This window comes from Mus caroli, unplaced genomic scaffold, assembly GCF_978045245.1.
Source record: "Mus caroli unplaced genomic scaffold, Mus_caroli_1 scaffold_10, whole genome shotgun sequence".
NCBI classification, from domain to species: domain Eukaryota; kingdom Metazoa; phylum Chordata; class Mammalia; order Rodentia; family Muridae; genus Mus; species Mus caroli.
The window spans coordinates 108,691,677-108,763,765 of NW_028227265.1; the positions used below are offsets into that span (position 1 = coordinate 108,691,677).

At 39.9% G+C, this 72,089-nt stretch overlaps 2 protein-coding genes across 3 annotated transcripts; both read left to right on the forward strand.

The window, feature by feature from the left end:
- Window positions 1-835: 835 nt before the first annotated feature.
- Window positions 836-21,660, forward strand: LOC110300373 (alpha-defensin 31-like). 2 transcript variants are annotated; one of them, XM_085844346.1, is made up of 3 exons: window positions 836-961; window positions 20,726-20,849; window positions 21,432-21,660. In XM_085844346.1, the coding sequence occupies exons 1-3, from the start codon at window positions 944-946 to the stop codon at window positions 21,524-21,526; spliced, it is 237 nt and encodes a 78-aa protein (XP_085700472.1). In that variant the 5' UTR covers window positions 836-943; the 3' UTR covers window positions 21,527-21,660. The 2 variants fall into 2 exon arrangements, with proteins under 2 accessions (XP_085700472.1, XP_021026199.1); XM_021170540.1 differs by lacking the exon at window positions 836-961 and having other exon boundaries at window positions 20,678-20,849.
- A 17,525-nt stretch (window positions 21,661-39,185) lies between these two features.
- Window positions 39,186-40,028, forward strand: LOC110288772 (alpha-defensin 24-like). Its single transcript, XM_021155030.2, has 2 exons — window positions 39,186-39,357; window positions 39,925-40,028. Exons 1-2 carry the CDS (start codon window positions 39,186-39,188, stop codon window positions 40,026-40,028), a joined length of 276 nt encoding a protein of 91 aa, XP_021010689.2.
- The last annotated feature ends 32,061 nt before the right edge of the window (window positions 40,029-72,089 follow it).

The following is a 72,089-nucleotide window of genomic DNA, read 5'->3' on the forward strand; positions in this document are numbered from 1 at the left end:
TTACCCAAAAGATAGATGAAGAAACTAAAACTGAGCCAGATTAAGAAGACCAGGCTTTGTCTGTCTCCTTTGGAGGTCCAGAAGGCTCTACTCTTCAAGATGCAGGTGAGTGCTGAAGCCCTGTGGGATGGTGGCTTAGAGTCCTCTGAGAGATGGCTGAAGATGAGCATGGAATCATGTCAAGAACAGTCTGGTTCAGGCAGTTGTCCCTTGACCTCTAAGAGCTTTCCTGTCTTATTCATAGAACTAACAGTGAGAGTCAACTTTTGATCTAAACATTTATCTGTGAGAAACCTTCAAAATATAGAACATATTGATAAAACATTTTATAACTGATTAATACTTTTTTTAAAGAAGAAGATTTTGTTTTGCTTAAAAAAAATTGACTTAGGAACCAAATGTCAGTGTATGTATGTGTTCTGTCAGGGAAATGCAAAGAGTGTGAAAAAATTTGGTGTGGGTGTCATGTCCTGTACACGATCAACAGTTGTTAAATGTCTCATGTCCATGGTGCTGGCTGTGATGTCACTAGTACAACAAACCTACTCTGTACTATGTACAGTACATCTTCAAAGGATTGTTTACTACCACACACTGCTGGTATCCTTACTTAATGCCTGATGCTTTGTTTGTATCCTCAGCCTGAAGAAGATTTCCATGGTGCCAGAAGTGCCCATTGTGCTCAAAATGCATGGTGTGTCCAAAATGCTTCCCTGTGCCTGAAGTGGCTATTGTACAATGAAAGGCAAAATAAAACAACCAAAAGAATAGTAAAGTTAAAGAAAATATTCCAAGTCTGATGGTGGCACACTCTTTTCATCTCTGCAGTTGAGAAGTGGAGGCCTGCAATCTCTGTAAGTTTGAGACCAGCTTGCTTGCTGTACAAAATGAGTTCCACGACAGCCAGAGGTGCAAAGAGGAACCCTGTCTCAACCACCCTCCCATGAATTGCCCAAACAAGGTAATAGGAAATAGAAAGATATCTCCAAAAAATACCTTTGAGTTATTTACATCAACATTTCTTAAAAAGAGTTTTCTGTGCTCAACTTTCACAGGACATTTGGATTTCTGGTGATTATAATAAGTATTACTTTATTATTTTATCTATTTACCTATTTCTAGAGTGTACACAAATGCCAGGTTACACTGACTTCACATCAAACCCTAGAAGAGGGAGTTTGCAGATATACATTAAGGAGCTGCTATTAGCCCAAAGGAAGGAATTAAGAGAGATATCCAGAGGAAAGGCTATGAGACCAAAAGGATAGAATTTGCAGATAACCCCTAAAGAGAGGCCCAGAAGCCCTGTAGAAGCAGCAGCAGCCATCAGTTCTGGAATCCCACTCAACCTTGTACCTGCATCCACAATTTTTCTCCTTGACATCTCTCACAAATATTTCTTTTCTCCTTGTCTCTCATTCTACTCATAATTCAACAAATGGACAAACATCTATTTCTGTTGTTACTACAGGTATTTCCTACTTATTTCCTTTTAATTAGGATGCCTAGAGAGACACACATGTATGTAATTTTTAAGTGTTATTTTTGATAATCGAGATTATTCCACCATAATGTCTAATACAAATTTGACATTTTTAGCACACAACTTCTTTGTCATTAAGGCCTTTTCTTTCTCCTTCAAGTGAACATCTTGCTCAAACTGTCCTGTAAGTAGCAGAGGCTGAGGGTGGGGGAAATAGAAAATTGGACTCCAGCAAGCTTGTTGCTTATTTGTAGGATCAGAGGTCATGGCCTATGGACACAAACTTTTGTTATTCCACCTCATGTACAGTACTGAACCACAAGATGGGCCTTAGTTTTAATAGTTTATTCCTTCCTACAACTGTCTGCATCCCAGAATCCTCGATGAACCAATTGTTCCTGTCCAGTTTTGTGCCATAGAGTAGAGTGGAAGTCAATAGAAACCCATCCACCATTTCCTGGACAGACCAAGTCCATTTACAAAGTAATGGTCATATATGCAAATTATGACTTACAATGCCTGATAACTAGCTTCACTTCAACTCTTTATAGATAAAAAAGTAAGAATTCTCACTCATTCTCAAATGCAGGGATATGTCAAGCATAGACTCACATTAGGTGATCAGTCACCTGTTGGCTTCTTGGCACAGAGCACAAATATTACCCAAACTGAGAAGAGACAGTTCTTTGAAATGCAAAACAATTGATAGAGAATGCAGGTTAGTAGTTGAGGCCAAGGAACTACCCAGCAGCCATTGAACAACCTCAACTTGATGACTTTGAATAAGATGAAAACTCTCTAAGTTTCTATTAAAACTCAGTTTCTAGGGAAACTGCTTAACAAAAGCCTTTCCCTGACAGGATCATAAGAGGCCTCTGCATCCAGTTAGCCTTCACTCTGCACACACTTAGCTCATGCTCCCTCATCCTGCAGAAGTTCACCTGCTTCTCTGTTATTTTCCTGGTAGTCCTCAGGGCCTCAGGATGCGGCTGTCGGAGAAAAATCTGAGGCATCTCTAGACCAGGAATATCTTGGGTAGGGAACCATAACATGATCAAAGAACAGGTGAATGGCCGCATACAATTGAAGTTAGATAGCTAGAGATAAGGGACTAGATACATTAAACCATTCTAGAAACACACTCACTCACACACACACACACACACACATTTGAATATAAATATGTCTGTATTTGGTTTCAGACCCTGGGACAAATGACTTGGTGCATATTTTATATACCAAAGTTAAACTTGCCTTCAGATTCTCCCAGCATTCCTCAGTCCCTCCCTGGCATAACCTGCCCCCAACCTTGAACCTTCCTTCCTGGGTTGAGCTGCCTTTTCCCCAGAGGCTCTTCCCTATATAATCCAAATAGTTTGTGCTCACTCTCTTTCTCTCTGTCCCTTTCTTCTCTCTTTCTCTTTGCCTACTCAACTCCCTCTCACTTTCCCCATCTCTTGTCAAGGATGAGAACCAAATATGTATAGCAGATTTCCTTCTTCCATGAACTTGATTTCCAGATATTCTTAAAATGTACTGACTATAAGTTAGAGGAGACCAAACTGTGAGTAGTTAATATTATATTTAAATATTTAACTTTAACCAGAGAGTCTATTTTATTCTAATAATTAGAAGAAATTGTAGACAGTGGAGAATTTTATGAGTGTGTATCAGCATATGGGCAGGGGTTGTGAGTTCCAGGAACACCAACAAGAAAAGCAGTAAGAAAAATTCTCACATCCTGGAGATGTACAGGAACGATAGGTCTTATGTATCTTACTTCCTACCAGTTAATTTGTTCAACCTGCATGCTCTGATGTAGCCAGCACAGCAAACCCATTATTTTCAGCATGGGACTTCTCTCAGATTCTCTGCTATTGAATAGTAAGCCTGATTTTAGTGCCTAATGTCCTCTGTGTCTCTAGGTCCACCACTGGAACATTTCATCATAAAAAGGGATCCACCAGAAGACAGTGACTTAATGACTTATTTTAGAGGATGAAGTTCATCTCTATGTTTTGTAAAGGAAGTAGACAACAGGAAACTCCTAATCTGCTTTCTTACTATATGGGAATATTTAATACTCTTTTCTTTTTCAGTTTGTTTTCTTCTCAAGATACCCTGTAACTTCTATTTTTTTCAACTCTTATTTTTAATGACGTTTCTTAAATGATTTAACCTCTCTTTTATCCCAACACACACCAGATGTACTGGAAAAGAAAGGATGGGGGGGAGAGGGCAGTGGGCTTATTCAGCAATGGTAGTTTGGAGCAACTTCCATCTGTGTTGTCTGGAAAGAGGCAATTCAGTTCACAGGTTCACAGCTGCAGATCAATCCACTTGCAAACACTTCACAGATATAAAAGCAGTCCGGGTTTGATAGTCAGGATAGCAAGGAGGAATCTGCAGCAATGACATTACCTAGCAGAGACAGCCAGGCCTTATTATTCTCAGCAAGAGTCAGCAGGAGGGGCCAGCAGGAATGCCTGGAGAAGTTCTCAGCTGTGCCTCTCTCAGGGAGAAGATTAGTGATGACTCCAGACCAACAAAAGTTGCACAGCTAGCTCTACCAGCAAGCCTACCTCAGACTTCATCACTGTTCATTGAGTCCTATTTACACCCTCCAATCACAAAGTGTCCTCCATGGGTATTGCCTGAGCATGTGTCTTCCATAAGCTGCAGCACCTGTCTCAGCTGATATCACTATTCGAATTTGCCCCAGTCCACAGAAGCTACAAAAAAAAAGTCAGAGCACACAACCAGAAGATTTTTGGTGCTTTTCTCTCTATGGAGTCTCAGCAAATGTAGGTCAACTACACCATGTATTATGGATTAATACATTTGTGTTGTTAGCAAAGAATCATTCATCACGTGTCCTTTCACATGCTTGGTTTAGCAGAACATCCTTTCTCCTGTGTCTGCTTCAGGAAAATATTCCTTCACAAATCTATCTTAGTATTTTACCTGTGTCCACTTCAGCTCAATGTTCCCTCACATGTTTGCCCCAGCAAACACCATCCAACAAAACTATGTTTAAAGAACCCTTATGTTTCCAATTCAGTGCCCTCTAGAAAATCCTTACTATATGTACTTCATTAATATTTGGTGATAGCATCAAAAGCTGTTTACACCAATCCATGAATCCAGTGATGATGTTATACCTAGTTGACAAGGATCCTCATGCTCTGTTGCCATGGCAAACACTGCACACTCACTCTGCATGCCTCAACCCCATCACCTGTGCAGATTATTACCTGGGACACCTCCTTCAAGTCCTGGATAAAAGGCAGAGACTCTTCCCCATCTTTCTCTTTTTCTTCTTCACTTCCTTCCCCTTTTTAAGAAAGGACCTCTTTCATGTGAACTGTTCTGGCATGGCCTGATCTGTCCAGGCTCAAGGCAGTTTTCAAGTAACATTTGGTATATGCCTTTATGAAGACTCTTGGATTTGAAAATAAGAAACTTATCATTACAAAACCTTTATAAAAATAACCATAGGTCCCAGTGATATGGGCTCAGAAAACAATGAAAGACCATAGACTCAACTTAAATTGTAATTAATTGAAGTTTTATTTCATGATGCAGCTGTACTCAGTTGCCATGGTTGGATTTGCAACTGAGACCCAGCTAAAAGGGAAGAGCCCTTTAATTGTAAAGGACCACAGTGCTCTCTTCTGGAGTTCCCTAAAGTGTGAGAGAACATCTGGTGTCTTGCATTTCTGGAATTCCTTGTATTGTCTTAGGCTCTGGTTGCTCTCAGAACTCTAGAAGGTTGGAAAATAATCATTAATTCCTGATGAGGTACAAGTTGACACTGAGTCTCTAGGGCTGCCCTACCCCAGAGACTTTCCCTTATGTAATCTAGACATGTTCTCTCCTCTCTCCTCTTCTCTCTCTGCATGCAGGCTTTCTCTCTTTCTCTGGCCCTTCCCCTGTGTCTTTGCTCCACTTGGTGACTTCCCTGGTTTCCTTCTTTTGGACCAGGAAACTCAACTTAGAGTAGTTTCTTAATAATAATACTTGTTTATAGATTTGTTTGTAATTTACGTATATAAGTTGTCACAAATTAGTAGCTTTTACAAGATTAGTATTTTACAAATTTAATGTTGAGCAATTTTATTAATTTAATTTAACTTTTTTAATTGTATATTTTCCTTGTTCACATTTCAGTTGTTATCCCCTTTCCCAGTTTCCCCTCTTCAACACCCTATCCCATCCCCCTTACTCTGCTTATATGAGGATGCTCCACACCTACTCACCCACTGCTTCCTCACTCCCCTGGCATTCCTCTACACTGGGGCATCAAGCTTTCGACAAAGGGCCTTCCCTCCCATTGATGCCAGACCGTTAGTCTCCTTCAGTCCTTTCCCTAACTCCTCCTTTGGAGACCCTGTGCTCAGTCTGATGGTTGGCTGCAAGCATCCCCATCTGCACTGATCTTGTAGACCCTCTTAGGAGACAACAGCACAGGGCTCTTAACAGGAAGCACTTCTTGGCATCAGCAATAATGTCTGGTTTTGTTGTATGCCTGTGAGATGAATCCTCATGTAGGGCAGTCTCTGGATGGCCTTTCCTTCAGTCTCTGTTGCACTCTTTGTCCCTGTATTTCCTTGATTATGCTGTTCTCCCTTCTAAGAAGGACTGAAGCATCCACACTTTGGTCTTCCTTCCTTTTGAGCTTCATGTGTTCTCTGAGTTGTATTGTGAGAATTCCATGTACTTTGCCTAATATCCTGTTATCAGTGAATACATACCATGTGTGTTATTTGAGTCAGAGTTACCTCATTGAGGATATTTTCTAGATACTTCCATTTGCCTTTGAATTACGTGAAGTCATTATTTTTTAATAGTTGATTAGCAGTCCTTTGTGTAAATGTACCACATTTTCTGTATCCATTCCTCTGTTGAGGGAAATCTGTGTTATTATATTAGCTATTATAAATATAGCTACTATGAGTATAGTGGAGCATGTGTCATTACTACATGTTTGAACAACTTCTGGTTGATTTTTGCTCAAGAGTGATATAGTTGTTTCCCAATGTAATACTATGTCAAATTTTCTGAGGAACTGCCAAGCTGATTTCCAAAGTGGTTGTACCAGCTTGCAATCCCACCAGCAATGGAAGAGTGTTCCTCTTTCTCCACATACATGCCAGCATCTGCTGCCACATGATTTTTGATTGTAGCTATTCTGACTGGTGTACAGTAGAATCTGGATAATTTTGATTTGTATTTCCTTGATGACTAAGGTTGTTGAACATTTCGTTAGGAGCTTCTTGACCATTTGAGTTTCCTCAGTTGAAAATTCTAAGTTCAGCACTGTTCTCTACTTATTGTTGATAGGGTTATTTGGTTTTCTGCATTCTAACACCTTGAGTTCTTTGTATATATTATATATAACCCCTCTGTCATATATAGGATGTATAAAAATATTTTCCCAATCTGTGAATTGCCATTTTGTCATATTGACAGTGTTCTTTGCCTTACAGAAGGGTTGCAGTTTTGTGAGGTCCAATTTATCTATTCTTAATCTTAGAGTGTGAGCCATTGATGTTCTGTTCAGGAAATTTTGACCTGTGCCCATGTATTCGAGGTTTTCCCCCCAATATCTCTTCTATTAGATCCACAGTGTATCTGGTTTTATGTGGAGGTTCTTGATCCACTTAGACATGAGTTTTGCAAAGGGAGATAAGAATGGATCAATTTGGTTCTGACTCTGGGACTCAGGCAAGATTGCTATCTTGTATCCTGGGTCTCTCAGAGACCAGTCCATGCAGGAGAGCATGTGGGCTACAGAAGCAACAGAACTTCTTGGACTGGGTCCCTTCAGGCCATCATCCTCAACCAGGAGGCAGAGCTGAGACCCATACCTTTTTGCATCTTCCCTGCCAGAGGAGAGTTGGCCTCCAGAAAGAGTTCTGATTCTGGGACTCAGAGAGAGTTGGACTCTCAGGAGTGCTGACAGAGGCTAACAGAATAACAGGAGGAACAAGTTCCAACCAGAGAGAGCTAGAACATCTAACACCAGAGACTACTGGATGGCAGAAGGCAAATGTAGGAATCTTACTTACAGAAACCAAGACCATTCGGCATTGGCATCATCAGAACCCAGTACTTCATCACAAAGGGTCTGAGATACCCAACATATCTGAAGAGTAAGATTCAGATTTACAATCATACCTCATGATGCTGATAGAGGATTTAGGAAGGACATTAATAACTCACATTAACATTAATAAAAGTAAACACTGCTAAACAGGTAGAAGTACTTAAAGAGGAAACACAAAAATCCCTTAAGGAATTACAGGAAAACACTACCAAACAGGTGATAGAAGTGAACAAAACCATCCAAGATCTAAAAAGGAAAATAGGAACAATAAAGAAAACCCAAAGGGAGACAATTCTGGAGATAGAAATCCTAGGAAAGAAATCAGGAACCATAGATACAAGCATCAGCAACAGAATAAAAAAGATGGAAGAGATAATTTCAGGTGCAGAAGATTCCATAGAATTCATGGACACAACAATCAAAAAAATGCAAAATGCAAAAGGATCGTAACTCAAAACATCCTGAAAATCCAGGACACAATGAGAAGACCAAACATACGAATAATAGGTATAAAGGAGAATGAATATTTTCAATTTAAAGGGCCAGTAAATATCTCCAACAAAATTATAAAAGAAAACTTCCCATACCTACAGAAAGAGATGCCCATGAACATACAAGAAGCCTACAGAAATCCAAATAGACTGGAATAGAAAAGAAATTCCTCCTGACAGAAATAATCAGATTAACAAATGCACTAAATAAAAGTAGAATATTAAAAGCAGTAAGGGAAAAAGGTCAAGTAACATGTATAGGCAGACCTATTAGAATTACACAAGATTTCTCACCAGAGACTATGAAAGCCAGAAGATCCTGGACAGATGTTATATGGACCCTAAGAGAATACAAATGCCATCCCAGGCTTCTATATCCAGAAAAACTCTCAATTACCATAGATGGAGAAACCAAAGTATTCCATGACAAAACCAAATTCACACAATACCTTCCCAGGAATTCAGCTCTTTAAAGGATAATAAAGGGAAAACAGCAACACAAGGAAGGAAACTGTTCCCTAGAAAAACCAAGGAAGTAATCATCTTTCGACAAACTCAGAACAAGATTGACGCACACACATAATTTTCCCTCTAACAACAAAAATAACAGGAAGCAACAATCACTATCCCTTCTTTTACCTTTTTAAACAAAATGATTTACTTATTTTCATTTTATAAGTGATTTGCCTGTATGTATGTATGTATGTATGTATGTATGTATGTATGTATGTGTCTATTGTCTTTGGAGACCACAGTAGATAGGCAAATTCCCTGGAACTGGAGGTCCATTATGGTATGTGCTGCTAAGTGGGTGTTACAACTGAACATGGATAGGCTACAAGAGCATCAAGTGATTTTTGCCTCTAAGCCATGCCTCCAGCCTAAAATTTTCTTCAATTAATCTATAGGTTCTGTTCAAAATGTCTGGAAATTATCTCTTTGTTACATATGTTAAAATTCTCCTTAAAGTTTAACCATTTTCTTTGTCTAGTTTTGTTTGCTGTTTTAAAGAACCTGGTATTTAATTTTCTTCAATAATATTCCTGTGTATCCTTTCTTTCAATTTAAATCTGTAAAACTCAAGCTTTTGTGTTTTAGTGGCATTAGGAAAATTCCTACCACATCCTGTGTTTGATACAGAATTACCTTTCTTACCAACCAACTGCCACAACTGAGTAAGTTCCACCTTCTCATGGAAGGTGTTAAGGATCTTTAATTTTCCAACAGATGATATCACATGTGACTTCCCAAGTAGACATTGAGAAATAGGGTTGTGGATGGAGCAAGAGGGCCAGAGACACTGAAGTGATGTTGGAAAAAGGAAGGAGCACTTTGTAGTCCATTGCTATTTCTCCTTGTACTAAATCTTTTCCAAGTATCATCATGTATTCAAACATGGCCTAAAAAGAATGGACGTTAACCTGTAGTGGACTCTGGAACCTCAAATCTTACACATAACACACTTGTGCACATGGGAGGGCTAATGCTCCTCCTTACTCACAGGCATTAGTACTCTGCTGACCCTCAGGAGGTACTAGGTTAGATGGGTCACAGCTTGAAAACTTGTTTCCTCTCATGCTCTCCTGTACTGCTTACTAAACTCTAAGACAGGGGAGGTGTTCACTTCTGCACTTGTTTTCCATCATAAGCCAGTGTGTAAACACTCAATAGAACTCTCAGTTTCCCTTAATAATCAACGTATTTTTATTAGCAGTGATCATACATGTGAGTTATTATTTGTGATAACTGGTAAAAAATAAAATATACAAAGAAAGGTTTTGTTCAGATATTTCAAGGAGATACAGGTTATTTATTGGTGGTCTCTCATCAAAACCCAGAGGAGGACTGCTGGTGAGTGGAACACAGCTTCAGCTCCAATCCAATTGCGCGGGACCTGAGACTGCATTAGTTAGGGAAGCAGAAACCGGCCTGAGTAGGGCCACAGGCCTCATCCGGCCGGATCAGCGCCGGGGTAGCGGGAGCACAGGGTTGCCTGACACCCGCCAGCTACCCACGACCCCCGCCGCAGGATTTTGGGACTGCTGGTGAGTGGAACACAGCTTCTGCTCCAATCCAATTGCGCGGGACCTGAGACTGCATTAGTTAGGGAAGCAGAAACCGGCCTGAGTAGGGCCACAGGCCTCATCCGGCCGGATCAGCGCCGGGGTAGCGGGAGCGCAGGGTTGCCTGACACCCACCAGCTACCCACGACCCCCGCCGCAGGATTTTGGGACTGCTGGTGAGTGGAACACAGCTTCTGTTCCAGTCCAATCACGCGGGACCTGAGACTGCTCTGGTTGGGGAGAGAGAAATCCGGCCTACATAGGGCCACAACCCTCTTCCGGTCAGAAAAGCACAGGGGCAGCTGGGGCGCAGGGTCGGCTGACACTCACCAGCTACCCACAACACCCACCACAGGATCTTAAGACTTCTGGAGAGTGGAACACAGCTTCTGCTCCAATCCAATTGCACGCGGGACCAGAGACTGCATTAGTTAGGGAAGCAGAAAAACAGCCTGTGTAGGACCACAGGCCTCTTCCGGCTGGACCAGCACCGGGGTACCGTCAGCTACCCACGACCCCCGCCACAGGATTTAGAGACTGCTGGTGAGTGGAACACAGCTTCTGCTCCAATCTTTAAACAGTGACAACGATAACAACTAACCCCAGAGATTACCAGATGGCGAAAGGTAAACGTAATAATCTTACTAACAGAAACCAAGACCACTCACCATCATCAGAAACCAGCACCCCCACTTCGCCCAGTCCAGGGCACCCCAACACACCGGAAAAGCTAGACACAGATTTAAAAGCATATCTCCTGATGATGATAGAGAACTTCAAGAAGGACTTTAATAACACACTTAAAGAAATGCAGGAGAACACTGCTAAACAGGCAGAAGACAATAAAGAGAAAGCACAAAAATCCCTTAAAGAATTGCAGGAGAACACTGCTAAAGAGTTACAAATCCTTAAAGAAAAACACGATAACATAATCAAACAGGTAGAAGTCCTTACAGAAAAACAGGAAAACACATCCAAACAGATGATGGAAATGAACAAAACCATACTAGACCTAAAAAGGGAAGTAGACACAATAAAGAAAACCCAAAATGAGGCAACACTGGAGATAGAAACCCTAGGAAAGAAATCTGGAACCATAGATACGAGCATCAGCAACAGAATACAAGAGATGGAAGAGAGAATCTCAGGTGCAGAAGATTCCATAGAGAACATCGGCACAACAATCAAGGAAAATGTAAAATGCAAAAAGATCCTAACTCAAAACATCCAAGAAATACAGGACGCAATGAGAAGACCAAACCTACGGATAATAGGAGTGGATGAGAATGAAGATTTTCAACTCAAAGGACCAGCAAACATCTTCAACAAAATTATAGAAGAAAACTTCCCAAATCTAAAGAAAGAGATGCCCATGAACATACAAGAAGCCTACAGAACTCCAAATTGACTGGACCAGAAAAGAAATACCTCCCGACACATAATAATCAGAGCAACAAATGCTCTAAATAAAGATAGAATACTAAAAGCAGTAAGAGAAAAAGGCCAAGTAACATATAAAGGCAAGCCTATCAGAATTACACCAGATTTTTCACCAGAGACTATGAAAGCCAGAAGATCCTGGACGGATGTTATACAGACACTAAAAGAACACAAATTCCTGCCCAGGCTACTATACCCAGCCAAACTCTCAATTAACATAGATGGAGAAACCAAAGTATTCCACGACAAAACCAAATTCACACATTATCTCTCCACGAATCCAGCCCTTCAAAGGATAATAACAGAAAAAAACCAATACAAGGACAGGAACCATGCCCTAGAAACAACAAGAAGGTAATCCCTCAACAAACCTAAAAGAAGACAGCCACAAGAACAAAATGCCAACTTTAACAACAAAAATAACAGGAAACAACAATTACTTTTCCTTAATATCTCTTAATATCAATGGACTCAACTCCCCGATAAAAAGACATACACTAACAAACTGGCTACACAAACAAGACCCAACATTTTGCTGCTTACAGGAAACTCATCTCAGAGAAAAGGATAGACACTACCTCAGAATGAAAGGCTGGAAAACAATTTTCCAAGCAAATGGCATGAAGAAACAAGCTGGAGTAGCAATTCTAATATCTGATAAGATTGACTTCCAACCCAAAGTCATTAAAAAAGACAGGGAGGGACACTTCATACTCATCAAAGGTAAAATCCTCCAAGAGGAACTATCAATCCTGAATATCTATGCTCCAAATACAAAGGCAGCCACATTCATTAAAGAAACTTTAGTAAAGCTCAAAGCACACATTGCACCTCATACAATAATAGTGGGAGACTTCAACACACCACTTTCACCAATGGACAGATCATGGAAACAGAAACTAAACAGGGACACAGTGAAACTAAGAGAAATTATGAATCAAATGGATCTGGCAGATATCTACAGAACATTCTATCCTAAAACAAAAGGATATACCTTCTTCTCAGCACCTCATGGTACCTTCTCCAAAATTGACCACATAATTGGTCACAAAGCAAGCCTCAACAGATATAAAAATATTGAAATTGTCCCATGCATCCTATCAGATCACCATGGCCTAAGGCTGATCTTCAATAACAAAATAAATAATAGAAAGCCAACCTTCACGTGGAAACTGAACAACACTCTTCTCAATGATACCTTGGTCAAGGAAGGAATAAAGAAAGAAATTAAGGACTTTTTAGAGTTCAATGAAAATGAAGCCACAACATACCCAAACTTATGGGACGCAATGAAAGCATTTCTAAGAGGAAAACTCATAGCTCTGAGTGCCTCCAAAAGGAAACTAGAGAGAGCACACATTAGCAGCTTGACAACACACCTAAAAGCACTAGAACAAAAGGAAGCAAATTCACCCAAGAGGAGTAGACGGCAGGAAATAATCAAACTCAGGGGTGAAATCAACCAAGTGGAAACAAGAAAAACTATTCAAAGAATCAACCAATCAAGGAGCTGGTTCTTTGAGAAAATCAACAAGATAGATAAACCCTTAGCCAGACTCACTAGAGGGCACAGGGAAAGCATCCTAATTAACAAAATCAGAAATGAAAAAGGAGACATAACAACAGATCCTGAAGACATCCAAAACACCATCAGATCCTTCTACCAAAGGCTATACTCAACAAAACTGGAGAACCTGGATGAAATGGAGAAGTTCCTAGACAGATACCAGGTACCAAAGTTGAATCAAGATCAGGTTAATGATCTAAACAGCCCTATATCCCCCAAAGAAATAGAAGCAGTCATTAATAGTCTCCCAACTAAAAAAAGCCCAGGACCAGATGGGTTTAGTGCAGAGTTCTATCAGACCTTCAAAGAAGATCTAATCCCAGTTCTTCACAAACTATTCCACAAAATAGAAACAGAAGGTACTCTACCCAACTCATTCTTTGAAGCCACAATTACTCTGATACCTAAACCACAAAAAGACCCAACAAAGATAGAAAACTTCAGACCAATATCCCTTATGAATATTGATGCAAAAATCCTCAATAAAGTTCTTGCTAACCGAATCCAAGAACACATCAAAACAATCATCCATCCTGACCAAGTAGGTTTCATCCCAGGGATGCAGGGATGGTTCAATATACGGAAATCCATCAACGTAATCCAGTATATAAACAAACTCAAAGACAAAAACCACATGGTCATCTCGTTAGATGCGGAAAAAGCATTTGACAAGATCCAACACCCATTCATGATAAAAGTCTTGGAAAGATCAGGAATTCAAGGCCCATACCTAAACATGATAAAAGCAATCTACAGCAAACCAGTAGCCAACATCAAAGTAAATGGTGAGAAGCTTGAAGCAATCCCTCTAAAATCAGGGACTAGACAAGGCTGTCCACTTTCTCCCTACCTATTCAACATTGTACTTGAAGTCCTAGCCAGAGCAATTCCACAACAAAAGGAGATCAAAGGGATACAAATTGGAAAAGATGAAGTTAAAATATCACTTTTTGCAGATGATATGATAGTATATATAAGTGACCCTAAAAATTCCACCAGAGAACTCCTAAGCCTGATAAACAGCTTCGGTGAAGTAGCTGGATATAAAATTAACTCAAACAAATCAATGGCCTTTCTCTACACAAAGAATAAACAGGCTGAGAAAGAAATTAGGGAAACAACACCCTTCTCAATAGCCACAAATAATATAAAATATCTTGGCGTGACTCTAACTAAGGAAGTGAAAGATCTGTATAATAAAAACTTCAAGTCTCTGAAGAAAGAAATTATAGAAGATCTCAGAAGATGGAAAGATCTCCCATGCTCATGGATTGGCAGGATCAACATTGTAAAAATGGCTATCTTGCCAAAAGCAATCTACAGATTCAATGCAATCCCCATCAAAATTCCAAATCAATTCTTCAACGAATTAGAAAGTGCAATCTGCAAATTCATCTGGAATAACAAAAAACCTAGGATAGCAAAAACTCTTCTCAAGGATAAAAGAACCTCTGGTGGAATCACCATGCTGGACCTAAAGCTCTACTACAGAGCAATTGTGATAAAAACTGCATGGTACTGGTATAGTGACAGACAAATAGACCAATGGAATAGAATTGAAGACCCAGAAATGAACCCACACACCTATGGTCACTTGATCTTCGACAAGGGAGCTAAAAACATCCAGTGGAAGAAAGACAGCATTTTCAACAAATGGTGCTGGCACAACTGGTTGTTAACATGTAGAAGAATGCGAATCGATCCATTCCTATCTCCTTGTACTAAGGTCAAGTCTAAGTGGATCAAGGAACTTTACATAAAACCAGAGACACTGAAACTTATAGAGGAGAAAGTGGGGAAAAGCCTTGAAGATATGGGCACAGGGGAAAAATTCCTGAATAGAACAGTAATGGCTTGTGCTGTAAGATCGAGAATTGACAAGTGGGACCTCATGAAACTACAAAGCTTCTGCAAGGCTAAAGACACCATCAATAAGACAAAAAAACCACCAACAGATTGGGAAAGGATCTTCACCTATCCTAAATCAGATAAGGGACTAATATCCAATATATATAAAGAACTCAAGAAGGTGGACTCCAGAAAGTCAAATAACCCCATTAAAAAATGGGGCTCAGAACTGAACAAAGAATTCTCACCTGAGGAATACGGAATGGCAGAGAAGCACCTGAAAAAATGTTCAACATCCTTAATCATCAGGGAAATGCAAATCAAAACAACCCTGAGATTCCACCTCACACCAGTCAGAATGGCTAAGATCAAAAATTCAGGTGACAGCAGATGCTGGCGAGGATGTGGAGAAAGAGGAACACTCCTCCATTGTTGGTGGGATTGCAAGCTTGTACAACCACTCTGGAAATCAGTCTGGCGGCTCCTCAGAAAATTGGACATAGTACTACCGGAGGATCCAGCAATACCTCTCCTGGGCATATATCCAGAAGATGTCCCAACCGGTAAAAAGGACACATGCTCCACTATGTTCATAGCAGCCCTATTTATAATAGCCAGAAGCTGGAAAGAACCCAGATGTCCCTCAACAGAGGAATGGATACAGAAATTATGGTACATTTACACAATGGAGTACTACTCAGCTATTAAAAAGAATGAATTTATGAAATTTCTAGCCAAATGGATGGACCTGGAGGGCATCATCTTGAGTGAAGTAACACAATCACAAAAGAACTCACACAATATGTATTCACTGATAAGTGGATATTAGCCCAAAACTTAGGATACCCAAGATATAAGATACAATTTGATAAACGCATGAAACTCAAGAAGAATGAAGACCAAAGTGTGGACACTGTGCACCTTCTTAGAATTGGGAACAAAACACCCATGGAAGGAGTTACAGAGACAAAGTTCGTAGCTGTGATGAAAGGATGGACCATTTAGAGACTGCTGTATCCAGGGATCCATCCCATAATCAGCTTCTAAACGCTGACACCATTGCATACACTAGCAAGATTTTGCTGAAAGGACCCAAATATAGCTGTCTCTTGTGAGACGATGCCGGGGCCTAGCAAACACAGGAGTGGATGTTCACAGTCAGCTATTGGATGTATCACAGGGCTCCCAATGGAGAAGCTAGAGTAAGTACCCAAGGAGCTAAAGGGATCTGCAACCCTATTGTTGGAACAACATGATGTACTAACCAGAACCCTGGAGCTCTTGTCTCTAGCTGCATATGTATCGAAAGATGGCCTAGTCGGCCATCAATGGAAAGAGAGGCCCATTGGACTTGCAAACTTTATATGCCCCAATATAGGGGAATGCCAGGGCCAAAAGAATGGGAATGGGTGGGTAGGGAAGTGGGGGGCGCTATGGGGGACTTTTGGGATAGTATTGGAAATGTAACTGAGGAAAATATGTAATAAAAATTAAAAAAAAAAAAAAAAACCCAGAGGAGGGAATTCACAGAGATAGAGACCAAAGAGAAGTTGTAGAGATACCATCTGTCAGCAGATGCATTTCCACCTTGATCTCTAATCAAGTCCTAAGAAATGAAAACAAATTATCCCAATAAATGACAGAGGTATCACTCTGAAACACATAAGTTAAGGTCGAACATTAGGTGTTGGCAAAGCCCAAGAGATTAGGCCACATCTCTGTAGCCTAATCTTTATTCTCTCTGAGTAATGCAATTATCTTCATCAAGGTTCAATTACAAACCCCCAAAAACATTGGTCAATAAAAGCAGCTACATTGTTGGGTTATTGTGAAAACCACTTATAAGAAGGGAATAAAGATCTTAGCAACTAGTAACTATTAGCTAATATAATAAGCTGTACATATTACATGAGTTGAGAATACAGCCTGGCTTATCAACAGGGTTGAAGTTATCATGGTTTGTATGAAGTTACAACACAAAGCTGTCCTAGCTCTGCAATAAATGAAAATTTAGTGTTGTTACTTTTTATACAAAGTGGTCAAGTTTGATGGCATATAAATGTTTTATACAATAGCAAATGCTTATATTTGTTAAACTAACAGGGAATGCAGATCCTAGTATAAAATACCACAAAAATGTTATGGCATTAATCTCCTGGTTAAAGAGACATCACACAAAATAAGCAGTTTCCCAAGTTAGGGTAAAAGACGTGACTAGTAAGGATAAATGAGACTGGGATGAGCTGAGAACTGATGGAGTACATTCCAGATCTAATGATAATGGGAAGAAGAAAAATAGTAAAAGTCTGAAAGAGTAATGTGCAGATATTTCTGGCCAGAAGACTATGATGAAGGGTGGTTGATGGGAAGGGGGCTGAGCTTCATCTTGGGCTGAGGAATGTCCTCAAACCATGGAGACAAACCTGCTTGGTTTATAGATGCATGTTGAGGATCTAGAGAGAAGTCTAGTGCAATTCTAATTATAACGTCAGTATAGGATTTCTGATTCCATCCCCAATAGACACACTTTTTCTCTGTGCTTTCCACAGAGGGGCTAGAGTCTCAGTCAGAAGCTGTGACGTGGGCCTGTCACAGAGTTGGCTGCTATGAGCCAGTAAAGCATGTGTTGTCCATTTGAAGTTTCTGTGATCAGTGAGATATTTTCAAAAGAACTTGGGCTTCTATAGGGTATTTTTTTCATGCTATCACAGGTTTCTCACTGCAATTTCTTTAGAGGTCCTCTGTAGTTATAAGTGATGGCCTCTTGCCCATGTGGTGGAACTTGCTGAAATTACCATGTTGATAGAGAAGATGTGACTTCAATAGGGACGTGTCTTCTGAGCATCACAACCCAGAGGAATTCTCAGTTTTTATAGAAACTGGAAGTTCCTGAATTGCTACATCCACTCCAGTAGTGACTGTCATCACAGTCCAAAAAGCCTGAAAGCAGTCCCGAGGCAAAGAGTTTCACAGAAAGGTAGCCTCCTGGAACCTTCACATTCCCATAGCTAGAATGCCCAAGATTTGCCCATGCCGTATTGTGGAGGGTCTTGCATGCTTTCTTACAGTATTTTACTGGATAAGAGTTAGAAATCTCAGGGCAGGCTTAGCAAAGTATAGGTAGAATCTTCATTACAGCCAGGTATAGCAGACTACATTGCATATTAGAAGAATGTTGATAAATTCTTAGGCAAATGGAGATGCCCTACAGATACTTAAAAGAACAGCCAAGTTACTCTCATATGCAAGAATTTACCAAGGCTTAGGAAAAGGGGGGTTGTGGTGTTGCATTATTCATGATAAGGTCTGCTAGAGCAGAAACCCCTGGTACTAGCTTTCACAAGGCTCAAAGGAACAGCATAAATTGTGACTAGGGTGTGAAATTCTTACCTGTTTAGTTGACTCTTGGCCAGGCTGTTTTATCTTTACTGTAAATATTTCCTGGTTCCTGCCAGTCCTTTGAAGTCATTCCTCTGTTTGTGTCAGATACTTCAATGGACTTTGACTGCTGACAACCCTACTCCTTTGTTTTTTATATTATATAAGAGTGGTGTTCTCTTTGTGAAGAATTACATCCAGATACAGCACTCCCTTGTGTCTGTGTCCAGTTGTCACCTTTCTCGCCAATTCCATGCCCACCTCTCTGGAACCTTGATTTCCCACAGATTGAGAGAGGCTGAAGTGGGCCTGTCTGTGGCACTCGATATTTGTACAAGGCCAAGAGGATGAACTTTCTGAGACTCTTTTGGATTAGGCTAAACTAGGGGTCATTTCTTTGGACAAAAGCATGCTCTCTCTAACTATACACAGGGAAGTCTGCCTTGTGAAGGTTATCATTTTTGTAAACTTTGTTTTATATTTATTCCCTTATTGTACGTGTAGGGAGAACTCATGTGCCACAGAACTCACGTGGAGGCCAGAGGACAGCTCTTGGCAGTCTGTTTGCTGCTTCTAATATGTGGTTCCTGAGACTTGAACTCAGGTTGTCAGGCAAGGTGGTGCTGTCTCTCCCTGTTAGTTAGTTGTCTTGGTTCTCGTTTATTTCATTTCAGTTACTGGCTGTCTTTATGCATAGCTTGTTGCTGTTTTTGTTGTTTTCATATTTTTTTCTCTTGAATAGCCTTTCTCTTTGATTTTTACTATATTTCTCATTACGTGGACTCATTGATATTCCTTCTTGAAGTATCATGTCACTGTTTGAATGATATTGCTTCAGAAGAATATATGACCTTATCACATGAGAGATGCATTTGTGAGAGTGTGTACCAGGGCAGCAGCATCATTTGATCTTCTTCCTTTTACTCTGCATCTGGAAACTGTGATCATCTTTGCAAATGCTACTACCTGGAGTCAGAATTTTGTTTAAAACAGTTTGATTTAGGAGTCTGACACTTGCATTCCTGAGACTCTTGACTAGTCCTCACAGCACCATGGGTAAATGGCATATAAATTCCATTTCTCAAAGTGAGCGGTAATTTAATTTCTCTTCAATCTTGGTACTCTGAATGAGCAGCTTGTATCACATCTTAGATATGAATGAAAGACTCAGAGTCAATAATGTGAATTGTAGGACTACTCCAAAAATTATTGGATAACTCTTGGTTATGCTTGGAGATGAAGAATGAGCATAAAGTAATTACCCGTGAGTAACATCTTGTTAAGAAATTGAGGAATCAAGGATATTTGTCACAGAGGCTTCATGACAGTCAGCAGCATAGTCAATTGTCACAAGTAGACTGTGCATGATTGCTTTTGCTTTTAAGCTCTGTGGGATCTGTATAAGTATTTTATGCATATAGCCATATAATGATAGACACTAGTATTTTCTTATGTATTAGAAGACTTCAAAAATCACTAAATTCAAACAAATGGAAGAGGACGTTTGTTTTTTTTTTTTAATAGACTCAGAGATAGAAATGACCATAAATAATTTAAAGCAGGAGAAAAAATTTGATGTGTTTTAGTTATTTTTTCTACTCTCATTAACTAAGAGAAAAAAGTTCCATAAATTCTCATATAAGAATCAAGGCACTTCACTGCATGGTTCTCAGGAGTGAAGAGGCACCCAGAGCACACTCTTATGATATATGTTCTGTCACTCTGACTTCTTCAGAACAACCCACTCTAGCTTCCCTCTGACAAACACTGTCTCTTGAACTCAGTTCACTGGAGATAAATGGCCATTTTACTTTCTTGACCCCAAAGGAGGAGATTCATAAAATCTTCCTTCATGAGGGTGATTGATAATACCCTGAATCATGCAAAGAACTGACTGTCCAGTCTGCCTGGTCAAGGTCTGGTCCAGGCTCCAAGTTGAAAAGACAGTGATCCTTTGCTTCATGTCCTTATTAAAATAGGCAATGCCCAGCTTGTTGCTTCCCCGACCATTGACAGGTAAATATTCAAGCAGATGGGAAACAGGAGAAGATAGCAAGGCCCCTTCATCATTATTAGTGGGAGGGTAGGGAGGCATTGAACACACAGAACAATATCAGGATGGTAGCCTTGAGGACAGAGGGTCATCAAAGGGAACTTGAGTGTAACAGCCTCTCCCAGTTCCCATCAATGAGTGCCTTCTCTCAGTGGGGACCCCTCTCTGCCCTATAAATGCAGGCTGGATCGTCACTCTCCACACATTGGGCCCCTGCTCACCAATCCTCCAGGTGACTCCCAGCCATGAAGACACTTGTCCTCCTCTCTGCCCTTGCCCTGCTGGTCTTCCAGGTCCAGGCTGATACTATCCAAAACACAGATGAAGGGACTAAAACTGAGGAGCAGCCAGGGGAAGAGGACCAGGCTGTGTCTGACTCCTTTGGAAGCCCAGAAGACTGTGCTCTTCAAGATGCAGGTGAGTGCTGGTACCCAGTGTGAAGGAGGCTTGGTGTCTCCTGAGGGAGAGTTGGAGATGAGCCCTGGAATTCTGTAAAGGGCAGTCTGGTTCATATAGTTGTCCCTTCATCTGCTAAGATCTTTCCTGTCTTATCCATAGAAGTAACAGTAAGAGTTAAAGCAGTGTATTTGATTGTCTTCCTTTTAAGGTTTTTGATCAAAAACTTTACCTGTGAAAACCTTTAAGATATAGAACATGCTAATAAGTCGTTTTACACCTGATAAATAGTTTTGTTAAGGAAAAAAATCTATTCTGCTTATAAAAAGTTGACTACTGAGCCAAAGGCCAGTGTATGTAACAATGTGTTGGGTCAAGAAAATACAAAGAGTGTGAAGAAATGTAGTGTGGGTGTTATGGCCTGTATGTGATCAAGTGTGATTTAGTATGTGTTAAGTATCTCATGTCCATGGTGCTGGCTGTGATGTCATGAGTACAACAAACCTACTCTGTACTATGTACAGTACATCTTCATAAGATTGTTTACTAACACACACTGCTGGACTCCTTACTTAATACCTGATGTTTTGTTTGTGTCCTCAGCCCGAAGAAGGTCTTTGCTGTGCCCACAGTGCCCGAGGTGCCAGTCGTGCCCACTGTGCTGGAGGTGCCTGAGGTGCAATTGCAATCCAAAATAAACCTACAATTGGCACCAAAGTTCCAAATAAACAGCACAAATTCTGCTGCAGCTGAGCATAGAATCCGGGTCAAGATTACCATGTTCTCTTGAACCTCACTATCTGTCAAGACCCTTGTGCTTAGCCTTGATTGCTCTTCCTTCTCCAATAAACTCCTTGCAGAAAAAAGAATCTGTGTTTATGTTTCTTTGAGCCTTTCTATGTGGCTTAGACAGGACTCTTCTGAGCCATGCAGCAGAATCTTCAGTGAATCCTTTGTAAAATAACTCTTGGTTCCATTTTAGCAGTCATATCAAGGATGAGCAGGAGGTTAGATACACAGAGACAAGACAATCTGCTCTAACCACTTCTCCATCAACTCTGCTGTGCTTTACATTACACTCACAGTCAAAAATAAGTCCCATACTTTCATGATCCATTTTTTTCAGTTGAAGGACATTATGTCCCTTCCTTTCTATAACTGTTGAATATTCAGAAGCAATGAAGATGGTTGAGCAAGTAACTGTGAGGGCCGACCTGAGTCCTTGGGCATTTGCCAAGGAGTAGTACAGCTGTGTCATGGAGATTTCCCTGCAGTTTTGTGACAGTTCTCCACACTGATTTCCTTAGTTCTTGTGCCAGCTTGCAATCCCACCAGCAGTGCCTGTGTGTTCCCCCTTCCCCTAGATCCTCACCCCTATTTGTGTACAATTGAATTCTTCATCTTAGTCATTCTGACTGGGTTTACATGAGCCCCCCACCCCCCAAAACTTTGAAATTCCAATCCTCTGATAGCAATATTGAACACTTTAAAATATACTTATTGGCAACTTTTATTAATTCTTTGAAAGTTTCCAAAAACTAGTTAGCCTCTTTGGATAATATTCATCAGTGCACAAACTCTTCCCAGAATCACCCCCTTCCCTAAACACCCTAATTCATTTCCTTTTTCTAAACCATTTGGATCAATTTGTGCTTGTCCTTATGTTTTTAAATTTTCCACTGGAACATGGTCCTTTCATAAGGAGATATACTCATGAAGAACTGTCTTTCTCACCCAGCAGCTAACTATTGGCAATACTTCCACTACAAGGGGTAGAGATTTTGTATCCATCTCCCATTATAGCCCTATCACCACAATCATTCCCGATCTCATTTCAATATTCTGTTTGTTTGTATTTTTTCCAAAATTCTCTGTTCAGATTCATATGTGATTTTTAATTGGGTTGTTTTATTAGATTCTTAATTTATTTTCCTAGTTCTTTGCATATTTTGAATACTAACCTATAGCAGATGTATAGCTTTCAAAGGGTCTGTACCACACTGTGATCTTCGTGTTTACTGGATTGAGTATTTCCTTTGCTATAGGAAGGTTTTAATTTTACAAGGTTCTATTGTCAGTTGTAGGCCTAAGTCCCAAACTGTTAGCACTAGACACGTAGATATATGAGCAGCGTTACACAGACTCTGTTATAGAAAATGGTGTGGAGAGGTATGCATTAAAATTATGTGCATATGTATATACATGTGCCAATTATCATTTAAGAAGTGATAGTACCTAGCTCTTCATAAATATAATAACTTACCATGGTTGTGCATGTTTTATAAAATGTTTGAAATCTTTTCTTTAAGGCATTTTTTTCAATTTTTTATTAGATATTTTCTTCATTTACATTTCTTTTTGTTTGTTTGTTTTTGTTGTTGTTGTTGTTGTTGTTTTTTTTGAGACAGGGTTTCTCTGTATAGTTCTGGCTGTCCTGGAGCTCACTTTGTAGACCAGGGTGGCCTTGAACTCAGAAATCCACCTCCCTTTGCCTCCTGAGTGCTGGGATTAAAGGTAAGCACCACCACAGCTGGCTCTTCATTTACATTTCAAATGCTATCCTCAAAGTCCCTTAGACTCTCCCCCTGCCCTACTCCCCTGCCAAACCACTCTCACTTCTTGGCCATTCCCCTGTACTGGGGCATATAAGGTTTGCAAGACTGATGAGCCTCTTCTCAATGATAGCCAATTCGGACATCTTCTGCTACATATGCAGCTATAGAAACAAGCTATGAGGGTACTGGTTAGTTCATATTGTTGTTCCACCTATAGAGTTACAGATCCCTTCAGCTCCTTGAGTACTTTATCTAGCTCCTACATTGGGGGCCCTGTGTTCCATCCAATAGATGACAATGAGCATCCACTTTTGTATTTGCCAGGCACTGGCATAGCCTCACAAGAGATAGCTATAACAGGGTCCTGTCAGCAAAATATTGCTGGCATATGCAATAGTGTCTGCGTTTGCTGTTTTTTTATGGGATGGATGCTGGGTGGGCAGTCTCTGGATGGTTCATCCTTTCATCTCAGCTCCAAACTTTGTCGCTGTAACTCCTTCCATGGGTGTTTTGTTCGCTATTCTGCAGAGGAATGAAGTATCCACACTTTGGTCTTCCTTCTTCTTGATTTTCTTGTGTTTTGTATATTGTATCTTGGGTATTCTAAGTTTCAGGGCTAATATCCTATTATCAGTGAGTGCATATCAAGTGAGTTCTTTTGTGAATGGGTCACCTCACTCGGGATGATATCCTCCAGATCCATCCATTTGCCTAAGAATTTCTTAAATTCATTGTTTTTAATAGCTGAGTAGTACTCCATTGTGTAAATGCACCACATTTTCTGTTTCCATTCCTCTGTTGAGGGACATCTGTTTTTTTCTAGCTTCTGGCTATTATAAATAAGGCTGCTATGAACATAGTGGAGCATGTGTCCTTATTACCAGTTGGAACATCTTCTGGGTATATGCCCAGGAGAGATATTGCTGGATCTTCCAGTAGTACTATGTCCAATTTCCTGAGGAACCACCAGACTGATTTCTAGAGTGATTGTACAAGCTTGCAATCCCACTAGCAGTGAAGGAGTGTTCCTCTTTCTCCACATCCTCACCAGCATTTGCTGTCACCTGAATTTTTGATCTTAGCTATTCTGACTGGTGTGAGGTAGAATCTCAAGGTTGTTTTGATTTGCATTTCCCTGATGTTTAAGGATGTTGAACATTTCTTCAGTTGCTTCTCAGCCCTTGGGTATTCCTCAGTTGAGAATTCTTTGTTTAGCTCTGTACCCCATTTTTAATGGGGTTATTTGAATTTCTGGAGTTCAGCTTCTTGAGATCTGTATATATTGGATGTTAGTCCCCTATCAGATTTTGGATTGGTAAAGATCCTTTCCCAATCTGCTAATGTCCTTTTCATCTTATTGACATTATCTTTTGCCTTACAGAAGTTTTTCAATTTTATGAGGTCACATTTGTTGATTCTTGGTCTTACAACACAAGTCATTGCTCTTCTGCTTATGAATTTGTTCCCTCTGCCCATATCTTAGAGGCTTTCCCCCACTTTCTCCTCTATAAGTTTTAGTGTCTCTGGTTTTATGTGGATCTACTTAATCTTGAGCTTTGTAAAAGGAGATAAGAATGGATCAATTCACAGTCTTCTATATGATAACTGCCAGATGTGCCAGCATCATTTGTTGAAAATGCTGTCTTTTTTCCAATGGATGGTTTTAGCTCCTTTGTCAAATATCAAGTGACCATAGGTGTGTGGATTCATTTCTGGGTCTTTAATTCTATTCCATTGATCTTACTGTCTGTCCCTGTGCCAGTACCATGCAGTTATTTTTTTATCGCAATTTTTCTGTAATACAGCTTGAGGTCAGGAATGGTGATTGCACCAGAAGTTCTTTTATTGTTGAGAATATTTTTTTGCTATCCTATGTTTTTTGTTATTCCAGATGAATTTGCAAAATGCCATTTCTAACTCAGTGAAGAATTGAGTTGGAATTTTGATGGGAATTGCATTGAATCTGTAGATTCCTTTTGGCAAGATAGCCATTTTGACTATATTGATCCTGCCAATCCAAGAGCATGGGAGATCTTTCCATCTTCTGAGATATTTTCAATTTCTTTCTTCAGAGACTTGAAGTTCTTATCATACAGTTCTTTCACTTCCTTAGTTAGAGTCACACCAAGGTACTTTAAATTATTTGTGACTATTGTGAAGGGTGTTGTTTCCTTAATTTCTTTCTCAATCTGTTTATCCTTTGTGTAGAGAAAGGCCACTGATTTGTTTGAGTTAATTTTATATCTAGCTACAGCACTGAAGCTGTTTTTCAGGTTTAGGAGTTCTCTGGTGGAATTTTTAGGATCACTTATATATACTATCATATCATCTGCATATAGTGATATTTTGACTTCTTTCCTCCAATTTGTATCTGCTTAATCTCCTTTTGTTGTCTAATTGCTCTGGCTAGGACTTTAAGTACTGTATTGAATAGGACAGAAGAAAGTGGGCAGCCTTGTCTAGTCCCTGATTTTAGTGGGAATACCTCAAGTTTCTCTTCATTTAGTTTCGTTGACTACTGGATTCCTATATATTGTTTAATTATGTTTAGTTATGGGCCTTGAATTTCTGATATTTCTAACTACATTGACTTTTTTTTGTATATTAAACCATCCCTGCATTCCTGGGATGAGACCTACTTGATCATGATGGATGAGTATTTTAATATGTTCTTGGATTTGGTGAACGAAAATTTATTGAGTATTTTTGCATTGATATTCATAAGGAAAATTGTTCTGTAGTTCTCCTTCTTTCTTGGGTCTTTGTGTATTTTAGGTATCAGTGTAATTGTGACTTCAAAGAATGAATTGGGTAGAGTACCTTCTGTTTCTATTTTATGGAATAGTTTGAGGAGAATTGGAATTAGGTCTTCTTTGAAGGTCTGTTAGAACTCTGCACTAAACCCATCTGGTCTTGGTCTCTTTTTGTTTGGGAGACTATTAACAACTACTTCCATTTCTTTAGTGGATATGGGACTGTTTAGATCATTAATCTGATCCTGATTTAACTTTGGTCCCTAGTATCTGCCTACAAAATTGTTAATTTTATCTAGGTTTTCCAGTTTTGTTGAGTATAACCTTTTGTAGTTGGATCTGGTGATATTTTAGATTTCCTCATGTTCTATTGTTTTGTCTCCCTTTCCATTTCTGATTTTGTCAATTAGGATACTGTCCCTGTGCCTTCTAGTTAGTCTGGCTAAGTGTTTATCTATCTTGCTGATTTTCTCAAAGAAACAGCTCCTTGTTTTTTTTGATTCTTTGTATAGTTCTTTTTGTTTCCAATTGGTTGATTTCAGTCCTGAGTATGATTATTTCCAGCCATCTACTCCTCTTGGGTGAATTTGCTTCCTTTTGTTCTAGAGCTTTTAGGTGTGCTGTCAAGCTGCTAGTATATCCTTTATCTCATTTCTTTTTGGTGGCACTCAGATCCATGAGTTTTCCTCTTAGGACTGTCTTCATTTTGTCTCATAAGTTTGGGTATGTTGTGGCCTCATTTTCATAAAACTCTAAAGAGTCTTTAATTTCTTTCTTTCTTTCTTCTTTTTCCAAGTTATCATTGGGTAGAATGTTGTTCAGCTTCGACATGAATGTTGGCTTTCTATTATTTAATTTGTTATTGAAGATCAGCCTTAGTTCGTGGTGATCTGATATAATGCATGGCATAATTTCACTACTTTTGTATTTGTTGAGGCCTGTTTTGTGACTGATTATATAATCAGTTTTGGAGAAGGTACCATGAGGTGCTGAGAAGAAGGTGTATCCTTTTGTTTTAGGATAAAATGTTCTGTAGATATCTGTTAAATCCATTTGGCTCATAACTTTTGTTAGTTTCACTGTTTCTCTGTTTAGTTTGTTTTCAGGATCTGTCCATTGATGAGAGTGGGGTGTTGAAGTCTCCCACTATTTTTGTGTGTGGTGCAACGTGGGCTTTGAGCTTTACTATAATTTCTTTAATGAATGTGGATACCCTTGCATTTGGAGCATAGATGTTCAGAATTTATAGTTCATCTTGGTAAATTTTACCTTTGGTGAGTATGAAGTGCCCCCATGTCTTTTTTTATTACTTTGGATTGGAAGTCGATTTTATTCTATGTTAGCTTGTTTTTGGGACCATTTGCTTGAAAAATAGTTTTCCAGCCTTTTACTCTGAGGTAGTGTCTGTCTTTGTCCCTGAGGTGGGTTTCCTGTATGCAGCAAAATGTTGTGTCCTGTTTATGTAGCCAGTCTGTTAGTCTATGTCTTTTTATTGGGGAACTGAGTCCCATGATATTAAGAGCTATTAAGGAAAAGTAATTTTTGCTTCCTGTTATTTTTGTTGTTAGAGTTGGGATTCTGTACTTGTGCCTATCTTCTTTTAGGTTGTTGAAGGATTAGTTTCTTGCTTTTTCTAGGGCATATTTTCCCTCCTTGTGTTGGAGTTTTCCCTTTATTATCATTCGTAGGGCTAGATTCATGGAAAGATATTGTGTGAATTTGGTTTTGTCATGGAATACTTTGGTTTCTCCATCCATGGTTGCTGGGGACCGGCCCCAGTTGGCCTCCCTCAATCTGCGGAAGAAATTGGGGTTCCAGACAGGTGGGCAAGGAGTTGGCTATGAAAAGGGTGACAAACAAGTATGGACACAAGGAGTGTGGTATCTGAATGTAATTGTGTCAAAGCAAGCACCAGTCTTACAAGTGACTTTTAAACAAAACAGAGGAATGCATACCAAAAGCTAACAGGAACCAACTGAAATAAAAATCAATGTTAAAAACTGGTATCAAAAGCAGGCCTACCTATGGTCAGTTTAATCTTAAAAGTCAGAGGCAAGAGCTTTATGGCCTTTCCATAGTTCCAGTTCAAGTTTATAGTATAGTCCATCTTCCCCCTAGGCTATTGTAAATTCCTGTGTATGGGAGTGGCTCAGCTATCTATAGCTTTAAGTATTTACTCTAGTTCCTCCCTAGACTACAACCTTCCTTCTTCCTAGGCCATGGTAAATACTTGCATATGGGAGTAGCTTGCCCTGAGATTTCTAACTCTATGTAGTAGAGAGTGATGTCTGATTCCTCTCACTATCTTTCTTACAATACTAGAGGCAATTCTGAATGTCACTAAATGGGCAACATTCTTACTGAATTCAAAGTCCATGGTCGGCTCAAGAAATACCTAGGGCATTGGTGAAGGCCAGGAAGCAAAGTTCGATTTGCTTAGATATTTGGCAAGTCATTGCTTGGAGACTCCTATAATTAAACAATACTGAGGGAAAGCACACATATCCATTCACTGACTAAAGCAAGAACATTGGAGCATTTGTTATACAGGATGCCATGATTTGAGAATAAGTTTCGGGGAATTATTTGCCTCAAGACTGTGTCCAGGTTTCTAGGCCTGTCACTCAGGTCACTACTTGAGTGGATGTAACATATGGTAATTGAGAGTTTTGTGGGGTATAGTAGCCTGCACTGACATTTGTGTTCTCTTAGGGTCTATATAATATCTGTCCAGAATCTTCTGGCTTTCATAGTCTCTGGTGAGAATTCTGGTGTAATTCTAATAGATCTGCCTTTATATGTTACTTGACCTTTTCCCCTTACTGCTTTTAATATTCTACCTTTATTTAGTGCATTTGTTGTACTGATTATTATGTGTTGGGAGGAATTTCTTTTCTGGTCCAGTTTATTTGGAGTTGTGTAGGCTTCTTGTATGTCTGTGGGCATCTCTTTCTTTAGGTTTGTGAAGTTTTCTTCTATAATTTTGTTGAAGATATTTATTGGCCCTTTAAGTTGAAAAGCTTTATTCTCATCTATACCTATTATCCTTAGGTTTGGCCTTCTCATTTGGCCTGGATTTCCTGGATGTTTTGAGTTAGTATCTTTTTGAATTTTGCTTTTACTTTTATTATTGTGTCCATGTTTTCTATGGAATCTTCTGCACCTGAGATTCTGTCTTCCATCTATTGTATTCTGTTGCTGATGCTCACATCTATGGTTCCTGATTTCTTTCCTAGGATTTATATCTCCAGAGTTGTCTCCCTTTGGGTTTTCTTTATTGTTTCTACTTCCATTTTTAGATCTTGGATGGTTTTGTTCAATTCCATCACCTGTTTGGTTGTGTTTTCCTGTAATTCTTTAAGGGATTTTTGTGTTTCCACATTAAAGACTTCTACCTGTTTAGCAGTGTTTTCTTGTAATTCTTTAAAGGATTTTTGTGTTTCCTCTTTAAGGACTTCTACCTGTTTAGCAGTATTCTCCTATATTTCTTTAAGTGGGTTATCAATGTCCTTCTGAAAATCCTCTACCAGCATCATGAAATATGATTATAAATCCACATCTTGCTTTTCTGGTGTGTTGGGCTATCCAGGACTCACTGTGGTGGGCATACTGGGTTTTGATGATGACGAGTGGTCTTGGTTTCTGTTAGTAAGATTATTACGTTTGCCTTTGCCATCTGGTAATCTCTGGTGTTAGAGGTTCTAGCTGTCTCTGACTTGAGCATGTTCCTCCTGTTATTCTGTTAGTCTCTGTCAGTAATCCTGGGAGTCTACTCTCTCCTGAGTCCCAGGGTCATAGTACTCGCTGCAGGCAAGTTCTCCTCTGGTGGACAAGGTACACAGAAGTCCGAGGATCAGCTCTGCCTCCAGGCTGAGGATGATAGATGGCCTGAAGGAACCCTGTCCAGGAAGTTCTGTTGCTTCTGTGGCCCGCACGCTCTCCTGTGTGGACTGGTCTTTGAGATACCAATGATAGAAGATGGCAAACTTGTCAGAGCCTTCCCTGGAGTACAACTCTCCTCTCCTGGGAAGGTGCATAGAGGTCTGAGGATCAGCTCTGCCTCCTGGCTGAGGACGAAGGCCTGAAGGGGCCCTGTCAAAGAAGCTCTGTTGCTTCTGCAGCCTGCACACTCTCCTGCTTGGACTGGTCTCTGCCCCAGTGTCTTTCATAAACCTTGGAATTTCTGTGTTTGTGATTTCTTTGAATAAATACTTGGCTTCTAAGTCCTGTTCCTGATTCAAGGTATTTCTCTCCAAGCTTGGCTCTCATGAACCTTGTCCTTTTGACATAATCAGTAAGTGCACAGGAAACAGGACAGTAGATGGTGCTACTGAGTCAGAGACTGCAAAGTCACTTTGTTGACACTGAGGATATCTTTCCTCTGTTACTATTGTTTTTCTGTCCTTTTGAATGCAATCTTTTCATCCTCAGACAACACACATATTTTAATCCAATCCAGAGTTGATCCTGGATTGTTACTTCTTTGTCACTTAAGGCCTTTTCTTTCTCCTTCAAGTGAACATCTTGCTCAACATGTCCTGTGAGTAGGAGAGGTGAGTTGGGGGAAATAGAAAACTGGTCTCCAGTAAGCATCTTGCTCATCTGTAGGATCAGAGGTCATGGCCTATGGACACAAACTTTTGTGCTTCCATGTCATGTATAGTCTTGAACCAGAAGATGGGCCTCAGTTTCAATAGTTTATTTCTTCTTATAACTGTCTGCATCCCAGAATCTTTGATGAACAAATTGTTCTTGTACTTGTTTTGTGCCATAGAGCAGCTTGGAAGTCAATAGAATCCCAGCCACCATTTCCTGGAAATACCATGTCCATTTAAAAAGTAATGGTTATATATGCAAATTATGGCTTAGAATGCCTGATATATATATATATATATATATATATATATATATATATATATATATATGCTTCACTTCAATTCTTTATAGATAAATGAGTAAGACTTCTCACTCATTCTCAAAGACAGGGATGTGTCAAGTATAGCCTCACACTAGGTGATCAGTCACCAGTTGGGTTTTTGACACAGAGCAGAAATATTACCCAAAGTAAGAAGAGACAGTTATGTGAAATGCAAAACAATTGATAGAGAATACAGGCTAGTAGTTGAGCCCATTGGGGCTATGCTACAGCCATTGAATAACCTCAATTCAATGACTTTGAATATGATGAAAACTCTCCAAGTTTCTATTGAATCTCAGTTTCTAGGGAAACTGCTTAACAAAAGCCTTTCCCTGACAGGATCATAAGAGACCTCTGTATTCAGTTAGCCTTCACTCTGCACACATGCTCCCTCATCCTGCAGGAGAAGTTCACCCTCTTCTCTGTTATTTTCCTGTTAGTCCTCAGGGTCCCAGGATGCAGCTGACTGAAAAACAAAACAAAACAAAACAAAACAAAAAACAAACAAACAAAAAAAACCTGCGGCATCTCTAGGCCAGGAATATCTTGGGTATCATACCATAACATGATCAAAGAACAGGTGAATGGCCACACATCATCAAGCTTAGATAGCTAAACATAAGGGACTAGATATACAAAACATTCTAGAAAGACACACACACATGCACACACACACACACACACACACAGATATTATTTTATATAAATATATGTGTTTGGTTTCCCAGACCCTGGGAAAATGACTGAGTTGCATATTTTACATACCAAAGTTGACCTCTCCTACAGATTCTCCCAGCATTCCTCAATATCTCCCTGGCATAACCTGCCCTCAAACTTTATCTTTCCCACCCAAGGGGTTAGCTGCCTTTCGCCAAGAAGCTCTTCCCTATATAATGCAGATATTCTCTCTCTCTCTCTCTCTCTCTCTCTCTCTCTCTCTTTCTCTCTCTCATACCCCTTTCTTTACCCTACTAAAGTATCCCTCATATTCCCCATGCCTAAGTAGAAATATTATACACACACACACACACACACACACACATGTTTTTTTCTTTTCTTTTTTAATCATCTGTAATCAAGCATGAAAACCAAATATGTATAGAAGATTTCCTTGTGCCATAAACGTTTTATTCCAAGATACGTTTAAAATGTACTAACTATAATTTAGAGGAGAAAAAAATTGTGAGGAGTTAATGTTATATTTAAATATATAAATTTAACCAGAGAGTCTATTACATTCTAACTATTAGAAGAGATTATACATATTGAAGAATTTTATGAGTATTAATAAGGATATGGGCAGGGGGTGGGTTCCAGGATCACCTACAAGAAAAGCAGTAAGAAAAATCCTCACATCCTGGAGATGCATAGGAATGGTATGTCTTTAAGGATATTCTTTCCTACTAGTAGAGTTGTTCAAGTTGCATTCTCTGATATAGCCAGCACAGCAAACCCATTCATCACAGAATGGGACTTCTCTCAGATTCTCTGTTATTGTGTAGTAGGCCTGATTTTAGTGCCTAATGTTCTCTGTGTCTCTAGGTCCACCACTGGAATATTTCTTTATAAAAAGGTATCTACCAGAAGACAGTACTTAAAGAGTTGTTTTACAGGATGAAGCTCATCTCTATATTTAGTAAACAAGGCAGACAAACAGTAAATTACCAATATGCTTTCTTATTACATGAGGATTATTAATATTGTTTCTTCAATTTGCTTTCTTCTCAAGGTCCCCTGTAACTTTTTTTTCAACCCCTTTTTTCAAAGATGGTTTTTAAATGTTTTAACCTCTCTTTTACCACAGCACACACCGTAGGTAGTGGAAAAGAAAGGATGGGGGAGGCTGGAAAGGGAAGTGGGCTTATTTAATAATGGTAGTTTTGAGCAACTTCCATCTGTGTTGTCTGGAAACAGGCATTTCAGTTCATGAGTTCACAGCTGCAGATTGATCCACTGGAAAACACGTCACTGATATACCAGCAGTCCTGATTTGATAGTCAGGATAGCAAGCAGGAATCAGCAGCAAATGGCACTACCTAGCAAAGACTGTCAGACCTTATCCTCAGCAAGAGTCAGCAGGAGGGGCCAGCAGGAATGCCAGGAGAAGTTCTCAGCTGTGCCTCTCTCAGGGAGAAGATTAGTGATGAATCCAGACCAACAAGAGTTGCACAGCTAGCTCTACCAGCAAGCCTACCTCAGACTTTATCACTGTCTACTGAGTCCTATTTATACCCTCCAAACACCATGTGTCCTCCATGGGTCTTGCCTGAGCTGACATCACTATGCCAATTAGTCCCAGTCCACAGAAGCTGCAAGAGAGCCCAAGCACACAACCAGAAGTTTTTGGTTTTTTTGGTGCATTTCTCTCTATGGAGTCTCAACAAATGTAGGTCAATTACACCATGTAAGATGGACTATTACATGTGTTGTTAGCAAAGAATCATTCATCACGTGTCTTTTCATATGCTTGCTTTAGTAGAGCATCCTTTCTCCTGTGACAGCTTCAGGAAAATATTCTTTCACAAGTTGGACTTAGAATTTTACCTGTGTTCATTTCAGCTCAACATTCCTTCACATGTTTGACCCATCCAACACAACTGACTTTAAAGAACCCTTATGTTTCCAATTCAGTCCCCTCTAGAAAATCCTTACTATATGTACTACATTAATATTTGGTTTAGCACCAAAAGCTGTTTATACCTAGGCAATCAATCCAGTGATGATGTCAGCCCTAGTTGACAAGGAGCCCTCTGCCCTGTTGTCATGGCAACTACTGCACATTCCCTCTGCATGCCTCAATCCCATCACCTGTGCATATCATTACCAGGGTCACCTCCTTCAAGGCCTGGTTAAAAGACAGAGACTCTGACCCACCCTTCTCTTTTTCTTCTTCAATTCTTCCCCCTTTTAAGAAATGACCTCTTTCATGGGAACTGTTCAGGCTTGGCCTGATTTGTTCAGTCTCAAGGCAGTTTTCAACTAACATTTGGTATATGCCTTTGTGAAGACCTTGGATTTGAAAATAAGAATCTTATCATTTCAAAACCTTTTAAAAAAAATGACCCTAGCTCCCAGTGTTATAGACTCATAAAACACTGAAAGACCATAGACTTAATTTTAATTGTAATTAATTGAAGTTTTATTTCAAGCTTCAGCTGTTCTCAGTTGAAAGGCTGGATTTGCAACTGAGACTCAGCTAAAAGGGGAGAGCCCTTTAATTGTGAAGACCACAATTCTCTCTTTTGGAGTTCCCTAAGGTGTAAGAGAACATCTGGGGTCTCTTGCATTCCTGAAATTCCTTGTATTGTCTTAGGCTCTGGTTGCTCTCAGAACCCTAGAAGGTTGGAAACTAATCATTGATTCCTGATGAGGTACAAGTTGATACTGAGTCTCTAGGGCTGCCCTACCCCAGAGGCGTTCCCCTATGTAATCTAGACATGTTCTCTCCTCTCTCCTCTTCTCTTTCTACATGAAGGCTTTCTCTCTTTCTCTGTCTTCTCCCCTCTGTCTTTGCTCTATTTGGTCACCTCCCTGGCTTCTTTTACTTTTTTAAAGAAAATGATTTACTTATTTTTGTTTTATAAGTGATTTTTGTGAATGTATGTATGTGTGTGCCAATTGTCTTTGGAGACCAGAACAGAGAGTCAAATTCCCTGGAACTGAAAGTCCATTTTGGTATGTATTGCTAAGTGGGTATTAGAACTGAACATGGATAATATACAAGATCATCAAGTGTTTTTGCCTCTGAGCCATCCCTACAGCCTAACATTTTCTCTAATTAATCTATAGGTCCTGTTCAAAAAGTCTGGAAAATGTCTCTTTGCAGCATATGTTAAAATTCTCCTTAAAGATTATCCATTTGCTTTGTCTTGCTTTTGTTTGCTGTTTTAAACAATCTGGTATTTAATTTTCTTTAATAATATTTCTGAGTTTTCTTTCATTCAGTTTAAATCTGTAAAACTCAAGCTTGTGTATTTTAATGGCATTAGCAAATTCCTACCACATCCTGCGTTTGAGACAGAGTTACCTTTCTTACCCACCCATTGCCAAAACTGAGGAAGTTCCACCTTCTTATGGAGGGTGTTCAGGATATTTAATGTTCCACCATATGATATCACATGTAAATTCCCAAGTAGACATTGGGAAATAGGACTGAGGATGGAGCAGGTGGGCCAGAGAAACTGAAGTGATGTTAGAAAAATGAAGGAGCTCTTTATAGTCCATTTCTATTTCTCCTTGTACTAAATCATGTCCAAGCATCATCATATATTCAGACATGGCCTAAAAAGAGTGGACATTAACCTCCAATGAACACTGAACTCTTGGATCTTACACATGACACAGTTATGCACTTGGGAGGGCTAGCCCTCTTCCTTCCTCACAGTCATTAAGACTCTGCTGACCCTCAGGAGGTGCTGAGTTAGATGACTCACAGCTTGACAACTTATTTCCTCTTATGCTCTCTTGTACTGCTTCCTATACCCTAAGACAGGTGAGGTGTTCACCTCTGCACTTGTTTTGCCTCACAAGCCAGTGTGCAAAAACTTAACAGAACTCTCAGTTACCCTGAACAATCAACTCTATTTCTTTAGCAGTGATCATATATGTGAGTTATTACTTGTGATAACTGGTAAAACTAATTTAAAATAAACAAACCAATGTTTTGTTCAGATATTTGAAAGAGATACAGGTTATTTATTGGTGGTCTCACATCAAACCCAAGAAGAGGGAATTCGCAGAGGTAGAGACCAAAGAGAAGTTGTAAAGATACCATCTGTCAACAGATGCCTTTCCACTTTGATCTCTCATCAGGGTCTAAGAAAAGAAGCCAAATTATCCCAATAAATGACAGAAGGTGTTACTCCAAAATACAGAAGTTAAGATGGAATATTGGGTAGTGGTAAAGCACAAGAGATTAGCCCACAGCACTGTTGCCTAATCTTTAGTATCTCTGAGTATTATAATTAACCTCTTCAAAGTTCCATTACAAACCCACAAAACATTGGTTAATAAAAGCAGCTACATTATTGGGTTATTGTGAAAACCTCTTATAGGAAGAGAAAAAAAGATTTTAGCAACTAGTAACTATTATTTAATATAATATGCTGCACATATTACATACCTTGAGAATGTTACCTGGCTTATCACAAGGTTCAATTTATTATGGTTTCCATGAAGTTATGACACAAATCTGCCTGAGCTTTGCAATAAATGAAAATTTATTATCCTTATTTTAATAAGAAGTTGCCAAGTTCAACGGTATGTAAATGTTTTATCCAATAGCAAATACTTATATTTGTCAAACTAATGTATAATTCAGCTCCTAATATAAACTACCTCAAGAACTTTATGGCAATAACCTCCTTGATAAAGAGCCATCATACAAAACAAGCAGTTTCCCAAGTTAAGGTAAAAGACATTACTTGTAAGGACAAATGAGCCTGGGATGAAGTGAGAACTAGTGGAGTACATTCCAGATCTAATGATAATGGGAAGAAGAAAAATAGTAAAAGTCTGACAGAGTAATGTGCAAGTATGTCTGACCAGAAGTCTATGATGAAGGGTGCTTGATGGGAAATGAGCTGAGCTTTATGTTGGGCTGAGGAATGTCCTCAAACCATGGAGACAAACCTGCTTGGTTTAAAGACACATGTTTAGGAACTAGAGAAGTATAGTGCAATTCTAATTATGAAGTCAGTATAGGACTTCTGATTCCTTCCCCAATGTACACACTTTTTCTCTGTCCTCTCCATAGAGGGACCAGAGTCCCAGTCAGAAGCTGTCACATGGGCCTGTCACAGAGTTGGCTGCTATGAGCCAGTAAGCATGTGTTGTTCGTTTCAAGTTTCTGTGATGAGTGGGGTATTTTGAAAGATCTTGGCCATCTACAGGATACTTTTTTCCATGAAATCACAGTTTGCTCACTGCAATTTCTTTAGAGGTCCTCTGTAGTTATAAGTGATGGCCTTTCACCCATGTGGTAGAACTTGTTGAAAATACCATGTTGATGGAGAAGGTGTGATTTCAATATGAACATGTCTTCTGAGCATCACAACCTACAGCATTTCTCAGTTATTATATGCACTGGCAGTTCCTCAATGTTTGTCCGAGGCCAAGTAGAATGAACTGTTTGAGAGTCTTTGGGATTGGGCAAAACTAGAGGACCTTTCTTTGGACAAAAGCATGCTTTCTCTAGCTAAACCTGTGGATCTGTCTTGTGAAGGTTATCATTTTTGTAAAATTTGTTTTATATTTATTCCCTTATTGTATGTGTGGTGAGGACTTTTGTGTCACAGAACTCATGTGGAAGTCAGAGGACAGCAAATGGCTGGCTGTTTGCTGCTTCCACGATGTTGTTTCTGAGACTTGAACTCAGGTTCCCAGGCATAGTAGATGCATCTCTCCCAGTAAGATTTCTGGGCTCTGTTTCATTTTAGTTACTGGCTCTTCATGCACCATTTGTTGCTGCTGGTGTTGTTAGTGGATTGATATTTTTTTCACTTGAATAGCCTTTCTCTTTGAGTTTTTATTTCTCATTACATGGATTCATTGATAATCCTTCTTGAAGTGTCTTGTGATACTCTGAAAGAGATTGTTTCAGAAGAATATGACTTTATCACATGAGAGATGCATCCATCTAAATTAAGGCAAAAATAAGAGAAGAGTGTGAACCAGGGCAGCAGCATCATTTGAGCTTCTTCCTTTTACTTTGCATCTGAAAACTGTGCTCATCTTTGCATTTGCTACTCCCTGGTGTCAGGGTTTTCTTTAAAATGGTTTGATTTAGGAGTCTGACATTTGCATTCCAGAGACTCTTGACTAATCCTCACAGCAGGATGGGTAACTGGCATATAATTTCCAGGTCTCAAAGTGAGCAGTAATTTTAATTTCTCTTCATTAGTGGTAATCTGAATGAGCAGCTTGTATCGTACCTTATATATAACCAAAAGACTCAGTAAATCAAACTCTAGGACTATTCCAACTATAGAGTTGGACAACTCTAGGACTTGTCCAACTATGGTTGGACAAGTCTTGGTTAGGCTTGGTGATGCAGAGTGAGCCTAATGGAATCACCAGTGAGTAACATTTTGTAAAGAAATTGAAGAATCAAGAATATTTGTCATATAGGCTTCCTGACAGTCAGCAGCATAATCAACTGTCCCAAGTAGAGTGTGCATGATTGATGCAAAACAAAAGCAAAATTACTGTTTCTTTTAAGCTCTGTGGAATCTGTATAAGTATTTTATGCATATAGCCATATAATGATAGACACTAGGATTTTCCTATGTATTAGAAGTACTCAAAAATAACTAAATTCAAACAATTGGAAGAGGACTTTGGTTTACAAAATTAGGTTCAGAGCTAGCAATGACCATGAATAATTCAATGCAGGAGAAAATTTTGATATGTTTTCTTTTACTTTTTCCTGCTCTCATTTGCTAAATGAAAAAAGTTCCTATAAGATCTCATATAGGAATCAAGACATGCCACTGGATGGTTCCCAGGAGTGAAGAGGCACCCAGAGCACACTCTTATGATATATGTTCTGTCACTGTGACTTCTTCAGAACAACACACTCTAGCTTCCCTCTGACAAACTCTGTGTCTTGAACTCAATTCACTGGTGACCTGAGGCCATTTTAGTTTCTTGGTCCCAAAGGAGAAGATTCACAAAATCTTCCTTCATGAGGGTGATTGATAATACCCTGAATCATGCAAAGAACTGACTGTCCAGTCCACCTGGTCAAGGTCTTGTCCAGGCTCCAAGTTTAAAAGACAATAATCCTTTGCTTCATGTACTTATTAAATTAGGCAGTGCCCAACTCTTTTCTTCCCTGACCACTGAGAGGTAAATATTCAAGCAGATGGAAAACAGGGGAAGATAGCAAGGCCCCTTCATCATTATTAGTGGGAGGGGAGAGAGGCACTGAACACACAGAGCAACATCAGGATGGTAACCTTGGGGACAGAGGAAGATCAAAAGGAACTTGAGGGTAACAGCCTCTCCCAGTTCCTACCAATGAATGCCTTCTCTCAGTGTGGAGGTTGTCTCTGCCCTATAAATGCTGGCTGGCTCCTCACTCTCCACACATTGGGCTCCTGTTCACCAATCCTCCAAGTGACTCCCAGCCATGAAGACACTCGTTCTCCTCTCTGCCCTTGTCCTGCTGGCCTTCTATGTCCAGGCTGATCCTACCCAAGAGACTGATGAAGAGACTAAAACTGAGGATCAGCCAGGGGAAGAGGATCAGGGTGTGTCTGTCTCCTTTGAAGACCCAGAACGCTATGTTCTTCAAGTTTCAGGTGAATGTTGGTGCCCAGTGTGATTAGGCTTGGTGTCTCCTGAGGGAGGGTTAAAGATGAGCCCTGGTATTCTGTCAAGAGCAGTCTGGTTCAGGTAGTTTCCCCTTGATCCTCTAAGAACTTTCCTGTGTTATTCATAGAAGTAATAGTGAGAGTTAAACCTTTTTAAGGATTTTGATCTACAAATGTATTTGTGAGAAACCTTTAAAATAAAGAACATGTTGATAAGTCCTTTTATACCTGATTAATAATTTTGTTATAGAAGAAGAGTCTGTTTTGCTTAAAACAAAACAAAACAAAACGAAAAACCTTACCTAGGAACAAAATTCAAGTGTATGAATGTGTTGTGTCAGGAAAACACAAAAAGTGTGAAGAAATGTGTTGTGGGTGTCATGGCCTGTATGTGATCAACACTTGTTAAATGTCCTATTTTCATGGTGCTGGCTGTGATGTCACCAGTACAACAAACCTACTCTGTACTATGTACAGTACATCTTCATAGGTTGTTTACTACCACACACTGCTGGCCTCCTTACTTAATACCTTATATTTTGTTTGTGTCCTCAGGCCTAGGAAGGTCTCCGCAGTGCCCAAAGTGCCCAGTGTGCTTGAAGTGCCCACAGTGCCCACAGTGCCCGGGGTGCCCGAGGTGCAATTGCATGACAAAATGAAACTGCAATTGTCACCAAAGGTCCTAATAGACAGCATAGACAGCAGCTGAACATGGAATCCGGGTTCAGAAAACCATTTGCTCTTGGACCTCAAGATCTGTCAATACCCTTGTGTTTAGTTTTGACTGTTTCATTCTCCAATAAACTTCTTGCAGAAAAATTATCTGTGTTTATGTTTCCTTGATGTTTTCTATGTGGCTTAGACAGGAATCTTCTAAGCCATGCAGCAGAATCTTCAATGAATCCTTTGTAAAAGAACTCTTGGTTCCATTTTAGCAGTCATATCAACGATGAGCAGGAGGTTAGTTAGAGACAAGACATTCTGCTCTAGCTACTTCTCTGTCTTTCAAATCTCCTATCCTTTACATTAGACTCACACTCAAAAATTATTTACACATTTTCATGATCCATTTTTTTTTCAGTTAAAGGACATTATGTTCTTTCTTTACTATAGCAGTTGAAATCTCAGAGGCAATGAAGATGTTTGAGCAAGTAACTGTGAGGGAGGTCCCTGAGTCCTTGGGCATTTTCCAAGGAGTGGTACAGCTGTGCCATGGAGATTTCCCTGCAGTTTTGTGAGAGTTCTCCACACTGACTTCCTTAGTTCCTGTGCCAGCTTGCAATCCCACCAACAGTGCCTGAGGGTTCCCCTTTCCCTAGAACCTCACCCCCACTTGTGGACAATTGTTTTCTTGATCTTAGTCATTCTGACTAGGCATAGATGAAACCTCTGAGAACTTTCAATTTCCATTTCTCTGATAAGAATGTTGAACACTTTAAAATATACTTCTTGGTTACTTTTACTAATTCTTTGAAAGTTTCCAACAACTGGTTAGTCTATTTGGATAATGCTCATCACTGTGCAAGCTCTTCCCAGAAACACCCCCTTCCCTAAACACTCCAATTCATTTCCTTTTTAAAAGCCATTTGGACCAATTTCTGCCTCTCCATATGTTTTTTGAGATTTCCACTGGAACATGGTCCATTCACAAGGAGACACACTCATAAAGAACTGTCTCTCTCACCCAGCAGCTAATAATTGTCAATACCTCCACTATAATGGGTAGAGTTCTCGTATCTATCCCCCAGCTTCGTGCTGGAATTTGTGTGACTTGGGCTTGCACAGTACAGCCCTGTCATCTTGAACATTCCTAAACTTATTTCAATCATTTGTTTGTTTGTTTTTCAAAAATTCTCTTTTCAGATCCATATGTGATTTTTAATTGGGTTGTTTTAATAACTGTCTTATTTTATTTTCCTAGTTCTTTGTATATTTTGAGTACTAGCAGATATATAGCTTACAAAGGGTCTGTACCACACCATGAGCTTCGTCTTTACTGGATTGAGTGTTTCCTTTGCTATAGTGAAGGTTTTAATTTTATAAGGTCACAATGTCAGTTGTATGCCTAAATCCCAAGTGGTTAGCCATAGACACATGGATGTATGAGCAATGTTAAATAGACTCTTATAGTAACTTGTGTGACTATGTATGCCTTAAAATATGTGCATATATATGTGTATATATATGTATGTATGTATATATATATATATATGTAACAATTATCATTTAAGAATTGATAGTGCCTACCTGTTCATAAATATAATAATTTAGCACTGATGCACATGTTTTATCAAATGTTTGAAATCTTATAATTTTTTGTGGCACTAACTCCATAGTTTATAAGTCCTCCATCATTAACACTGTATTTTGGAAACCTTGAACTTTCTGTGTCTGCTATTTCCTTGCATAAATACTTGCCTTCTAAGTAATGTTCCTGAGTCAAGGCCTTTCTCTCCAAGCTTGGCTCTCATGAACCTTGTCCTTTTGACATAATCAGTAAGTGCACAGGAAGCAGGACAGCAGATGGTGCTACTGAGTCAGAGTCTGCAAAGTCACTTTGTTGACACTAAGGATAAATTTCCCCTGTTACTCTTGCTTTTCTGTCCTTCAGAATGGAATCTCCTTTCCATCCTTAGCCAAGACACATATTTTATTTCAATCTCCACAGCTGATCCTAGCCTCATACCACTAACCTTGAGCAAGACTAATTGGTACACTCAGCATGCCAACTTTTTCCCTCTGGTTAAAAGACATTCAGACCACACTCTGCTGTAGTACTGGGCCACAGGATTTTGGCCATAGACTTCAGTTCTTTCTTTTCTCACTTACCTTGTATACACACACCAACATTTCTTCTTTAGTTTCTAATTTTTATTGAAATAATTATTTTTCATGCAATATTTTCTGATCATGTTTTCCCCTCTCCCATCTCCTCCCAAATACTCCTTACCTTCCATCCCATTGCATTCTCTCTCTCTCTCTCTCTCTCTCTCTCTCTCTCTCTCTCTCTCTCTCTCTCTCTCTCTCATTATCTCTCTCTCTCTCTCTTCCCTGCCCCCAACTGGCAGGTAAATAAAACAAACAATAGCAAAACAAGCAAACAAAAACTAAGAAAGGGCATGAGATACTCATACACACACACACACACACACACACACACACACACAAAACCCATAAACCCCCCAACATTGAAAAGCATAATATACAAGCAGTAGAATAGTAAGGTTAAAGAAAAACATGCCAAGTCTGGTGATGGTGGCACACACCTTTCATCCCAGCAATTGAGAATTGGATGCTGTTAAGTTTTAGGCTAACTCACTTAGTGGACAAAGTGAGTTCCAGGACAGTCAGAGCTCCAAAGAAAAACCCTGTTTCATACTCCCTTTTATTTATTTGCCCAAACAAGGTAATACAAAACAGAAAAATATCTCCAAAACCACCTTTGAGTTATTTTATATCAACATTTCTTAAAGAGAGTTTTCTTTGCTCAACTTTCACAGGACATTTGGGTTACTGGTGGTGATAATAAGTATTATTTTACCTATATACCTATTTCTAGAGTGTACACAAAAGCCGGGTTCCACTGATTTCACATCAAACCCCAGAAGATGGAATTTGCAGATATACTTTAAGGGGATGCTATTATACCCAAAGGAAGGAATTAAGAGAGATATCCAGAGAGACTGTGAGACCAAAAGGAGAGAGTTTGCAGATACCCCCTAAAGAGAGGCCCAGAAGCCCTGTAGGAGCAGCAGCAGCCCTCAGTTCTGGACTCCCAATGAGTCTTGTTCCTGTCTCCACAATATCTTTTCTTGATATCTCTCACAAATATTTCTTTTCTCCTTGTCTCTCATTCTACTTTTAATTCAACAAATGGACAAACATCTATTTCCGTTGTTACTGCAGGTATTTCCTACTTATTTCCTTATAATTAGAATGCCTGGAGAAACACACATGTATGTAATTTTTTAAGTGTTATTTTTGAAAATTGAGATTAGTCTAATACATATTTAAAAATTTTAACACACAACTTCTTTGTCACTAAAGGCCTTTTCTTTCTCCATCATGTGAACCTCTTGCTCAACATCTCCTGTGAGTAGCAGAGGCTGAGTGTAGGGGAAATAGAAAATTGATCTCCAGCAAGCTTGTTGCTTATTTTTAGGATCAGAGGTCATGGCCTATGGACACAAACTTTTGTGCTTCCATGTCATGTACAGTCCTGAACCACAAGATGGGCCTCAGTTTCAACAGTTTTGTTCCTTTTTAAAACTGTCTGCATTCCAGAATCTTTGATGAACCAATTGTTCCTGTCCTTGTTTTGTGCCACAAAGCAGGGTGGAAGTCAAGAGAATCCCAGCCACCATATCCTGGACAGACTCTGTCCATTTAAAAAGTAATGCTCATATATGCAAATTATAATTTACAATGCTTGATAACTAGCTTCACTTCAACTCTTTATAGATAAAAGAGTCAGTCTCAAAGGCAGGGATGTGTCAAGCATATAATCATATTAGGTGATCAGTCACCTGTTGGACTCTTGGCACGGGGCACAAATATCGCCTAACTGAGAATAGTTACTTCTTGAAATGCTAAACAGTTCACAAAGAATGCTAACTAGTGGTTGAGAACATGGGACTAGGTAGGAGTCGTTGAATAATCTCAATCCAATGACTTTAAATATGATGAAAACTCACCAAGTTTCTACTGAAACTCAAATAGAAAACTGCTTTAAAAAAGACTTTCCTATCCAGAGTCTTAAGAGACCTCTGCATTCAGTTAGCCTTCACTCTGAACATCTGAGCTCATGCTCCCTCATCCTGCAGGAGAAGTTCACCCTCTTCTCTATGATTTTCCTGTTAGTTCTCAGGGCCTCAGGATGCAGCTGTCTGAGAAAAACCTGAGGCATCTCTAGACCAGGAATATCTTGGGTAGAGAACCATAACATGATCAAAGAACAGGTGAATGGCCACAGGCCATTAAGATTTGATAGCTAGAGATAAGGGATTAGATACATAAAACATTCTGGAAAGACACACACGCGCGCGCACACACACACACACACACGCACACACACACACACACACACAGAGAGAGAGAGAGAGAGAGAGAGAGAGAGATTTTATATAAATATGCATGTGTCTGGTTTCAGATCCTGAGACAAGTGACTGAGATTCATATTTTACATATCAAAGTAGACATTGCCTTCAGATTTACCCAGAGTTCTTCAGTTCCTACCTGACATACCCTGTCCCCAACCTTGAATTTTCCAGTCTTGGGGTTGAGCTGCCCTTCCCCCAGAGGCTTTTGCCTTTATAATCCAGACATTTTGGGCTCTCTCCTCTTCCCCCTCCCCCTCTTCTCCTCCTCTTCTTCCTCTTCCCCCTCCTCCTCCCTCATCCTTCCTCCCTCCTTTTTCTATTCCTCAACCCCTTTCTCTCTTTCTCTTTTCTTCCTCAACTTCCCCTCACATTCCCCATAGGGACTTCCCTGATCAAATTATGACTTCAGTTTAGTAACAATTAAAAAGATTTCTACCAAATGAGATTATGACTCTGCAATCAATTTTAGCTATTCCCCTCTTTTCCAATTATGACCACTTCTACATTCCCTAGAAAGACAACCTATAATTATCCCCTCCAGGATCAAAGCCCAGGGAACTGGGTCGACAGCTCTTCATAACTTCTTCAAGCTGAATGTGTATATTGACATATTTTGAAGGGGAGAGAGGAGAAGAGGGGAAATAGGATTGCTTAATCTCTGATATCTGTGTCTTTACTGGAACTAGCTGAAAGTCCAGGACACCAGGAGTTCAAGCAGGTCAGTTCAGCATGTCTAACAAGGCTGTATATTCTCTAATATACAAATCTTAAAACAAAATTTTAATATCAAGATATTCTTTTTGTTTGATTCTCTGGAATCTAGTTCTTAAGGGGGGTCTCCCTCTATCAAATTTGATCCATATTACTCTGGAAGGTATATAGACTTTAATCACCTTTTCTAAAAACACAAAGACAAAACCTTTCTTCCAAATCAGCACACCCTTGAACCAGTAACCAGAAAAACCTTTATTTTGACCTCTCTTCCAGAGGAATAATATAACCACAAAACTCAACATCACACCCATTTTGAAAATTAATATGATCCAAAACAAATGAAGTAAACCAAAATATTCTTAGGCCTTTTCTATTTTGCCATGCAGAATAATAACCCAGAATTCCCATGGAGCCCATGTTAGACAGAATTTGAGTATCTTGTGAGGCATATTAGAGCAATATATCTTTATGCCATCTTGAAAACAATTGATTCACACTTCTATATGTACCTGCTTATAAGCAGGTAACTAGTCAAAGCATGATTTAAATCCAGAATTCCCATGGGGCCCACATTAGACAGAATTTGAGTATCCTGTGAGACATATTAGAGCAACAAATCTTTATACCATCTTTCTGTTAAGCTTTCTACCTAGATCAGCCATCCATCATCTATGCCCTCTATATATTTGGCTCTCTGCCTGGAGTCACAGATATTATTGATTAGTACCTGTTCACTGATATCTCTACTTGAAGATAATGACTAATTTTCCATCTCCTAGTTCTGAACCACAGGCAAAATTTCCCAAGGATTCTGTCAAAATCTGTATATAAATCTATCCTAAAAGCAAACAATCCCAATTTTATAAATGCACAGTTCAAACATCTGCCCTAAAAAGTAGGCAACTTCATTCTTTTCCTAACTCAGAGCAACTTGCCATTCCCCACACCTCTGCCCTAAAAAGTAGGCAACTTCATTCTTTTCCTAACTCAGAGCAACCTGCCATTCCCCACACCAGGGCACCTCAGGGCTTTTTTTGTTTCAATTCCCACTAGTGAGTCACATGACTCATGTAGCTCTCACTTAGAAAATTAAATTTTAATTTTAAAGCTATTAATCTTAAATTTCTTGTGGATTCGTGCCAACATGTTGGTTTTCCACCTGTTGTAGGAAATATTAAAACGATCGGCAAATTCCCGAGCTTCACCCTGCTACTCTCTTCCCCAGTGGGCTCACCTACCAGTTTTTATCTCAAGGAGACTCTCAGAGCTACAAAATCTCTCCACACAGGTTGCTAGTTCCCCACTGGTGGGTTGTGACCATGCTACACCCAGGTTTCAAACCCCCCACAGCATTTGTGGTGCACCTCAGGCAAACTCACACTTTGCCACTGTACCTTTCTCTCTTGAACCTGGATGAGACACCAGGTGAAGGAAAACACAACACAAACTTAGTTCAAAAAGGATGGTAACTCAGTCGTTGGGCTCAGCAACTAAAATCCTAATCTTTTAAACCTTACTGAATCTAAATCCTCTGGCAGCAAATCCTGACACATCTGCCATTGAAACTGGGAGACACTTGTAGCTACATCTTGTTCTCATGCTATCACCATCCAAAATCCTTTCTAAGACACTTAATATGAAGGGAAGTTGAATTTTGTCAAATGCTTTTTGAGCATCTAATGAGATGATCATGTGTTTTTTCATTGAGTTTGTTTATGTAGTGGGTTACACTGATACCCATATATTGAACCACTCCTGCATTCTTCCTGGGATGAAGTCTACTTGATCATGGTGAATGATCATTTTGATGTGCTCTTCGATTTGGTTTTTGAGAATTTTATTGAGTGGTTTTGCATTGATATTTATAAGGGAAATTGGTCTGAAGTTCTCTTTCTTTGTTGGGTCTTAGTGAGGTTTTGGTATCAGCATAACTGTGGCTTCATAGAACGAATTGGGTAGTATTCCTTCTCTTTCTATTTGTGGAATAGTTTGAAGAGTTTTGGTATTAGGTCTACATTGAAGGTCTGATAGAATTCTGCACTAAACCCATCTGGTCCAGGGCATTTTTTTTGGTTGGGGGATTTTAATGACTGACTCTATTTCTTTAGGGCTTATGGGACTATTTAGATGGTTTATCTGAACATAATTTAACTTTGGTAAACTTAATCCAGATGTTCCAGTTTTGGTGAATAAGGCTTTTGTAGTAGGGCCTGATGATTTTTTGAATTTCCTCGGTTTCTGTTGTCATATCTCCCTTTTCATTTCTGATTTTGTTAATTTGGATACGGCCCCTGTGCCATTTGGCTAAGGGTTTATCTCTCTTGTTGATTTTCTCAAAGAACCAGCTCCTGGTTGATTCTTTGTATAGGTCTTTTTATTTCTACTTGGTTGATTTCAGCCCTGAGTTTGATTACTTCCTGCCATCTACTCCTCTTGGGTGTATTTGCTTCTTTTTGTTTTAGAGCTTTCAGGTGTGCTGTTAAGCTGTTAGTGTATACTGTCTCCAGTTTCTTTTGGGAGGCAGTAGAGCTATGAGTTTTCCTCTTATGTGCCCCATAAGTTTGGGTATATTGTGGTTTCATTTTCATTAAATTATAAAAAGTCTTTAATTTCTTTATTTTTTCCTTGTCCAAGTTATCATTGAGTAGAGCATTGTTCAGCTTCCATGTGCATGTAGGCTTTATGTTGTTTTTGTTGCTACTGAAGACCAGCCTTAGTCCCTGGTGATCTAATAGGATGCATGGGATTATTTCAGTCTTCTTATATCTGTTGAGGTCTGTTTTGTGGTCAGTTTTAGAGAAGATACCATGAGGTGCTGAGAAGAAGGTATATTCTTTTGTTTTAGGAGGAAATGTTCTATAGATATCTGTTAAGTCCATTTGTTCCATAACTTAGTTTTACTCAGTCTCTGTTTGGTTCATGTTTCCATGATCTGTCCATTGATAAGAGTGGGATGTTGAAGTCTCCCACTATTATCGTGTGAGGTGCAATATGTTCTTTGAGCTTTAGTAAAGTCTCTTTTATGAATGTGGATGCTCTTGCATTTGGAGCATAGATGTTCAGAATTAAGAATTCATAATGGTAGATTTTTCCTTTGCTGAGTTTGAAGTGTGCTTCTTTATCTTTTTTGATAACTTTTGGTTGAAAGTTGATTTTATTCAATATTAGAATGATTAGTGCATTTTGTTTCTTGGGACCATTTGCTTGGAAAATTGTTTTCTAGCCCTTTATTCTGAGGTAGTGTTTTTCTTTGACACTGAGATATGTTTCCTGTATGTAGCAAAATGTTGGGTCCTGTTTATGTAGCCAATCTGTTATCTATGTCTTTTTATTGGGGAATTGAGTCCATTGATGTTAAGAGATAGTAAGGAATAGTGATTGTTGCTTCCTGTTATTTTTGATGCTATTTTTAGTTTGTGTGGCTATCTTCTTTTGGGTTTATTGAAATAAGATTACATTCTTGTTTTCTCTAGGGTGTAGTTTTCTCCCTTCTGTTGGTGTTTTCCATTTATTATCCTTTGTAGGGCTGGATTTTTGGAAAAATACTGTGTAAATTTGGTTTTGTCATGAAAAATCTTGATTTCTTTATCTATGATAATTGAGTGTTTTGCTGGGTATAGTAATGTGTGCTGGCATTTGTGTTCTCTTTGGGTCTGTATGACATCTGCCCAGGACCTTCTAGGTTTCAGAGTCTTGTGAGAAATCTGATGTAATTCTGATAGGTCTGCCTTTTTATGTTATTTGACCTTTTCCCCCTTAATGCTTTTAATATTCTTTCTTTGTTCTGTGCATTTGGTGTTTTGACTATTATGTGACTGGAGGAATTTCTTTTCTGGTCCAATCTATTTGGAGTTCTGTAGGCTTCTTGTATGTTTATGTGCATCTCTTTCTTTAGGTTAGGGAAGTTTTCTTCTATAATTTTGTTGAAGATATTTACTGGCCCTTTATGTTGAGAATATTTGCTCTCTTCTATACCTATTACCCTTAGGTTTGGTCTTCACATTGTTTCCTGAATTTCCTGGATGTTTTGGGTTAAGAGCTTTTTGCATTTTGTATTTCTTTTGATTGTTGTGTCAATGTTTTCTATGGTATCTTCTGCCCCCAAGCTTCTCTCTTCTATCTCTCTGCATTCTGGCTTTCTCTCTTTCTCTTCCTCCTCCCCTTTGTCTTTGCTCCCCTTGGAGTTTCCTAGCCTTCTTCCTTGGGACCAGTAAGCTCAACTGGGCCCTAGAGCAGTTTCCCAATAAAAATGCTTGTTTATATATACTTGTTTACAATATATTTATATAACATGTTTATGACAAGTTAGCACCTTTTAGAAGATTAGTATTTATAGTTTTATCTCTGTTAAATTTTAGCCTTAAGAATCACAATTTTTTAGTACATTTGTTTGTCTGATCAAACCAACAATTAACAGCTATTGACTAGATATTCAAATTCTACTCTCTACACCTATTTGCACTGAAGTCTTAGATGGCTCAAGGGATTATCAATTCTCCAAGTATCAGTTTACTTTCTTCAATATATTGTATATTGTATTGTTATAAATGTAAACCATCTTTAAGAAGATACCCTTCCACAAAATATGGGGTTGACATAATTGCAGTTGGGGGTGTGGTTGGGATACTTACTTGTACCTTAGGAAAAATTCTAGATTCTTATATACAAAGGCACCAAGTAAGTGCTTACTAATGTCAGCACATTGTAGAGAACAGTAGACTGGATAAGATCCCAGATGCCATAGTCCCTAAAACAACCCTGAGTTGATAAGATTAAGCATCTCTGATCCAACCCTGAGATGGCCCCAGGAAAGGGTGTTAGGCCCCAAGGGAGAGTTTCATGTTCCCAGCCCCAGGGCAATTTCCCAGAAACAACTCTGATAAAATACTTCTCAGAAAAACCTTAAAATGTACTGGCTGAAGGCCTCCTGGGCCCTCTGGGGAATAGAGGTGCCCACCAAGGATGATTGCTGTTACTGTAATCTGCCCCTAAAATATATATAAAGGTGCTTGTAAGTTGGAATATGGATGTCTCTGATCTCTTGAGAGACTGCTGAGGTTTGATCCTGGAGTACCGGGAAAATAAACCTCTTGATTTTGCATCGATCCAAGTCTCATTGCCTTACTCAGGGTCTCCCCGACAGGTAAAGACCCTCTGGGACTTTACATTTGGGGGCTCCTCCAGGATCCGAGTGGGCATTTAAGACCACCTGAATTGTGGGACCAGGATCAAGCTCAAGTCTGCATGTCTGAAATGTGGAGAGTGAGTGAGTATTTCTCTGTTCTTTTACTTTCACTTTGACTCACAGGTGAGGGAAATAGCCAAGAAGGCTACTGAATGGGATTATCAATTAAAGATGGACAGACTGTGGGAGGTCTGGAGAATGCTTCAGACTCCCTAGATGGAGCCAGGCATACTCTCCTCCTTTCTGAGCTTGTGGCTATAGTAGGTGGCCAATTCCAGCCGAGTCACACTCTACTTCACCTCCTGAAGTCTTGGAGGGTTTAGTTTCTGTGTTTGTTGGTTATCTTGTAATGTTCATGGACTTGGTCTGATGATATTTTTGGACAAGGGACAGACTGAGTCTACCCTGTTGAATATCTTAGTGATACATTGGAAGGAAGTTAAGGGAAGAGAAGAAAACTTGTCTGTTGTAGTATAAAAGGGCAAATTGTTCAACCTATGTTCCTCAGAGTGGCCTGCCTTTAGTATAGGGTGGCCCCCAATAGGAACTTTTGACTTGCCTGTCATCAGGGCAGTTGAAGGGAGGATTTTAGACAGGGACCGCATGGTCATCCTGACCAGGTACCCTACATAATAACTTGGAAGAATCTAGTAGAGAACCCGCCATTATGGATAAAGGCCCCTTTCCCCACAAGACCCACCTCACAGGTTCTGGCCATCAGGTAAAATGAAAAACTGGAGAGATCCAGACCTGAGAAGAAGTCAATTCTCCATGATCCTTCAACAGTAGACCTGTTGCTCCAAGATCCTCCTCCTCCATATCCCTCTACCCTTGCCCCTATGGCCCCACCAGCACTAGCATCAACTCCGGGATCTTTGGCTGATATCGGACCTGTGCTGTTGTACCCTCCTTTACAAGAGGAGACCCCTAAACCTCCCAGTCCTGCTATGGGGACCGGAAGTCAGAGAGCAACCTCCCCTGACACCATGGTGGCTATTCCACTGAGGGCATATGGGCCTCTAGATGACGAGGGCAATCAGAGTATGCAATATTGGTCATTCTGGTCTGCTAACCTATACAATTGGAAGACTCAGCATCCCCCTTTCTTAGATAATCCCAGGAGTATGATTAATCTCTTTGAAATTGTACTGTTTACCCATCAGCCCACCTGGGATGACATACAACAGCTTATGATAGTCCTCTTCATCACTGAGGAGAGAGAAGGAATCCTCAATGAGGCCTGAAAGAATGTGCCCTTGGATGCAGGGGCTCCCTCAGAAAACTCAGCAATCATTTATGCAGAATTCCCTTTAACCTGACCTGATTGGGACTTTAATTCAGCTGAAGGTCTACCACCAGCCTCTATTGGCAGGTCTCAAGGCAGCTGCCCAGTGGCCCACAGATTTGACCAAGGTACATGAGGTTAGACAGGAATCAGATGAGTCACCTACTGCCTTTCTAGAGCTGCTAGTGGAGGCATTCCACCAATATACACTCTATGGCCCTAGCAGCAAGACGCATAAAGCTACTGTGACTATGGCTTTTATAGACCGGGCTAGTAGAGATTTCAGGAAAAAGCTTTAGAGGCTAGAGGGACTGCAGGGCAAGCCATTGAGGGATTTAGTGTAGTTTGCTGAGAAAGTCTACCATAACAGGGAGAAAGAGAAGAAGGGACAGAGAAAGAGATATGGAGCAGATGAAAGGGAGATGAAAAGAAAAAAGTGACAGGAAAGGAATTTACAGAGAATCTTGGCTACAGTAGTTAGGGAAAGCAGAGAAGAAAGACTCCAACCGAAGAGAGACAGAAAACCCTTGAAAAGGACCAGTGCATATATTGCAAGGAGAGGGGCCACTGGGCCCAAGAGTGCCCCAACAAATGGAAGCTGGGAGCAGGAAATCCCAGGCCTTGGGAAAAATACCCTCAAATGGTGAAGGTGTTAGCCCTGGGGGAAGACAGCAACTCTCTCCCCCAGCCCAGGGTAACCTTGAAAGTGGAGGGGAAACCCACCCAATTCATGGTCCAACACTCTGCTCTCCTCAAAGCTGATGAGCCAGTCTCCAGAAAAAAAAAATCATGAGTCAAAGGGGCTACTGGGACCAACCCAGAGAGTTGTGGACCTGGACATGGACCTGGTATCCCACTCCTTCTTGGTCATCCCTGACTGCCTCATCCCTTGCTTGGCAGAGATTTGCTCTTCAAGATGGGGGCCCAGATCCACTTCCTCTCTGAGGGCCCTCAATTGAGGGGGCCCACTGGAAAATCTGTACAAGTCCTTATTATTAAGCTGGATGATGAATATAAATTGTTAAGAGACCAAAACCCAAAAGACAGCGTATATTGCTTGGTTGTTGGAAAAGATTCTTCTTGCTTGGGCTGAAATGGCTGGGCTAGGACATGCTTGTCTGCAGGTCCCTGTGTATGTGGAGCTTACATAGACCCATGCTGATGCTGCCTCAGTGCATCATACCCAATGTCACGGGAGGCATGAGAAAGTATTAAGCCTCACATTGACAGGCTGCTACAACTGGAGGTCCTGCCCAAGTGCTGCTCTACTTGGAACACAGTCCTGTTGCCTGTAAAGAAGCCTGGTATTCAGGACTGTCACCCTGCATAAGATCTGAGAGAGAATCTCATACACAGTCTTAGATCTAAAGGATGCCTTTTTCTGCCTATCACTGGCCCAAAGAGCCAAGAGTACTTTGACTTTGAGTGGAAAGATCATGAAAAAGGGCTGGCTGGGTGACTGACATGGACATGGCTTCCATAAGGGTTTAAGAATTCACCCACTATCTTTGATGAGGCTCTCCTCAAGAACTACATGAATTTGGAGAAAAACACCCCTAAGTAACTCTTGCAGTATGTAGATGATCTCATCACCACTGAGACCAGAGAACAGTGTCTGGAAGTTACTAAACAATTGTTAAAGGAACTGGGGAAGCTAAGATATTGGGCCTCCACAAAGAAGGCCCAGATCGGCCAGAAGAGGGTAAACTACCTAGGATATCACCTGGAGGATGGGCAGAGATGGCTCTCCCCAGCCAGGAAGGAGACCATACTACACATCCCTCCAACAAAGACCCCCACACCAGGTATGGGAGTTTCTGGGATCCACAGGGTTTTATAAATTGTGGATACCAGGGTTTGCAGAAATTGCCAGCCCATTATACCCTCTGAGCAAAAACAATCAATTTTCCACTGGGGAGGGGAAGAGCAAGCTGCTTCTGACACAATCAAGTTAGCTCTGGTGTCAGCTCTGGCACTCAGATTTCCTGACATTCACAAAGCCCTTCCAACTGTTTGTAGAGGAGAGCAAAGAGATCGCAAATGGAGTGGTGACACAGAGACTGGGCCCTTGCAAAAGGCTAGTGGCCTACATTCCAAAGAAAACTTGACCCAGTAGCATCCCTCTGGTTTCCCTGTATCTCTGTATGGTGGCAGCTGTACTGGCTATGTTAAAAGACCAATAAGCTGACCATGGGTCAGAATCTGTCAGTCACAACCTCCCACACGATAGAGAGCTTGGTAAAGCAGCCTTCAGGCAGATGGTTAGCCAATGCCCACATGACCCACTCTCAGTCCCTTCTCAATCCTGAAGTGATCACATTCACAGCCACCACAGCACTCTCAACCCTGCTTCCTTGCCCCCAGCTCCCTATCTTGAAGCTCCCTTGCAGGATTGCTGGGAAATACTTGCTGAAGCATGCGGTTGGAAGGACCTAACTGACCAGGAATCAGAAGTCACGTCATTCACTGATGAGAGCAGCTTCTTGGTTTGATGGCCAACAGAAGGCTGGAGTTGCGATGGTATCTGACCCACAAGTAATCTGGGCAGAGGCATTACCAACTGGAATGTCTACCCAGTAATCAGAACTAATCAGCCTCATCAAGGGTGCTTAGAGCTTGGCACTGGAAAGAGAATTAACATCTACACAGACAGCAGGTACACCTTCGTGACTGCACACATGCTTGGGGTCATTTATCAACAACAGGGACTCCTAACCTCAGAAGGCAAGACCATCAAGAACAAGCCAGAGGTTGTTGCCCTACTGCATGCCATTTTTAAACTAGCAAAAGCAAGTATAATCCATTGCCCTGGGCACCAAAAGAGTGAGGATCACATAGCTCACTGCCTGACAGACAAGGTGGCAAAGGAAGTAGTAATGGAAGAAATAAAGACTATCCTCTTGACAAACCACCTCCCAGGAGAAGAGAGCCCAGATTGGAACTTGAGAAAGGGTTGGTCACCACCTGGGTATACTGATCATAAGCTTAAGCTGATTAAAGGGTGACCCACTAACTATTTGGGCAAAAGTGGACATTGGAAGACACTGGAGGGAAAACCTATCCTACCAGAACATAAGGCTCTTGAGCTGTTTACACAAATGCACAGATACACCCACCTTGATAGTAGAAAATTAGAGCAGGTAATCAAGTGATCAGGTATAGTTATTTTACATATAGGAAATCTAACAGACAAGATAGCTAGAAATTGTGAAGCTTGTCAGAAGGTAAGTGCCTATCCCACTAAGGCACCATCAGGAAAAAGGATAAGTGGTAATTGTCCTGGAGTATTTTGGGAAGTTGATTTTACTGAAGTCAGGCCAGGAAAATATTGGTATAAGTACTTCCTAGTCTTTGTAGATACTTTTTCTGGATGGGTAGAAGCCTACCTCCCCAAGAGAGAAACCGCACAGGTGAATGTGAAGAAGATAATAGAGGAGATGCTTCCTAGATTTGGTATGCCTAAAACCATCTGTTGCAGGAAATATGAAATTAATCAGCATGCTCCCTTGCTTGTGCCTCTGCCCCAGCAGCCTGGCCTGCCATGCACTGGTGGTAATGGCCGACCTGTTTTATCTTGTGGAGACTCTGACTCAGAATTCCTCAATCTCTCTACCCAGCTCACTAGGTTCCCACTGGAGGGCTACTACTACACCAACCAACCCCTTGCTTCAAATCCCCCACAGCCTTTATGTTGTACCTTAGGCAAACTCACACTTTGCCACTATACCTTTCTCTCTTGAACCCAGATGAGCTACCACATGAAGGAAAACACAACACAAACTTAGTTCAGAAACAATGGTAACTCAATCTCTGGATGCAACAACTAAAACCTAATCTTGTAAGCCTTATTAAAATCTGATTCCTTCGGTGGTGGATCTTTGCTAATCAGCCATGATACCAGGAAGCTCTAGCAGCTACATCTTACTTACCATCATGCTGTCCCTGTCCAAAAAGGACCTAACTCTCCCATGCTTCCTCTCTTCTTCTGTCAAACCCAAAAGTCTTGCCAACTTGTCCAGTGATTGGCTCCTTTATTCATTACGGGATTGGTTCACAAGAAGTCACTTGAGTACGTAACTCATTCCTCATTCCAGATAGCCTCTCCTGGGAGAGCAAGCAGGACAGAGCCATCCACAGCAACCATTGGCTCAGATAATGGGCCAGCCTTTGTTTCTCAGGTAAGACCTATTTCAAGTTTTCCAGATTAGCCACCAGGAATTGTGGCCTAAACTTTGTGCCCTGTATAACACAGGTACCCCAGAGATTCTACAGGAATACCAAGTTGGAGATTGGGTATATGTTAAGAGGCATCAGGCTGAAAACTTGGGAGCAAAGTGGAAAGGGCCATTCCTGGTGTTGACCACCCAGACTGCTGTTAAAATGGATAGAGTGACTGCCTGAGTTCACATAACTCAGTCAGACCAGCACTTCTTCCTTCCTTTCAGTGTGTGTATGTGTGTGTGTGTGTGTGTGTGTGTGTGTGTCTGGGAGGAAAAGAGGGAAGGGCTGCAATTGAGATGTGAAATAAATAAATAAATAAAGGGGTAAAGTAAAAATAAAAATCCCAATTCCTGAAGTTTTTAGTATCAAAATAAATGCATCCCATAGAGAGACTGAGAGTTTCCTAAAACCATAAATATAGTTCACAAAGATTGGAAATCTTATTTTCTTGATTCATCATAATACATCATTGCAGAATACATACGGTTTTATATGACACAGTTTATCCAAACAGCCAAGGGTTAACAAAGTTATCAAAGACAAAGAGGCTAGACACACATCTAAGTCAATTTCTGTCAGTCGGAATAGTGCTTAGGAATTTATAAATCTTATTTATCGAATAAATTCTAGTCAACTATGTGTTGTTTCATGTATAAAAAATTTTAGAACCCTGGTGTTGAAATACAGTTAAAACATATGGAAGAAAAGGAAAAAAGAAAGAAAGAAAGAATGAAGTATTAGTTCATTTGAAAATATAGCTCCGTAAGCTATAACAATCATCTATAAGGCTACTGAAACACACAATGCAAGATTCTCTCTTGAGAAGCCCATACCCATGTCTAGGGCATAGCTGTCATTTTCCTAGGCCCCTACAACCACCCATGCTTAATTCACTGTTAAAAACATTAAAAAAATACATTCTAACTCTGTTTCATATGCAGTGGTCCTAATACTCTTCTCTGTTATACTCAAGGATGCTCCTTCTCCTGAGTGAGAGTCCTTAAGCAGAGCCCCACAGGCTTCTGAATGCAGTGCTGAGCCATACATTCTGGCTGCCCCTAACCTTATCACCAAAAAATTATGTGGCTAAATATATATTTAATCATTAGAAATATTTTCTTTTTATGCTAGTTACACAAAATATATTTTATGATTTTCCTCACTATTTTGGACATTGACACATACAATGTATTCATCATAATTTGTGACATTACACTAAATGTACCATTTAATAACCAATAGTGAGTTATTTACTATTTGTTGGGTATTTGTTTTGTAACCTTTCTAAAAATTGAAACAATTCTAAGGATTACTTAGTGACTAACATTAAATGAAATGAAACAGTCAAACATCTCAAAATTCTGAAAAAACTGACAAACATAGTTAAAAATTCAGATAACACTATAAAATCAATCAACAATGCTCCAAAACAAAGGAAGCTAGACAAGCCAGAATTTGAATGTTTTCATTTCCAATCTGTGACTCAGGTCAACTGGGTAACAGTATCCTTACCTCTATCCTTTTCTTTCTTTCTTTCTTTCTTTCTTTCTTTCTTTCTTTCTTTCTTTCTTTCTTTCTTTCTTCCTTCCTTCCTTCCTTCCTTCCTTCCTTCCTTCCTTCCTTCCTTCCTTCCTTCCTTCTTTCCCTCCCTCCCTCCCTCCCTTCCTCTTTCTTTCTTTCTTTCTTTCTTTCTTTCTTTCTTTCTTTCTTTCTTTCTTTCTTTCTTTCTCTCTGTCTCTGTCTGCCTCTCTCTCTCTCTCTCTCTCTCTCTCTCTCTCTCTCTCATACTGACAAGGAAAAAGGTCTACACTCTGGGAAGGCCCAGGTTCAGCATTAGGGTGCATGGAGTATGGGATTTCCCCCACCCCCATATCCTGTGGAGGTAAGCCCCCCAAAGCCTTGAGTTGATAGAGTTAATAGAGTCAAAGTGAAAAGGCACAAAAATAACAGAGTCCTGCTCTACACATTTGTGGTGAGCACACATGGGACTATCTGCCAACAGTGTCTTTCTTGCCAGGGAAGGATGAAGGGTGGAATGAGAGAATGCCTTGGGAGTGCCTGAGTAGCTTAAGAATGCTCCAAATGGAGCAGAGGATGGATATTGTGTCTTCTGGTAACCTTAGTGGACCTAGTAGGTGTCAGCATAGCAACCAACTCTGTCATCAGTGTCTGGACATTCAAGTCACTTATGACAGGAGAGGTTCTTGAAAAGGCTAGGCTTGTAGGCATAGAAAATAGTGGGGACTCACCCATCCCCCAAACCTGGAGAGAACACAGGAAAAGTTAGAGTCAGGAAGAATTGGGTCTCTGCAACTGTGTTCAAAGGCAAGGTTGTCAAAGAGGTGATTAAGGCTAAATAAGGCCATTGGTATGTAAACTGGCATGAGCACTCCATGGTATGGTTAAGGGGAAGGTTTTTATTGTAAATAGGAGAGAGAACAGCCAGAGGTATGAAGAAACCAGAGCAAAGTTAGAGAGAGAGGGAGGGATGGAGGGCAGGAGAGAAAGAGAGAGGGAGACTGAACATGGCAAGCATACTGGACCGGAGAAACAGGAGCAGAGCAGAGAGATAGAGGAGGAATGGAGAGGTGTGTACAGGAGTGTGTGTGTGTGTGTGTGTGTGTGTGTGTGTGTGTGTGTGTGTGTGTGTGAGAGAGAGAGAGAGAGAGAGAGAGAGAGAGAGAGAGAGAGAGAGAGAGAGAGAGAGAGAGAGAGAGAGATGTGAAGACAGAGTGCAGGCAAAAAGAGAGCAAAAGTGTGATGTATCTGAAATAGCAAGACCATAAGGAGACTAAGTAGCTGGGGGTGGGGAAACCCATTGGTGTGAGAAGTTTAGAGTAAGAGAGGAGAAGGGAAGAGCTAGGGTGTCAGCATTGACTCTGAAATGTATAATGGGTACCTGTGATACTGAAGGAGCCTGGAGGCCAGCATGCTCTTTGGTATGTTAATGGACACAATAGATAGTCAAGTGTTCCTTCTGCCAGTTATGAGGAAAATGACTCATTTGTTAGAGTTAAACAGGCTTCATGTTCCTGAGGAATGCTAGCTTTAATCTAACCCAGAGAGTTTGGAGAAATGGAGTATCCTAAGCAGTAGAGCTTAAGAAGTGATATGGGAAGGTTCTGCTCACAGACGAAAGGTCACCAGATGAAATTACAGAAAGTAGCATCTTGGGCACTAAGGGAGAGAGGCCTGGGTATAATGCACCCTTGTCACCTCCTTGGTCTTACATTTCGAACCTCTAGAATTGTGTACAAATTACTATTTTAGAAAAAAAAATATTTTAGCCACCCAAATGGTCCTGTTCATTTTGTGATAGGAGCCCCAACTGAGCAACATGAATGGATTATGAAATGTTACAGTCAGTGGAGAGCAATGAAATTACAGAAACAGCAAAGGGGAGAGCACACTGCAGATTTCAAACTGGGGAGAAAGCAGCAAGGGAATGCCCACCTTCCATGCTGGTGGGGGTCCAGGCTGACCCCCATGTAGGCAGTCAGAAAACAGAATGTTAAACATTGGTGCTCATTTTGTTCTCTCTTTTTCATCTTTGTATTCACTCTAAGACTCCAGAACATGGACTAGCGCTACCCACATTCCAGGTGAGCTGTTCCTCCTTAGTTAAACCTTTGTGAAACACCTTACACATATACCTAAAATGTATCTCCTAGGTGATTCTTAAATTCAATCAAGTTGACCAAGAAGATTTCCCACCTCACTAGCCAATCCTGTTTCAGGAAGGATTATTCCTTCAAATAGTCTTAGAGCATATGCTACCAGTCTGGAAATCATTGACTCAATGGTTCCCTCAGCTCATTAGCACCAGTGTGATCAGAACACAGTCAGGGCATTATTGTAACCTGTAGCAATAACTTCTCAAGAGTGAAGAAATTGAGCACAATACTCTGCTGCCCACAGGAGCAGGGTCAGGCTTAGGGGGGCTGGGGACTGGGCTTTGTGATCCAGTTGACCTAATTTTAGTTACTACATCCTTCTGGAAGATGTAATTAGAACAAAAGACCATGTTTATTCTTTCCCATCTTTCTCAGGGCATACATACTCCAAAACTTTATTTATTCATGTCTGTTTTCTGCTCAATGTTCTTATAGTCTCTGGACCTATTCACAGGGAAGGACTTAATACATAGGAAATCAAAGTTGCATGGTGCTGTTGAGCATGAGTATGGCTTGAATTTGAGCTGATGAGCATAAATTGGAGTAAAGTTTGATCTCCACTTGGTCTGGGCCTGTGTTCTTCTCTCTGGAACAGCCATTATTTGAAGTGCCTCTAAAGATGGCTTTGAGATGGTAAAGTGAAGGGTGGTGTGTATTGGCTAATACAACCTCAGAGCTCAAGACAAGATTATCGTTGGGCATGGCTGATGCCTGTTTTCACAGAACAGCTACTCCAGAGACAGAGAAGGGTTTATGTTTTATTTTCAGGAGCAAGGCAAATATACCCTCTTAATACCTTATCTCAAGACCACTCTGATGTGGATATGATGCTACCAAGGGATTGGAAATTCTTAACTGAAGGAGGACTTTGGAGGCACATAATCAATGTCTAGGTCTGTGAGGTCAACATATGGACAGGAGTGATCTGAAGGATTCCACATCTTTGTGGAAGCTGTCTCATTGTCATGAAAAAGCATCATTTTCTATATGCTTCATACCAAGTAGCTCAATGCCAAGAAGACAAAAGGCAATAAGAGGTAGCTTTGGAATGATGGGTGAGCTAGCTTTGGAATAATGGGTTAAAACATTAGAGAGTCTAACCTGCTTTGGATGACAGAGAAGCAATTATTTTTTCTAGTGATAGAGGAAGTTGATTCTGTAGGCCTGACAGAGATGATGCAGGAGGCCTGGGATTCTAACAGGCCAGAGGGTTGCAGTGAGAAGAGAATAGAAAGCTTTTTTTTGTTTTGTTTTCCTGAAAGAAATGAGATAGGCAATGCTCTAACTCTCCAGTTATCTGCTGAGATGCTAGCTTTTTCAGAGGACACCTCCATGAGACGTTAAAGGATTTCAAAAGACTCTCATGAAGTTCTCCTCCCCTGCTTCTTTTCTTTCTTCCCCTCTTCAGCTACTTCAGCATCCACCTCTTCTTTCTCACTTTGCTTTCCTTAAAAAGAATTACATTTAGCTTTTGTTCCCCACTTTCCCTATGTTCTCAGGGACTGTTTTCAGAGCTTCAAACAATGACAACTCTCCCAGTATTACTAGATAAATACCCTTGGCTTTTTCCTTACTCAAAAAATTTCTTGAGTTGAACAGAGTCACATCGTTTCTGGACCCTAATGGGAGCATACTCCGGTGAAGGATCATAGAGGCAGCAGGCTTTTGTGTGCTCATTAAAATTCTTTCAGTTTCTCTGCTAGGCACTGACTCATTTCTGATCTCCAAGAACATCTGAGCTAAAACTACAACCTGTGCTTAATGCATGAGTTGAAATTTGTAATCACATTCTGGAAGAAAAATCAAAGGCTTTTTATGGAAGGTATTACACATGTAAAAAGAAAAACCTGCAGAAACATCTATTTTTAAAAATCTGATTTATTCCTCTTCTGGCTTTCGGATATTAAAGAAGTTTGTACCTCTTATGTGAAGTATCAAGAAGCAAGGAAGAAAATGGGGATGAAATAAGGCAATTTCCCATGTTCTACTAGCTGAGAAAAAGGGTGTCTATGGCAAGTTGCTTGGTAAGGTGAAGTTTGTTGTTATTGTTATTGTTGTTGTTGTTGTTGTTGTTTCTCTCATCTGACTATGGTTTCCCATGGATGAAATAATAGATTAAGAGATTGGTCTCTGGAAGTTCTAGCAATTTTAATGTTAGTCTGTACTATTAGATAAGGAGGCAAAAGAACAATTCTTTACATAATTATGTGCTTATGTTTGAAAACTGCTAATAAGTGTTACAGTTGCAATATTCCCCTAGGTCCTTGGATTTGAATGTTTGGATCCTCCAGCTTCTGGTACTTGGGGAGGTTGTGAAGCCTTTGGTAGGTGGATCTAACTGTAACTGGAGGAGGTGAGTCATGAGTGTGGGTCTTGTGATTTACTGGGACCTGTTTCTGGTGAGTTCTCTGATTCTTGTTGCACTAGGCTATAAGAAGGTGAATAGTTCCGGCCACATGGTCCTGCTGCTATGGAACTGCCTATGGCGGTGTTTTCTCTGCTGTGATGGCTCGTATGCCTCAGTTGCTTTAGCCAGGTATCCTCACAGCAATATTAAAAGTAACAAATGGGAGAAATAACTACCAAAAGGTAAAAAAAAAACATTACAAATTCATGTGTGAGATTGTGGGAAAATTAAAATAAAAAAAATCAACAAGTTTCTTCTCAGAAAACAGAACAAAACAACAGCAAACCTTGTCAATTATCAAACAATGAAAGACTTGCAGAGAAACTATAAAGCATAAGAGTTCATAATAACTGTCAACGATGTTGAGAAAACGTTCTGGATCTATAGGAAAACCTTATGACATGGAACCAAGGAGACATGCTAGTAAGACACATGCAATGAAGACAAACTCTTATATCAGGCTCTTGACTTTTTTTTTCCTAAAAAAAAAAAAAAACAAAAACAAAAAAACCAAAAAACCCAAAAAAACAAAAAACCTCCTACAATTTCAATTTAACATGTTAACATAGCAGTACCATGGATTCCAACTTGATAATTCAGAAGTGATGCTGTAATATTGAATCCTGGACAGTGATCATGAATTCCAACTATTCCTGATACACCCTCCTTGAGTCAAATTATGAAGGGCTGGCACAGGGAGATACAACCCAAAGGATGAAGATAATAGAATTTCTAAGCAACCAGTGGCATCCAGGCATGCTGGGCAATGTTGGTATTAAGAGCTCTGAAATTTTGTAGCCAGAGAGCCTGAGGAATGTTCTTCCACAGTACCATGCTATACTCCATAGGTGAGCATCCCAACTCTTCTTTCCTCACAGTACTTGTGGTCAAAGTCTCTCAGACTCAGTTCCTCCAAAACCTAGCAAGAAGCCATACCAGTGCTTTTTATATGAGATTACAGACTCAATAACAAGGTTTCTGTGGGCTTCCAAAGTCCATATCTCTGGATGGGGCAAAGTCCACTCTTCATATAATTACTGAGAATTCTTGGCTGCCATGCATTTCAAAACTGTCTCCAATCCAGGGCTCAAAAACTAAGGATTACCCTGACCAAAAATGCAGACAGAATTAGATAAAACCACAAATAAAATGAGCATCCTTAAGAGAAGATGAACACGAGTAATATATAGGGGTTTATTGAGCACAGTCATGAGTATCAGCTACTGGATGATAAAGTGCCAGGCAAAAGCAAATCAGAAACCATCTGTCTGATACATGTGACAATGAAAGATAATGTAGCTTAAACATATGTGAAATTCTTTGGAATCATGAAGAGGGGTGGAACAGCCTGAAAATGAGTCAGCAGTGAGAAAAATAACCAGTGAGCATGAAAAGCACTTCAATCTCAGAAAAAAAACATTAAAATGCATAGTAATATAAACAGAAATATTATTACTCAGTTATCTCACTGACACAGATCAAAATAATTTCTAAAAATCAGTCTCTGCAATAGCATTGTTCATAGTTAATAGTTAATGCTTTCATACAGATTAGTAAGAGAGTAGAGTATATGGCAGTTTCCAAATGAGTAATTGATAACATGTAGTAAATCTTTAAGTATGTTTTGCTATAATATTCCATTTCTAAGAATTTATGGAAGGCCATAATCACATACATTTTTAAAGATACACATTTAAGATGAATATACTTGACAAATATTAGAGATGTTTCAAGAAAGCCTTTAAATGGAAAAATATAAGTGAGCTGGCTATGAAGATTGTTCACATATGCTAAATTTAAAATAATATTTACATGATTTTATGAGAAAAGGAAAATAATTAAAACACTAAATCAGTGGTCCTCAACCTTCCTTCTGTGGTGGTCCTTTATTACGGTTCCTCATGTCCTGGTGACCCCTATCATTTCATTGTTACTTCAGAACTGTAATTTTGCTATGGTAAGAACTGTAATGTAAATATCTGTGTTTTCTGATGGTCTTAGGCAATGCTTAATTGAGGAAAGGGTCATTTGCCCCCTTAGTTGAGAACCACTGCTCTAAACTGTAAATAACGGTTATATTTGAAAAGTGAGAAGCAATGGGGGCTTTTTATTAACCTTTCCCTTTTAGTATTTCTCTGTTATTTTGAATTTTGTAATATATGCTTTTAAATCATAAAAATGATAAATTTAAGTGCAAACAAACAATAATATTCAAATTTCAGAGGTAAATGGATGTATTCTTTTACTATTTCTTGACAAGTATGATGTCCCTGTTGTCTTATTGTAGATATCTCCTAAGTTTATACCTAGTCCCAAACCATAGTGATTTTTCCATTTAAGGAGATTTGAAATACCCAGCCAATCAACATATTTCAGATTCCTGTTCTGGCTTGTGAGGGACCATTCTTGGTCTCCAGTTGTAATAACCTGACTCCTTGTCAGGCTGTGGTAGCTTCTGATATTCATATCTCAGACTCACCTCATCCTTATCTTCATATCTGATAGATGGAATGTGTGGAGGGAAGTAGCAGGCAACAATGGGTGGGACCTAGAGAGTCTGCCTGGAGGATGATACTACTGTGAGCAGTCACTGTGAGCGACCGAGGGCAAAATCAGGACATTAGGACAGTACAAAATTCACATGACTTTATTAGCCAAGGAAAATAATGAAATCACTCTACACTGTGGATAATGGGTTTACTCACAGCTGGTCTCAGTAAAAACCTGTGGGCCAGCATGAGTTCCTCTCATAGAGAAACAGCCTTCTAATTTTACTTTCTTGATTTTCACCATTAGGTCTCTGGGACCAAACTCCACAATAATGAGACTCCATGGTTTCCTCTTGGCTCTCTTTGCCGTCTTCCAGGTACTGCACGGTAAATAACAACCATCATGGCCTTTTTCATTATTTCTGCTTCCCTCTTTCCTGAAGCTAATGATCATTGGAAGGTAAAGCACTAGAGGATGACTGGAATGTTATCCTCTGTGTCCCCAAATTATCTGTAAGACATGGGATTCTATCCCAGATACTGCTAAAAGGAGGAGAAGGAAAGTGAAAGAGAATGGAGGGAGGGATGAAGGGATGGAGGAAGGGAGAGAGGGAGAGAATTAGCTATGAACATTCCTTTTGTATATGATAATCATGTCCTCATGACTCTCCAGGTCTTCTTAGGAAAGTCATCTTCAGTTGCCTCTCTACCAAATAGACAGGATGAGCTGACATCTAAACTTACACACTCGGCTACCGTAAATGTGCATGAGAGCAAAGATTCTTTCCATAGGCTCTGAACAGCGACATCTGAGCGTTTTCACCACAGCAATGATGTCAAGTTTCTCCAGACTTGATGCGAATGTTCTCTTTTGCCTTTAGCTATCAGCAGTGCACTCAAATTTGAAAGACCTTGCTACCTCCGAGGAGGTATCTGCCTGAAGCAGGGAACACCAAACTGTGAGCCTTTCCGAGGACCCTGCAGAGCTTTCACTGTCTGCTGCAAAATAAGAAGTTGACACGCAGAGGGTCAAGGAACCTGGCGGCTGAGGGATCTGAGTGTGGCTCCTGTGGTCTGAGTGAGAGCAACATGTTCAAGTCTAAACCATACATCTCACTGCCTTCACCATTGCTGGCTATTGTGGCCAAAGAAGAGGTAGGCAGAGGGAGGAAGACAATGGGGAGAATCCATTTATATTATAATATTTACAAAGATTTTTATTCTTGTATATAATCCTTGAAAACATTCTGTTTTATCAAACACATTTTATAGATATAGAAATTAAAATTTAACCAGGTTGAAAAACTTGCCAAAAAAATCACAGACAATAAATAGAAATGCCAAGTCAAAGGCTCTTCTATTTTCCAAAGACACTCTGCCTATATGGAGTGGGGCTGGATGCAAAAGAGTTCACCAGTGCGAGGTGGGCTAGCTGGAGACAAGCTACTACAGTAGCTAAAGTGTTATGCAAAAAGCTCGCTGAGGAATGGCATCATGACGCTGGGCCCGGGGAGGAAGCCTCTGTAAGTTTCTATTGCTATAATAAACATCATGAAAAGAAAACTTGTGGGGAAAAGGGTTTATTTTATTTTATAGCTTGTAAGTTCATCACCCAGAAGAAATCAAGGAAGACATGTGGAGGCAGGAGCTGATGCAGAGGCTAGCAGGGATGCTGCTCACTGGCTTGCTCCTTCCTGGCTGGCTTCCTTAGGCTGCTTTCTTTTAGAACTCAAGACCCCCCATCCCCATTCAGGGGTGACACTGCCCACAGTGAGATAGACCACCCCCCACATTAATTATCAATCAAGAATATGTCACACACATTTGTCCACAGGTGAGTCTGATGGGGTTACTTCATTGAAGGTGACTCTTCCCAAATAACTCTAGCTTGTATCATGTTGACATAAAACTAGCCACCACAGCCCCAGGGATCTTATACTACCTGCAAGATCCCACTGTTCTTTGGAAATGTGGATGGAAGCCTGAGGAAAGGCAGGATTTCAAATTACAGTCAGAAGGTTTCCTCGGCAGGGCTGGAGATTTTTTGTAGTCACTTATCTCATCCTCATCTGGACATTATCTGTGCTATCCTGATCCTTTGTTTCTGCCTCAGAGAGGGACTTGGTCTAGATGTACAATGCAAAGTTGTAATGGAGAGGACATGGAGGCAAGAACTATTGCAGACCAATCAGGGAATTGTAAGGCATGGAGAAAATGCCATAATACCAGCATTTTCACCAGACACAATCTCATGGAGAGCAAGAGCTCATGACTGACCTCAAAACACATGACAAGCAGTATCAGCCATAAATTGGGTCCTGATCAGTGACTACCTAAAGAAAATTCTGTGAGGGTTTGCAAGTCATTGAGGGTTACCATTAGCTGCAAGCCAGGATTTTCGAAGATGATTGTAAAGATGCTGCATCATTGGTATCCATTCCCTATACTGTCTGTTAAGAGGGATTACCACAGGGGTTGAGTTCCTGTCTTTCTGATAATTGTATTCTTGTGACTATAAACAAACACAAAATCCTCAGGGCTGTACAAGAGGATGGAAACTAAAACTCCAATCCAGACATTAGTTCCTTTCTGGCAAGTAGCTATTAGATCTCTAGGTTTTCATGGTAAAAATATATTCTATGCTCCAATTTCAGCCCATCTCCTAAACAGTTTTAGGGTCACTTCTGCAGTGGCAATAAAGACTGATTATGAGGAAATTCCTTATGATTAAGTGAATCAAATCCCTGACCTGGTAAAGACATAACATTCCAGTTGGGTACATCAATCATCTAGCGAATGGACCAGTCCTCATGAAGGTTCTACCTTAAGCCATGCTGAAGAGATAGTAGGACTAATTAGTCCTTTAACGAGCTAATGTATTTTTCCTTCCCAGAATTCCTACCCTTAACATACTTGCTGCAGATCTTCCTTAAGGTTCTGTTAGATTTGTGCTCCTTCTTGTGTCTTGACTTCTCCATCTTCCCCTCATTTGTCTTTTACACATTGGCCAGAGCCTAAATAAGCTTCCTAGGGTAATTTGGACTTTTCACTTCTCTAATGCTCCCCTCCCCATCACATGGCAGCTTGCCTGCTATGTGACTGACCTGCGTGCCAACCTAACTCAGATGGTGGTGCTGCCTCTCTTCTACCCCCCATTTCCCTCCTCTAATCATTTGCCAAGACTTACAGCTAACATTCTTCATATTTTTCTTTGAAATTCTATTAAAAATGTCCCTGAGCTTAAAGCAATAAATAAATAACACTCAGTATGTTATGTATTGACAAATGTTGGATTTCAAAAGATATCACGGGAGAGAAATATGAAGCATTTAAGGTTTTGTAGCTGGGTCTCCATGATGGGCCTCACTGAATAGTACATAAGAGACAGGGTGTTCTCTGGTACCTCATGCCACCTGTTTTATAGTTTGGCTATTAAGGTCTTCTGAATTTGAAGCTATGTTCAATCATGGGTGTCTCGGAGAATTATCAGATCTTCATAAATCAAGGGCCAGATAACAGATCGTGCAGGTCTGAGAGGCAGGTGTGTTTCACTTATTCATCATTAGTTAGCAGTGCTATTTATACCTTTCATTGATTCACTTATATGTTGCAAAGCATATTTTTATATTAACTGGCAAGTAACATTATATATACTTACCATATAACATGACACGTTGACAGTAGTGCACATTGTAGAATTGCTAAATCAGACTATTTACCCATGCATTATTTCACATATTCTTTTTCCATTTTTAAGTAAATTAATTTATTAACAGAAGTCTGTGTGGTCTGTCTGCTGTGTGCTCAGTCTCTTGTGGTAATGCTTGTATGTGTTTTCAGTGTCAGAATCAACTGCTTAAAATATTTATTGATGTCCTGCCTTGAGGGTATCAGGTTAAATAAAAATACCCTTATTGCTATCTTTCCTCAATCTAGGAACATGCTGGAATAAGCCACACAGAAAGCACTATTAGAAATTCTTTAATGCATCAAAGATGACACAAAAGCTCACTCTACTGCCACTAAGCCTCTGGGGCAGATGCTCATGTGGAACCCATAATTTAATTCATTCTCTAGACAGAGGCCAATGAGCTCTGGGATTAAGTCTTCAAGAAGATATAAACCAGCAGATCTTCCTGAAATTCACTATCACCTATCACTTTTAGTTAGTTACTAACTTGTAGGATTAATAGACTCAATAAATCAGGGCACGCACAATGTTTCTTTATTCACACAGAGAATAGCAGGGGTAAGATTCAAAGCAGTGAGGACCTGCCTCCCAGTATAAGGTTGCTTCAATTCTGTCCCAAGAAAAATGTATCCCACATGCATTATGGAGGTGGTCAGCAGGGATGTAGATGATCCAGAAGATCTGACACCCTTTTCTGTCCCCCAAGGGCAGCAGGCCCATATATGGTACATATACACACAGGTAAAACACTCATTCATATAAAAATAAAACAAAGTAAATATGTGTTTTTATAAGTTTTTTTTTTAATCAAGGAAAAGTATAAATTAAAAATGCAATGAACACTCTTTTAAAATATATTTTGCTGGGGTTTTTTTTTTGTTGTTGTTGTTGTTGTTTTAAATTCTGGTTCACCTGACCACTGGCTCTGAGAATCTTGCTAATTCCTCTTCCATGGTGTTATTTCAGAGGAACACTGACACTCTTGGCTCTATGCAGCAAAGGTACGTTTCCTCATGGAATTTGGATTATCATCCTGGCACTTCCCTGCCACATTGTCTCTTAAGAACCAGAGCCTCTTCTAGACAACCAAAAGATTACTTTAATCCCAATTTGCATAACTATCCCTGTCTTTTTATGTACAACAGAATCTGGGATCCTATGGAAACCTAAAACTTGTCCTTTGCTGATGTCTTTGGTTTTGTTTTGTTTTGTTTTTGGTGAATTCTAGAGTAGTATCATTGACTTTAAAAAACAAACAAACAAGCAAACAAAAAAAACCCAACCAAACAAAAGCTCCCAGCTCAATTTCTTATAGAATATCTGTCAATCATTAACAGCTTTGTCGTGAACATTACTGACAGGAAGGCAGTCTATATGACACCACGATTGTGCATCTTTCCCATGTTCCATGGCCAAGGCCACTTTTTTGACAATTCAATGTCCATTTTGGGTTTCTTACAAAAGAGGAACTGGGATCTCCTGGAAAGAATGCCCTGTATGACATTATAAAATATGTTATAAGGAAAAATGTTTTGTAAAGATTATGAAATCTTTTCAAAAATTAAAGATTACAAAATACCCTACTTCCTCGTTTTCACCATAAATTAAGGTTTCTAAAGCTAAAAATCCTAAGTGTGAAGGAACCCACTGTAAATAAAAAGAAGAAAGGAAATGAATACGTATGAAAAATAAATAAAATAGGATATACCTTTTTAAGGAAGCGTATGTCAGGGATACATTTTCATTAAGAAGAAAAAAATCATTTTTGTCTTAAAAGAAATAAAGTTATAGATAATTCCTCAAAAAGAAAGAAAAGGAGTAAGATGCATCATGGAGAAAGTTACAGCTGTGGAGAAGACGTTTCATGAATGGTTAAGCTGCTGTGAATGGAGTAATTTGCTCACAGGGCCTTTCAATTTCTTTCAGCATCCCCCTGAATTATTGGTCTAAGGCATCATATAGAGGAAGTTTTACTTTGTTAAATAGTCTGTGTACAATGTCTCCAGTTTTGTTTGAGCTTCTACAAGGAGGAGAAATATTAAATATCTAACATGCTGAATTGCAGGGTGTGCCTTTCCAACATAGATGGAATCCCCTCAACTCCAAGGTTGAGCTGTCTTCTTTCCTCCTCAGAAATATATTTTATCCTGTTGCTTTCCTGATGGCATCAAGTGCAGCTAGGATACAAACATGACGAGATCCATGAAAAACGCTGGCACATATGCAATTCTAATGCCCAGATTACCAGACCAGAGATGAACTTTCAGACCTCTAGTGAAACGCTCACGGGCTTATCAAATTGCTCATATGGTATCAAGCATAACAGAACTGTATGACTGAATGGATAAAGCAGGAAGGTGTGATCTTTATGATCTTTGTGACTTTTAAAATTGTTCTAGAACTTGGAAGCCCCTGTCAACTATTCTTGCCACAGTCACAAGGATATCTGAAAAAACAGAAAAACAAACAAAACAAAACAAAAACTCCATAAGAAGTTATTCTTCAAATGGCAATATGGAATTGAGGAAGTCCTGGGTTTGGTTTCTTAGCACAGAAACTTGCAAAACTTCCAGTGACACACACACACACACACACACACACACACACACACACACACACACATCTTACTGGCGCTAATAAAGCACATTGGGTATTATCAAAACTTTAAGTAAAAATAATATTTTAAAATAACCACTAGATGCTATTTGTGTTAAACTTACATAAATTATCATTTAAAATGTAAAGATTTTTATAAAGAATAATCAGCCCTACTAGGATCATGCTGAATAAAATCAGTGCTACTCATAAATAAAGGTTTTCTTTTCTTTTTCTATAGAAAACTATAGTTCACCCATTGTAAAGTAAGCTTTACTCTTAAATATTTGTTGAGGCTTTGCCATCCATCTGTAAACTGGGTTGAATCTTCCATTTTCTAATTTCACTGCAATGTTAAACTGTTCTGTTCTAAAGCCTATGAATTTTAAAACAAATAACACGGTTAAAGTGAGAGCTGAATCCCTACAACAGAGCCTGGGCAGCCCTGTGGCTGATGTATGCATAGTTTGTATATGAAGGCTCTCACCACTGATGGACTGTTTAATTAGGTCACCCAGAGAAGACCTCTGGCTTTAAAAATCACTGTGTTGCCACCAAAGCATCTGTTTGGCAGGCTGAAGGATATATAGGAAAGTCCCAAGGCGGGGAGGGAGGGAAAGGGGGGTCAAAAGTGCACACCACAGATATGAGATATTACAGGGATCTGGGCTCCATGCAGAAACTGAAGTGACTGTCCTTATTGTCCTAAGCTTGTGGAGATATGGGAGAGGTTCCAAGCAAAGTCTGTAAGGCTAAATAGTGTGAATCTGGAAAAACCCGAGCTGGTCATCTACTATTAAGAGCCCTTAAAAAAAATTCTCAATTTTAGGATACAGATTTTAGCAGATTAAAACCAATTAAGTATGACCTACCATTCAAAAATTGCCAAGCAGAGAAAGAGATTCTTCCCCCACCCCCCAAAAATGGCACCACAGAAAATAACGACTGATCATGTAACAACTGCTTATATTTGTAAAACACAAAATTCACAGAGATAGTAAAACGGACCAGACATATTTGAACAGATGTTACCCACAAGCACTTTTACGGATCAGAAACTCAGCTTAACAGCTAATGGTAGACTCGCCACAGCCGAGGAACCCTTGATGGAGCTGGAGAAACCACACAGATTAAAGCACAAAGATGACTGAAAGGAAGGATAAAGATAAGAAGGGTGACTCCATGAAATAGAAACAAAGGGAAAGGAAGCTGGCATAAGACAGTCTTGTCAAACACGTAGCAAGCAGTCAAGGATGGAAACGAAGCAACATTTAAAAATATAGTGATTAGCGTTGGGGGTGGGGTGTTTAAAGACAGGGCTCTATGGATATGAAAAGTGCCATGCACCCAACAAGAGCAA

What these genes read in the sequence shown, in the direction of transcription:
- LOC110300373 (XM_021170540.1), top strand. Translation starts at nt 20,678, where the DNA reads ATGAAGACACTTGTCCTCCTCTCTGCCCTTGCCCTGCTGGTCTTCCAG. An exon ending in CTGTGCTCTTCAAGATGCAG is followed by an intron (nt 20,850 to 21,431) that starts GTGAGTGCTGGT and finishes TTGTGTCCTCAG; the next exon opens with CCCGAAGAAGGTCTTTGCTG.
- LOC110288772 (XM_021155030.2), top strand. Translation starts at nt 39,186, where the DNA reads ATGAAGACACTCGTTCTCCTCTCTGCCCTTGTCCTGCTGGCCTTCTAT. An exon ending in CTATGTTCTTCAAGTTTCAG is followed by an intron (nt 39,358 to 39,924) that starts GTGAATGTTGGT and finishes TTGTGTCCTCAG; the next exon opens with GCCTAGGAAGGTCTCCGCAG.